Source organism: Quercus lobata, chromosome 3, assembly GCF_001633185.2.
Source record: "Quercus lobata isolate SW786 chromosome 3, ValleyOak3.0 Primary Assembly, whole genome shotgun sequence".
Taxonomy (NCBI): domain Eukaryota; kingdom Viridiplantae; phylum Streptophyta; class Magnoliopsida; order Fagales; family Fagaceae; genus Quercus; species Quercus lobata.
The window spans coordinates 63,034,796-63,106,884 of NC_044906.1; the positions used below are offsets into that span (position 1 = coordinate 63,034,796).

General features: G+C 33.8%; 4 protein-coding genes and 1 pseudogene across 4 annotated transcripts in view; 4 read left to right on the top strand and 1 right to left on the bottom strand.

The window, feature by feature from the left end:
* The window catches only part of LOC115982758, a 5,805-nt gene extending 4,191 nt beyond the window's left edge, over window positions 1-1,614 (top strand). Inside the window, exons 8-10 of the mRNA XM_031105466.1 lie at window positions 705-796; window positions 986-1,092; window positions 1,319-1,614. Coding sequence (XP_030961326.1) covers window positions 705-796; window positions 986-1,092; window positions 1,319-1,360 — 241 coding nt within the window. The 3' untranslated portion in view covers window positions 1,361-1,614. The remainder of the gene's footprint in view (window positions 1-704; window positions 797-985; window positions 1,093-1,318) is intronic.
* Window positions 1,615-2,912: 1,298 nt separating this feature from the next.
* LOC115982759 lies at window positions 2,913-8,158 on the top strand. The gene is made up of 8 exons (XM_031105467.1): window positions 2,913-3,249; window positions 3,807-3,898; window positions 4,496-4,603; window positions 5,136-5,217; window positions 5,694-5,756; window positions 6,269-6,318; window positions 6,439-6,531; window positions 7,781-8,158. Exons 1-8 carry the CDS (start codon window positions 3,028-3,030, stop codon window positions 7,899-7,901), a joined length of 831 nt encoding a protein of 276 aa, XP_030961327.1. The 5' UTR covers window positions 2,913-3,027; the 3' UTR covers window positions 7,902-8,158.
* Window positions 8,159-17,275: 9,117 nt separating this feature from the next.
* On the top strand, window positions 17,276-19,238 carry LOC115979286 (protein FEZ-like). Its single transcript, XM_031101286.1, has 3 exons — window positions 17,276-17,544; window positions 17,818-18,122; window positions 18,435-19,238. Exons 1-3 carry the CDS (start codon window positions 17,361-17,363, stop codon window positions 19,158-19,160), a joined length of 1,215 nt encoding a protein of 404 aa, XP_030957146.1. The 5' UTR covers window positions 17,276-17,360; the 3' UTR covers window positions 19,161-19,238.
* A 7,661-nt stretch (window positions 19,239-26,899) lies between these two features.
* On the top strand, window positions 26,900-29,207 carry LOC115981237 (annotated as a pseudogene).
* Window positions 29,208-57,430: 28,223 nt separating this feature from the next.
* On the bottom strand, window positions 57,431-59,298 carry LOC115982762 (PR5-like receptor kinase). The gene is made up of 2 exons (XM_031105475.1): window positions 59,274-59,298; window positions 57,431-58,637 (listed from the first exon to the last, which is right to left on the bottom strand). The coding sequence occupies exon 2, from the start codon at window positions 58,449-58,451 to the stop codon at window positions 57,522-57,524; it is 930 nt and encodes a 309-aa protein (XP_030961335.1). The 5' UTR covers window positions 58,452-58,637; window positions 59,274-59,298; the 3' UTR covers window positions 57,431-57,521.
* Between the last annotated feature and the right edge of the window lie 12,791 nt (window positions 59,299-72,089).

Below are 72,089 nucleotides of genomic sequence, written 5' to 3' on the forward strand. Positions count from 1 at the left end.
TGATGGAGCAAGTGTTCTAAGATTTGTTTGTCAAGTAAAAATGTTCTGAGATTATAGGGCCAAGTATTTCTTCCAGAACATTTTACTTTAAATGAAGACCATGCTCGTAATATGAGAATGGTGGAACATGGATGGATGGATAGCTGGCAATACAAGACAAATAAAACTAGATATGATTGCTTTTGAAAGAAACTGTACCCATTAAGAATTAGATAAAAAAAAAGGTTGAGATGGTTGTGTTCTGTTTAATGAAGACTAATGGTTGAAGTAGTTTGATGTGATGTTGTCCCAGTTGCAGACAAACTGAGGCTGAGAAAGGACATATTGCAGACAACTGCAGGCATGGCCCTTATAGAGTAAAATGAAATAAAATGTTTATGACATGAATTCCAAATCATTTCAAATAAGTGTTACTGGAATTTGATTTGGGTTGTATATCTGTTTTCATGTGTTTTCTGCACATTCTTCCATCTCCTTGTTCCATATAAAATTCTTTTCCATCTTTTCTAATATCTCATCCCCAAAGCCTTGCTGCCATATTCCCGTTGTGAGGGTGAGTTGAACACGAACTTTTTTTTTTGATAGGTAAGTTGAACACGAACTTGATTGAATTTGATTTTTGTTGGGAACATAACTTACACTTATTACCTGTCAAATTTTAAATTCTCTTCCTTTTTTTTTCTGCTTCTTCTACTCTTTTGCAGGGTACCTACGCCAGTAGCTGTCTTTATCAGTGCTGCTGTATTCGCACTTGCGCATCTCACTCCTGGAGAGTTTCCACAGTTGTTTGTTCTAGGTAGCATGCTTCCCTTTAAATAGATGCAAAAGATCTATAAAAGTGTTTTACATGACTGTTTTAAGTTTCCCTGATGACATTATTTAAGTAAAAAACTTCATTTAGAATGTCAAGTTTATTGCTCTCTAGTGGATATCAAACTTATCCATCGACCATGAAGAAACCAACTGTACATTTTGATCCCTGTAGGCACTGCTTTGGGATTTTCATATGCCCAAACCCGTAATCTTTTAACACCGATCACAATACATGCCTTTTGGAACTCCGGAGTAATATTGCTTCTCACCTTTCTTCAGGTATAAGTTTCTTTCTTTCTTTCTTTTTTTTTTTGCTAAACAGGTATATGTTTTATTATGTGGGTGCATAAGTCTGCTTGATTTGCCCTTGATCACGACCTTTTCTACTGTTATTATTTTGTACTGGATCTCAAGGACAACCATGCATAGATGTATGTCATTACTGAGTAACTTTACATGTATAATTTATGTATCGAGTGATAAAACTAACTGTGGTTGTTTGCAGCTTCAAGGTTATGATATCAAGGAATTGCTACAAGCAACCTGATAGGGAATTTATTGATTCTGGAGCTTGTACAGGCTACCGTCTAGGTTTATTAACCATGTAATCATACAGGCTGCCTTCCAGGCTCTCTCTCTCACAACCAAAAATAAATAAATAAAGGAAAGAAAAAAAAATCCTTTTCTTTTCTTTGTTCTTTGTTGTATAAAGTGATTAAAACTAGGAGAACAATTGATGGAAGCCAATCATTTAGGAAAAATTTTGGAAGTTGATATACTACTTCTTTCATGATTACTTCATAATGGGTGTATATGTTTACTTAATTTTTAAGCTGATGATCTCTTTCTCAATGAATTAAGAAGTTCATTAATCAAAATTGAAAAAATTTCGTGGAAATTGCTCCAGCAGTTCAAATCACAAGCAGCTAAATGCTGCAAACCAGAAACACTGACCCAAATTTCTGTACTTGAAAGCTTTAAAACAGAGCTAACTACATAAATCCGATATATCCTATGGCCAAATTTCTGATATAGAGGCCCTCTGGGCCGGTTGTCATGCCTAAGAAAATTGAATGGTCTTGACTTGACCTACAACACATGCTTAGGAACTGACACACAACTTTTGGTTTATGTATTTACCGCAGCATCCTTCCAAGGGGGGCTATTTGATTTTGGATGCCAAAATATGTCTGTTTTGTATTAATTGGATGAGTTACTAACAACCAGTCATGCTTGTTCCTAGACCAGCCGAGATTGGAAAAGCAGACTGGGCTTTGTTGGCAAATGTTAATTTTATCGGTTTTTCTAGAATCATAACTTTTGTGCTACAACTTTTATTAGAACTTTAAAGTGGTTAATTGTGAGTGGTAGACTTTCATTTTCACAAGTAAGCAACGCATGGGCATAATACTAATTCACTTTTAAAAATTTGTAATATTTAATATGAATCATAAAATGAATCCATTTGGAATGAAGAGGATTATTATCCATTTTCAATCACATGATGTAATTAAGAATAACGACAAGAAGCCCTCCTAGTCTCCAATTTGACATTATTTGAACACATGAGAATATTCATGCCGATAATGAATTTAATTCTTGTTGATTTACATGCTCATAAGTTATGTAATGATTATTGAATTCACAACCTTATCTTAGACTCTATTCTTATTAGGGTCATGTTAACGGGTGCCTTTAAGACTGTTAACAAACTATATTATGAAAGTTTTGACATCATTTTAATGAAAAATCTAAAAAGATATCAACAAAATTAATTGCTTTATCATTTTTTCATAAAAAAAAAATATTCTAAACCAATACCCTTAGGGCATTATTTAACATTTCCCTTCTTATTATCAGAGGAACTCATTGACAAAATGAATTTAACTTACTTTTTTTTTTTTTTGCACTAAAAGTCATGCTTATTTATTAAGCTAATATACCATTTTGGTCTCAATAAAAACTAAATTGATTGCATGTTGAAAATAACATTGATTAAATTGATTATTACCAACAAGTAAAGATCAAATTGAAATTGACCCAAAACGTAGGGACTTGTAGTAAAATCATATTACAGCTAGCCCCAAAATGTAGGGACTTGTCCAGTTGTCTTACCGTGCAGGCCATTCCACTCTTGTGCTCTCCCTCTAGTAGTCTAAACCATAAAACGCTCACAGCATCTGAAATTCTCAAAGAGAAAAAGAAACGGCGTCAATGGCACTTTCTTCCTCGCTAGCTGCTCAATCTTCTTCCCACTATCGTCACCATGTTTTCCAACCCAAACGTTGTTTCTTGTCCATAGACTCAGCGAAACAAACCCACCACATTGCTCTTTCCCTCCATTCTAGCACACCCATTTCCAAGAAAGCTCTAAGGCTTAGCTCAGTTTGCTTTTCCAAGGATAATAATAAATCAAAAGCTGATATCCAACCCAAGGTGACGTTTCTCACATGGGTCTTCAACACCGATTGGCTTTTGGTGTAGGCGGGTTTTGAACCCAATTATTGAATTATGTTGAATCGGTTTTTGGTATAGGCAATATTTTAACCAACATCTCTTATTCGACACGACAATCTCTTAAGATAAATGAAGCCCACAAGACTAAGTAATAAAATAGACAAACAAATTTAGATGTTATCATTGTATGTTATCATTGTGTTTATAATAAGGAAATATTTTGACCCTACTAAATATTCTCTTTATAACTTCCCAATTATTGAATTATGTTGAATCGGTTTTTGGTATAGGCAATATTTTAACCAACATCTCTTATTCGACACGACAATCTCTTAAGATAAATGAAGCCCACAAGACTAAGTAATAAAATAGACAAACAAATTTAGATGTTATCATTGTATGTTATCATTGTGTTTATAATAAGGAAATATTTTGACCCTACTAAATATTCTCTTTATAACTCTTAATTTCTATCATTTGTATAAAAAATGCATAGTAATTTTTTTATAAAAATAACTTGGTAATTTTATTTTCAGGAAACTGGATTGGACTGGCCAATTTTGAAGCGATGGGATGTGCCCTGGGGTTGGCAAACGGTTTGCTTGACTCTACTTTTATCAGGCTTAAGGTTGTTTGTTTGTTATATTTTAGTCTGTGAAATTTAAAAGTTCATTACTTCTAGTACTAAAAATTGTAAACTTATTATCCAAGTTAGTCCTTTCCTAGTATTGTCATTATAATTTTATTTGTTTGTGTGGCAAAATTCGATATAGACATGTGGTACTATATTATAATTGCAGGGTTAAGGAAAGTTTAGCACTCTAACTTGGAAGTGTAGACTTGGGTCTAGTGCACGGAGCACTGGACTCGTTGAGATATTAACACGTGTCAAATATTTGCCATGTTTCGACGTCTCAATGAGTCCAGTGCTCCTGCATTTACATTTTTTCGAGGGCTAACAATGAAAATTTCCGGTTTTAGGACCAAATGTATATTTTTACCATGTTTTTCTAAAGAAAATAAGTCAATGAAAATAAGCACATCCAAAGAAACTCTTAGCAATCCAATGTCAAATAATTGTATATATACTATGCATGGAATTTATGAAGCAGACGGTCTAATGGGTATTGGTTAAGTATGTTTTATAAGCTAAAAATATGCATACATGCCAATTGTTTCTAGGTTGATGGTTTGGAATGAAATTAATCAGTTTTTTCCTAGACAGTTATATTTTGGCAGGGCATACACTGTCAGTGGCTCTTCATAAGCTAGGAATTTGCCTTGAGGAACTGAGTTTGGACAAGCAGGCGGAGATAACGTTCTTGTCTCAGGGGTATTAATGGCTGTCCTTTTAGTTTATTTTCAATTGTTTGCTTATCTTTTGCTAATTGTAAAACTATGCCAGCCAATTTTTGGACCTAATCTTTATATTCAATTCATCATTGCATTTAACTTTGACATTCATGTTTGGAATCTAACGAGTTTCCTGAAACACCTAAATTGTATTGGTATTTGTATGTATTTGCTGGAGATTGTAAGACATTGTACAAGCAGTGGGTTGCTTAAGGCAGCTGCCATAATCTGTGTATGAAATTAACATTTAGGATTTTTGGTTTTTGTTCTTTTTCGGGAAGCTTATTTACCCTCTAGAAATCAGGTCGATGCTATGGATTTAATGGCTGTGCTCTTAACTGTTGGTCTTTTTTTTGTTGGTTTCATAGATATCCTATCTGGGATGTCACATGGGATTCATAAAACTTGCAATACTTTTACATGTAAATTGTTTGTATGTCAACTTATTACCAAATTGTCTATCAGTGTAGTAATAGTCACCTTAGTTTTTAAGCAAACCTTTTGTTTTGTAGCCTTTCCACTGCAGTTGCACTTGGAGTTGTGTATGGCATTGCAACGAGTTTCGACCACTTCCTGAAGACATTTTTTGCTATGGTATCAGTCTTTTTGGTCTCATGCACAAATGGTGTTTTTTTTTTTTTCTTAATTATTATTTTATGTTGATTGGAAATGGTGCGATGGCAAGTGCCTTCTACCAAAGCAACATGTTGTGGGTTTGAGTCTGAGAATCAACCTCTCCCAAAACATAAGGGTATGGATGCCTACCAATCACCCTCTCCAGACCCTTCAGAATTGGGAGATTTGTGCATTGGGAACGACCTATGTTTATTGACAATATGTCCCCTTAAATATTTACTCATTCGAATAGGCTGCAAAATCATGAACTAAATCAAAATTGGCATGATAGACTATAGTGGTTCTTATACCAGCCTCAATCTATCTCAATGAGGCAATGAATGTAGATGGTAAAATTCATCCTTGGCAGCTGCATTTGATTTGTTATTAGTTAGGCTGTAGGTTTTGCATTTATATACTTGATCTATTGAGATGATAATGATCAATTGTTTCAGATTGGAGGGAACCCTTTAGTCGACAGAAAGGATGGCTATTGTGGGCAGGGATTGGCTTTCTTGGTACTGTAACAGCTGTTTACTTAACAGGAGCTTATATGTCCTTTCTAAGTGGTGGGAGCCTACAAGTAGGGATTAGCAATTAGTATGGAATTTTGTTATGATTTCTTTTTTTTATTTTTGGGTGCAGAGGACATAAACTCCTTGATTGTTTTAGTTTGTTTATTGAATTACTTGTTCTAAAGTAGTATGACCAGATATTGAGGAGTAATATCTCCTCCATTCTTGTATTATTAGTTATTTATAACTACTAAATATGGGCTTTTCTATGAGTCATTCAATTGCAATAAAACTTCAAGGAATATTGCTTGCAATACCTTTTTCATTTCTTTGAATGGTATTATTCATTTTTTGGTTGATTAGATTTTTATTCATTCCGGCTACTGTGTTTATTTTAATATAGGATTTTTTTTAATGGGAAAAAAATTAGGAAGTTGCTTGGGTAATTTTTGTTAAACATAGATGGTTATTTAAGCTTATAAGGATCGCTTTATAATTATTTACCTTGGTTTCAGACTGGTGTTCTAGGTCGCTTGCTTCCACTAGTTGGATCTTCAAGTATCAGGTATCTCATGCCTGTCCTTAGTTGTGCATGTTCTGGCTGCATCCATGTCAAATTGTTAAAAGACTTGCCATAATTTGGTGTTAGGGATTGACCACTTTTATTCATTGTATGACTTTGCAGCACTGCTCACTTGGTGGGCATCACTAGTGTCTTTGCTCCACTTCTTGAGGAGACCTTGTTTCGAGGGTTTTTAATGGTGTCCCTAACTAAGTGGTAAAGTTCCTTCCTTTTTATTTTTGATTTTTCCCCCTACATCTAAATATTAAGTTTTCATTTTAATGTTGCAGAAAAACTTAGTGTTAGAAAGCTTATGGTTAATTTATTCCTAGCACTATTGATAATTTCTTTGCACAAGAATCACACATTATATTTAGTAACAAGCTCTTAGGTACAATAATTTAGAATTTTTTCGTGCTTTCTAATGCCGATAATTTCTTACGACATATGGTTTGTAGTTTTAAATTGATTTAGCGAAGCCTTGGTCTAGGCTTCATTGTTTACCATAATCTAATGGTTATTTATTTATTTATTTTTTCTGAATAATCTAGTGGCAATTAATATAATAGAAGTTGTGGATATATGAGACTTCATGCTTCTAAGGCTTAGCCTAAAGGGGAGCTCCTTTCTCCATAAGAACAGGGTGGAAGGATTGTGACCCACTGGGTGCATGTGTAAAATACATTTTAAAGGGCAAAAAAAAAAAAAAAAGTAAAGGAAGAAAGAAAGGATAGGCACTTCTTAGAGATTATAAGTTGAATTTTGATCATGGAGTGAAGGAGAAAGTGTTCTGAGATTTATTTATTTATTTTTTATTTTGTAAAGAAAGTGTTTTGAGATTACAGGGCCAAGTATGCTATTTCTTACAAAACATTTGACTATAAAGGAAGAACATGCTAATAATATGAGAATTATGGAACATGGATGAGATGGATAACTGGCTATACAAGACAGATAAAACTAGATGTGATTGCATTTGAAAGAAACTGTAGTATTTGAGAACTAGATAAAATAAAAGGTTTGAGATAGTTGTGTTCTTGCTAATGAAGACTAATGGGTGATGTAGTTTAATGTGATGTTGTCCCAGTTGCCAACAACTGAGACTGAGAAAGGACATGCTGCAAACAACTGCAGGCATGGCCCCTTCAAATGTAAAATGAAATAAAATGTTCATGATAAATCCGAAATCATTGCAAATAAGCATTACTGGGGTTTAATTTGGGCCATCTGTTCTCATGTGTTTTCTACACATTCTCCCAGATTTTTCCATACAAAAGAATTCTCCATCAACATCTATTATTGTTCCATTAATATCTCATCCACAAAGCCTTGCGTCCATAAGCCCCCATGAGGGTCGGCTGATCAACACTTGAACTTGATTGTTAAGGAAAATTAAGTACATTTATCACCTATCAACTTTTAAATGCTCCTGTTTGTTTTCATGCTTCTTCCACTCTTTTTGCAGGGTTCCTACACCAGTAGCTGTCATTATCAGTGCAGCTGTATTTGCGCTTGCACATCGCAGGTCTGCAAAATTTCTGATTCAGTTTGTTTTTGGTAGCATGCTTCCCTTTAAATATATGTAAAAGATGTAGAAATGTGTTCCACATGACTATATTTTAAGTTCCCTTGATCACATTGTTTAAGCATATAACTTTGTTTAGAATATCAAATTTATTTCTCTCAGTAGATATCAAACTTGTCAATCAACTATTTAGAAACCAACAGTACATTGTGCACCCTGCAGGGACTGCTTTGGGATTATTATATGCCAAAACCCGTAATCTTCTAACGCCGATCACAATTCATGCCATTTGGAACTTGGGAGTACTATTGCTTTTCACCTATTTGTTTTCTTATGTGGGTGCATAAGTCTGCTTGATTTGTCCTTGATCACTACCTTTTCTACTGTTATTATACTGGATCTCAAGGACAACCAGGCATATTTCATTACTGAGTAACTTTACATGTTTAATTTATGTATCAAGTGTTAATACTAACTGTGGTTGTTTGCAGCTTAGAGGTTATGATATCACAGGATTCCCGCGACTACACAAATCTACATAGGGATTTTCATTGATTCTGGAGCTTGTACAGGCTGCCTTTTAGTTTCTAAAGCTATCAAAACTAGGAGAACAATTGATGGAAGCCAATCATTTAAGAAAAATGTTGGAAGTTGATTTTTAATTGACTTCTTTCATGATCTATCATTCATAATGGGTACATATGTTTACTTATTTTTCAATCTGATGATCTCTAGAAATTTTATTCAACAAAATTGGAGAAAAAAGGAAACTTCTCAAGCAGCTAAATGCTGCAAACCAAAAACACTGATGAAGTTCTTTCCCGAAGCACTTGAAAGCTTTAAAGCAGGGCTAGCTACGTAAGTATTTATGTTTGTTTTGTTTTTAAATTGGACGTGTTACTTGCCAGCCAGTCATGCCTATTTCCTTACTCAGCCATGATTAGAAAGCAGACCTGAGCTCTGTTTGTGAATGTTAATGTTATTGGTTCAGTGCTGTGCTATTATAGAAATAGATGGTACAATGAGCAAATTTATATATGGAATTCTTGAAGACAATTCGTTTTGTTGATGAATTGCAAAACTTAATAATGGTGATTAGATATTTAGATGGACTTTTTTTCCTCAATGATTTGATGGACTTGTTTCTGAAACTTGAAGTAGAGAAAAACTTAATATTGCTTGCTTCACATGTTTTGTGAGTCATCCCTCGGACAGTACAAAGGTTTTGCGTGGATGCCACTTTAATTGGATGTAATCAAAGTTGTCAAAATCGGGATCTTACGTAGGATTGAAAGAGGTAGGTATGATCGTGGATCGTAAGATTGGATCGTGAATCGTAAGATCTTACTTATTTTTAGATTTGAAGCAAAAAACACATTGATAGTGATTTTGTATATTGAATAATCACGTAAATTATGAATCTTCCATAAAAAAAATAAAGATTTTGATCATATAATGTAATTTGCATGTCCTACATCGCTACATATATACTAATGAAACAAATATATTTAAGTTTTAACGCAATGTATTTAAAAAGTTCAGTGAATATTTAATTAGAAACCAACCAAGTACTAAAAATGGTAGCACACTTTTTTCCTTCAGCAGTAGCTCTTGAACCCTTATCATCACCTAACATTGATAACCAAATGATACAATAGTGATCACACATTCACACTATACACATGTAGCTTTTATTTTATTTTTTTTAAAAAAATCTATAAAGGAAGGCATTAGAATTATTACTTCATTACCTTCATAAAAATCTGTACCATCATCTTTTGGTTGACACCCTTTGCTAACCACTCATCATCTAAAGACAAGTTCTTCAAACCAATTTCTTCTTTTGCACTTGATGGTTTAGGTATTTTCTCTTTTATTTTCAAGTTTTACATAACAAATACCAACTCATTCCTTTTTTTTTTTTTTTTTTGGTTTAAACAATTTTCTCCTTTTTGAATGTACTTAAAGTTGTACCAATTTTAATAGAGAATTCTCAATTGGGGGATAATGTACCAAAGTCATTTGGTCTTACTTTTCCAAATGTACTCCAATTACTTTCACAACCTGAAGAGCTATATGTTAAGCTCAATATTCTTATAGCAAAAATTTTCAATTCACGAAGATCATCTCCATATGGGTATGTTTGGTTGGGTGGATTTTAGGGAGGATGGAAAAAAAGAGTGGGAAGGGTATGTGGTTGAGAGGGGCAAGGGGAGAGAAAAGTAGTGGGGTCTAGCTGTTTTCTCTCTTGGCCCACCAAAATTCAATCTCTCCAAAATGGAGAGAAAATGGGAGAGAAAAGGAGGAAGATGTGTGTTGGACAAAATTGCCCTTCTCCATCTACTAGCCAACTTTTTGTCTTTCCATTTTTTTTTGCCTGGATAAAATTTCTTCTGGTTTGCACTGTACGTTCACGTTGGTTTGGTTTTGGTTTTGTTTTTTTTTTGTTTTTTTTTTTTTTGTGGATAAAATTTTGCATAGTACATGTTGGTTCTTTTTGTTTGTTTTTATCTGTTTTTTATTTTTTATTTTTAATATCCTTTTAGCATTTGCTTATTTTATAAATTAATAAAAAAATTAAAGTGTCAATACAATTTTTTTTTTAATAATAAATGTGTTACTTTTTGTTTATATATTTAGTAAGGACATAATGGTAAATTTATATCAACTTTATTTTTTATCCTCTCGTTTTTTGTCTCAACCAAATAAAAAAGTTTTCCATCCCTCCACTTTTCCACCCCTTCAACCAAACACAAATGAGGGAAAACTAAATTTTTTCTATCCTCCCACTTTTCCATTTTCCCAACCAAACGGATCCTATGAGCCCCACCACTTAGTTGAAACATTTATGAAGTACAATGTCTTAGTCTTGAGATTATTAATTACAACTTATAAAGATGAACTCAAAAAAAAAAAAAAAAAAAAACTGATTTATACGTTTTGGTAGGATCGGTAGGATCCCATATGATTCTACGATCCTATATGATTCTACACGATCCTACATGCGATCTTACAATTTTTACGATTTTTGTGCGATTCTAAACATTTTGGTGATGTGGGATTGTAAAATCATGCGATTCTACGATCCATATCGTGATTTTGACAACCATGGATGTAATAATCTTTATTTAATCATGTTAAGTTCATTCTTTTTATTTTTTACTAGTCGCAATCCCACGCAACGTGTGGAAATTTTTTTGAAGATTTGTTTTTTGTTAAGTGAAAAATAAAAATAGTAGACGAGACTTATAAAGTGTTAGTCCCAAAATCTACTTAAAATGATGTGATTATTTTCTAATAAAGTATAGTTGATACAATATATTGGATTTTCTAAATTAAGCTATCTATATTTGTTATTTGAAAGTGTTTTAAATTTAGTATTATTTTTAAGGAAATATAATACATTTTACATTCAATTATTATATAAGGCAAGAAGACATTTTTGTAAATAATGTAATGTGTGGTTGAAATTTGTTTTTAATGCTCCTTACAAACATTTTATCCTTTATATTTATAAGTTTTGAATTTCCTAAAGAAGAAGCTGATTTAAGTAAATCCATCACTTATATTAGAAAAAAATACAAGACTTTAGTAAGATGTAAGAAAAATGTAATTTTATCAGGAACCTGCCAACATTACGCTAAGAAAGTGACATGACTGTCAATAAAGTAACTCCACTTTCTAGTTTCTACACAAATCTCTTCTCCTAAACCATCAATGAAGTGGGCTAAAGATGACCAAAATAGATTGAAGTGCACCGAAATAGACTAAAGTTGATAGAAATGGACTGAAGTGAACCGAAATAGATTGAAGTGGACCAAATGGATCAAAATAGACTAAATTGGAAGAGTAGACCGAAGTGGACTGAATGGACTGTAGTAGACTGAAATAGATCAAAGTGGACCAAATGGACCTATATGAACTGAATAGACCGAGGTGGACTAAAATTGACTGAAGTAAACCAAAATAGACAGAATAGACCAAAGTGGACTGAAATAGTCCGAATTGGACAGAAATTCACTGAATGGGTCGAAATAGACCGAAATAGACCAAATTGGACCGAAATAGAGTAAATGGACCGAATGAACCAAAGTGGACCAAGCATGACAATAATAAATAATAAGCTTCATCTTTTAGATATTATATAGACTTAGGAAGTGGTGCTTTAGTCTTTGGTCACTAAATAAAAAAGATTAAAGGCTGGGCCATTAATGCCAAAAAGATTTCAAATTTAATATTAAGTTTTAGATTAACCAAAGTGTAATGGAATTTCAAGAATAAGAGGGTTAAAGTAATAAAAAATATAAAAATTTGACCAATTTAAGAAAATCATATAAGAAATATGAAAAGTTTGGGGTCATTCTCATCTATATATATTTGTAAACTTTAACTAAATATAAGTGTTAACAAAATTGATTGCTTGAAAAGGTTTTTTTTTTTGTTTTTTGTTTTTTTGTTTTCCTTGGGGTTTGGGTTTGCATTAGGAGGGAAAAATGATCTCTAATAATGGACTTAAGCTCTTTAGCAAAATTTGCCATCTCTTTTACATTTTTGTTAACGAGTTTTTTCTCCATCTTAAACTTTGAAAATAGCTTTTAAGTTAAAACTGGAAATTTCAATCTTTAACAAAGGCTTTTTAGAATACTCTATTCTAGTTTTTAATAGAAATAGTGAATTGACAAAAATATTTATATTTATTGAGTCAATACCCACCCATTTTTAGAGAGAGAGAACCTAATCTTATAACAACCACCACTGGAGAGAACCTAATCTTAAATACAACACCACCAACAAAAATGAAATGCCAACGGATCAATTGGATTATTAGTTTGATCCATTGGCATTGTGAAGGTAATATCTTACGGAGTTGTTGTATGTAATGGCTTCCTCTTATTGGTTGAGATTCACAGGTATGTTGGACCCATATATTAATTAGGAGGTAGTTACTCCATACCATTGTTTCGTAAGATTATTTTTACGACATTGTTAGTTCAGATTTAGATTAACTTATAGTGTATTGTTTTTATGATACATTTTAAGTGGAGGAAGGAGGATTTGAATCTTAGATGTTTCCACTAAAAACACCAAAAAATGATGTTTGTTTGTATTTTTTAATCGGTCATAGCGTAATGTTGTTAAGCTTAAATGTGATTTATTTATGGCCTTAGAATAATATTTTTCCTCTTAACCCAATAATATTCGTTCCGTTATAAAGAAGAAAGTCTGAAGTGCAGTGCATGATACTGGACGTTAGACGTTGATTAAAAAAACAAAAAAGCTAAAATCCAAATTAACCCATAGAATTTGTGGGTTTTTTTTTTTTTTTTTTTAATTTTTTTTTATAATAATTTTACATCCTAAAATTTTATAATTTGGATTTTATTATCTAAAGTTATATTTCATTTGCATTAGTAACATTTCTATTTATATTTTTTGTTAAGTACTACATAAGTTTGTTATGCGTGTTTAATTAATTTAATAAAATAATGTTACGTCATTTTTATTATGTCACATCATTTTTTCTGTTTTGTTTTGAGTTTATTGTGTGTATATGTTTTTTGTTTTAAAAAATTTATTTTAATTATTTAAAGTTTTTTTAGAGTACAAAAATGACGTGATATCATATTATTAGAAAAGCTAAACAAGCTTGACAAGTTTATGCGGCACTTAACGAATATGAAATTACTCACTATTCACTCAGTTTTGGGGCCATAATCAGTACTCACTATAAAATATAGACAAAAAGGTTGTTGATGCAAATTGAATATAATTTTAAGGAGTAAGATCAAAATTTTAAAATTTCAGTGTAAAGTCTAAATACTCTTAGAATTAGAATGTATAGTTTAAATTTTAGCCAGGAAAAAAAAGGGTGCAAAATGAAAGTTCACAAATAGCATAGAGTCTATTAATTCCATGACCCACCACAACCACCCTAGCATCTTTGAAGACAAGTTGGGATTAATTAATAATGTGAGGCCATGACATGACATGACTTAAAAAGATAATGAGGCACCCACGTCACTGAATTTGATTCAAATTGGGTACCAGCTCGGTTTTATCTACCATATTGAGTGCACTTGCCACCTAGGTGTTTATTTACTGGTTCATGTTCACGTGGACAGAGGTATAGATGCTTGAGCTTGAAGAGTTTGACTCATTTTTAAAAGCTTTGGTTACACGTTTGGGAAGCAAACCCTAGGTCAAGAAACAGACAGAAATGGTTCCAACCGAGGGCTAGATTTTGGGAGTTTCACTGATTTTTGAGTCCCAAGTTTGGCATTTGACTCAGTGAGAGCTTGAGTCATTAACTACACAGTACTTCACTCCCTAATTGCTATCCAACCAGTAGACATTGTTAGCAAAGTCTAGTATGAAAAATTGGACCTTGTTAAGTTTAATGAGGGTGGGTTTTGAAAGGCAATTCAAAATTAATTTTGTAATAATTTGGTTTACTAAAAGCAAGAAATTGAGGAATTCCATAGTTTAGCTTTTCCAAAGTCCACAAAATTAGAGCTATTTGACTTTGGCCTTTTAAAATGTCCAAAAACCCATGTGTTCCTTTCAACACTTTGGGACGTTTAGATAGAGAAAATAATACCAACAATGCTACTATGCTAGGGACACAAAGAATTTATAACTTGTTTAGGTGGAACTTATTAAGAAATATAACTTTTATGTGAAATATAAAAAGTTGTCAAAAAAGTTAGTTATTATTATTATTTTTTAACTTTTTTTTAATAAAATTTTCTAAATTAATACCCTTAAAATATTCATTAACTTTTCTTAAATTATTATTAACGATCACTTTTAAATATGAACATCACTAACAATTTTTTATTATACATCAATCACAACATGTAACTCTTCAAAAAAAAAAAATCACAACATGTGATTTAAATGTTTATAATAAGTGTTTGAGACGGCAATGTTCATACAATATCACCATAATTTGACTTAAATTCATTCTTTTTGGATACAAATATTAACATAACCACTTTTACAAATTTTAACACTTGCCAGATATGTTCTTTACTAGTAATGTAAGATAATTCCCCAAACCCATTAAACTATATTCATTTTCTTGAAAGTGCATATTGATTATATGGATTATGAATGATGGTAGTGATTAAGACTGCAAAAGTCGAGATAGAGACGATTCTAAAGGTTTTTTTTTTTTTTTTTTTTTTTTTTTTTTTTTTCACACTTCTAATTTGTGTTACATATATACATATCTTATCTACATAAAAATTATATTTTAATACTTCTTTCTGTTATTTCTTATATTGTGTTTTTCTTATGGTGGATTTTTTTATTCAACATAAGCCTAAAAAAGACGACTTCAATAACCTTGTACCAGAAATGATTATATATGTGACATATGGACATGACTAAAACAAAATCAAAGTCTTAGACTTTAGAGTTTAGACCACAAAGATATTGTATGAACATTGCCGTCTTCAAACCTCAAGAACGTCGGTGCCAGCCATTGTGTTCATCTAGAAGTGGAGTTAGTGGATTTCTATGAAAGTTTGTGTCTTTATTTTCTTTCATGCATGTTAGCTGGAATCGTACTTAATAAATATTGCTTTTTTTAAAAGTATACGATAACCCTTTCTTGTACTGTTACGTTGCTCGTGGCAATTGCTTATTTTCTTTAAATTTAAGTTCCCTTCCATCTCAAACATGCATGTATTGATCAATAATATATGAGATGGAAAAATATATAAAAGTACAAGAAAGATAGTGACACATAATATAGGCTACAACGTATGAATACATAGATGATTATGAATTAATCCACAGCAAATTAAAACAAGCTGAAATTAATAAGGTTTAAATTCAATCATGAGATTTATAATATTCAAACAAGTTATGATTTTTTTTTTTGTTGAGTTTCGATTGTTTAAGATTTTGGGATTTTATTGTTTGTGGTAGAATAGATAGTTAAATGATTAAATAAAAAAAATACCCTAACAATTTAATTTCCAGACAGGAGCCTTGTAACTAATTTAGTTAGTAAATTTGTGGTCTTTTTAAAGAAGATATTCAGGCCAGGATTCAAATACCTCACTCACAACAATCAAATTATCAAAAAAAAAAAAATCTTGGGGATAAATAGTAGTTTATTATGGTATTAAAACTTGTGTGGTTTTAGTTTGAGCCTGATCTATGTTGATAACTTAAGTTTATAGAATAAGAGATGTCTTATAAGTTTGTAACCCATGTTTTCTGAAATCATAGTACCGAAAAACAAAAACATTGAACTTACTCCTGTCTGTCCAAGAAATTTTCTTTACCGAAAAAAAAAAAAAAAAACCCCTAAAAGTTGCCGAACTCAACTCACATTGTCAAGAGCAAAATTGTCAAAAGCAAAAGAAATCCTTTTCCCAATAGCCAAGAGGGCTAAAGATTACCCATAAAGTCAATTATTTTACTTTGGATATGTTTCAACTACTCTGAAAGATAGGTTAGCTAAGATCCTTCCAAATTGGTCAAACAAGAACTTTTCTTTCTCTATGTTCTAATAAGGGTATGTGGTCCCTTTTAACCTTTAGACTTTGGAGTACTTCCTCATCACACGTTCGTTTGGTGTTATCTACACATTTGATACAGAAATATACAATTGTTTCAATCTGACAAAGTCAGTGGAATAGAAGCTCTGGGGAATGGAATAGAAACGGGATTTTCGGATTCTGAGAAACTTGATACAATACTATAATCCTAAGTGGTGTCATAGGAATTTTATAGTTTGAATATATAAATTTATGAGCTTTGTGTTGGAAGTTGGTTCAAGTCTACGTTTCCAAATAATGGTTCAAACACAAACCATACAATATAAAGTTACTTTCTTGGAAGCTTGCTTTGTCTTCATTTGGAGTGTATTTAGCAGAACTTTCATGAAATTAATATGATAATTGGGAAGCTAAACATTGATCCATAATCCCCATAAACTGCAGATTTGGTGTTTCTTGAGATTCCTCAACTTGGATTAAACAAATCCCTAATGGGTTTTTCATTAAGGTACAAGTAATAAATAATACTAGTCTCTCTTACATATCAAAATCCATTTTCTTGACTTGGGGTTTTCTTGGTATTTGTTTCTTTTTTAAGAGCTTTGTCATTAGTTTTCTTTGTGAGCCTTCAACGCGATCCTCGCAAAACACACACTCCTTTAAAGTCACCAGAAAAGGCGGCTGATCCTTCGGAGGCAGGCCCCTTCACAGGTAGCATATAATGGCTTCAAATTAAGTGAGGTTTGTCCAAGTTGGTGTCTTTGTGTTCTTCTCCCTTTTTAAGTTCATATATTTTAGGGTTTGCTTTGCAGCAAGAAAGTACTTTTCTCTCTTTCTCATTGAGAAGTTGTTCTGGTTTAAGATCTGCAAAGACAACAAGCTAGTTGTCTATTTCAAAGGGGAAAGTTTTACTTTAAAAAAAGAAAATAGATCTTATTCCATATATACTGCTTGTTTAGTTTGTAGAAAGGAAAACTAGGGTTAAGAAATAAGATAACAGGGAAGGTATGGATGAGAGAATTATTGATGGTGATAAACTAGATGAAGTGATGCTACCAGGGTTTCGATTTCATCCAACTGATGAGGAGCTTGTAGGGTTTTATCTGAAGAGAAAAATTCAGCAGCGGCCTCTCTCTATCGAGCTCATCAAGCAGCTTGATATCTATAAATATGATCCATGGGATCTTCCAAGTAAGAAAAACTAGTCTTTACTTTTTAGCTTAATTAGGTCACTTTGCAGGAATTTATTTAACTAGATTTCAAAAGTGATTTCATTTGGATGAGCTTATTTTCACAAGTTTCTTTTTATTATTGTGTAAAAGTATAACTGTACCATGAAAGGTTTGATTTTTTTTTAAACTGTATATTCCTGTTTATGATGAAAATAAGCAAATCCAAACAGTTAAAAGTATGACTTTTTAGTAATGGGGCTAACAGTTTTTGCTGCAAACTTTGTTCATGTAGAGTTTGCCACAACTGGAGAAAAAGAGTGGTATTTCTACTGCCCTAGGGATAGGAAATACAGAAACAGTGCAAGGCCTAATCGGGTAACTGGAGCTGGGTTTTGGAAAGCCACAGGAACTGACAGGCCTATTTACTCCTCTGAAGGTTCCAAGTGCATTGGCTTGAAGAAATCCCTTGTTTTCTACAAAGGTAGAGCTGCCAAAGGTGTCAAAACTGACTGGATGATGCATGAGTTTAGGTTACCTTCACTTACTGACCCAACAGCACCACCAAAGAGATTTGTGGACAAAAGCATTCCTGCCAATGTAAAGTGTCTCATAAAACTATACTATTCATTTAGATCTTTGCCTATGTTTTAATGATAATATTATAGACATAATTTTGTTTTTTTTTAGTTTGCTAAAGTGACAAGTTATTACTGATTTTTATATAAATCAACTATAAACATAATTTGAGTCCTAGATATCTATGTTAAAAATATCAAAAAGTATCAGTTGACTTAAAAGTTATTGGCTTCATTATCATTAAAGGTTGTGAAAAAAGTTATGTCCATAAACTTATTGACATTTCATTGGTATTCTTGTACTAAGATATTCTCTCTTTTTTATAACTTGCAGGACTCATGGGCAATATGCAGGATATTCAAGAAAACTAATTCCACAACCCAAAGAGCTCTCTCTCACTCTTGGGTTTCTCCATCACCAACTGAAACTAACACACTTGATATGCTAGTCAAAGGTCAGCACTGCACTCAGTTTTCTCAGGAGAACATGTCATTGACATCAAAAACCAACTGTTCAGCAGCCACTCATTTCTCTATTAACAATGACATACAACAATTATCTTCCACTACGTTTTCTCCCTTAGATTTTGTGTGCTACAAATCCTTAAATCAATTAGCAGATAAACCTTCTCAAATCACTGGAGACCTTCCCTCTAGCTTCTTGTTTTCACCTCTAGAAACTTCAACACCAACAAAATGCACAGTTGATATTTCTTCCATGCTGTTAAACATGCCCTCTTCAATGCTTGGAGATTTTGGTACTAAGGTCAGTGAGAGTATAGACTATAGTGGGCCACAAGAACATTGCAATGGCTTCTCATTCAGTTTACTTCAAGACATGCAAGGGAACATTGGTAGTGGAGGTGAGCAAGCCAATGCCTTGATGAAGAATCCTAATATGACACATGCTGATGATCATTGGGAGACCGTCCGATCCATTGGATTTCCATTCAGTTTGCCTTCGAATAATGATGCTTGGAAGACAAACTTAGCGTGGGATTCTTCACCATGTCCAAGTGAAATGTCCACAAGTTTTTCTACAACCAAGAGCTATACTTAATCAAAAAGTAGAGATTAATAGTCAAAGGCATTGTTTTCTAGCTTTTAGACTAATTCAGCTAGTTGAAGTTCATTTTGTAGAATCTTTTTGTAGGCTTTTGTAATGTTTAACGAATGAATAGAATGTAATACGACGTTGATTAATTATGGAATTGAAAATTTGACAGCCATATGTAAAGTCCAAATTAAAGAACAAAAACATCCAGACAAACACAGACGCCAAACAATGGCCGGCGAACCGTGTAACAAGAAAACTAGGAAACCCTTTTTCTCGTATATCCGTACATATAACATTATAAACTTATTTGTGGGTTCCAGTTAGCTCAACTGGTAAAGTCTCTGATAGTTGAATAAGAGATCTGGGGCTCAATCCCCGCCTACACCAAAAAACTGATTGGTGTCTTGGTCTGATGATAAAGAATTATCATCAGGAGCGGACGCCATAGGTTGAAACTCTCTCTTAAAAAAAAAACATTATAAACCTATTTTAATTTCTTTTTCCCTTTTTGTTGATGGAATAGAAACATATATACTTTTCATTTATTTATAGATCGAATTGAATTTGAATCTAAAATGGTTATTTATTGTCAAGTGTGGCTTTTTATTTTATGTCTAAACAAGATTTGATCTAAAATTTCTTATTTAACAGTAGAAACTTAAGGTTTGACTGAAAACCTAATTAAATTAACGTGTTTGACCAATATTGCTAAGAAATGACCATTCAATATTTAATCCTATTAGTATAACTAAAACACCCATGTAAATACGTTAAAAAGACATATATACATACATACATATATATATATATATATTTAATTTGAGATAGAAATTCTACTTTTATCAAATCTTTTTATTTTGGGTGATAATTACAACATACATGCATGTCTTTTTATCTAATATATATATATATATATATATATATATATATATTTTGGGAGATAATTACAATATACATACATTTTTTTTTTGAGATAGAAATCCTACTCTTATCAATATATATATTTTTGGAAATAATTACAATAAGCTGCTAACTCCTAAGCACTTTATGCGTGAAGATGTGCCAATTCAAGTACAAGGCTTTTGGCTACTCTTATCAAATCTAAGTGTATATATGTGTAAAATTGTTTCTTAGATATTTGAACCTAGACCCTTATCTCTTCTATCTCACAAGAACCTGTACTTATAGAGTAACCATCACACCAAATGTGCATAGTGGTACAAAAAGCAAACATACATCAAAGCGGGTTGATAAGGAAGATCTGTTGCTGGGTTTGTGTTTTTGTTCTTGCTAGAAATCAGTTTGTGTTTGTGTTTTTGTGTTTGGTTGACAAGAAAGGGCAAGAAAACGCTACAAAATCTGGGCATGTGTTCTTATGTGGATCTATAGTTTAATTTTCTATTCTTGTTTTTTGGGTTTGTGATTTTTGGATTTTAATTTTGTGTTCTTAGATCTGGATTTGTATTCATGTTGTTCTTGTTTAAGACACACTTAGACTCAATTAAAGTGATTTTTTGTTTTTATTTCTGTTTTTAATTTTTTAATTTAGTTAAAATTAATAAATTAATTTTTTTAATTTAGATGCTGATGTGGCATTTTTAATGTCAAAATAAATTTATTATTATTATTATTTTAATAGTTTCGTCTGCCACGTAGGACTTTGCCATTAGGGCACTAATGGAAATGACTAAAATGAAAGGCGTTTTGCTAAATAGGGACTAAAATCGGTGAAAATAAAAAATAGGGACCAAAGTGAGAATCACGTGAAAATGTAGGAACGAAAATATAGTTTTCGCCTCAAAAGAATTCTATGCTTGGAGGAGCATTCTAAGAGGCAGACCTATTATTAATCGGCGTATTATTAAATTGTTGGCTCCCTTTGATATCTCATCCACATGTCACTTCCCAGTCTTACACCATCAAAGGGAAGCTAAGATCAGTTGTTTGATTGATTTAGTTTCTAGGCGCTGGTTGTTTGGAAAAATTGATGCCACCTTCCTACATTTTGCAGCTACAACGGTCAAACAAATGCCACTAAGCTTTGATTACTTGATGAAGGGGGTACAAGTTTTTGCAAGAGGAGAGAGAAAGCAATATTCGTGAATAAAAATTAAGAAGTTCTTTCTAAAAAAAACGGTGAATAATAACTCTAATCATCGAGTCCAAACTCTTGGATGTCAATGATATGACTATCCCTTGTACGTAAATTGAGAGCATTTAACCCAAGGTATGATTGGTATTGTGGCCATGCCATTGCCCAATGAGTTCACTATGATATACTCTCTCTCTTTTTTAAAATTTTTTTTTTTAAAATTTTAATTTTGTGTGGGGGTAAATCAGATAGATTTATTAGAGAATAAATTCTTTACACAGTTTCAAAGGCTCACAAGTGAAAGATCTAGAAACAGAGACAACTCAAAACCCCTATACCAAAAATAGGAGAGAACACAAAATGGAATAACTCAAACATGAGACCTAACAACAATAAACGAGTTGATTCTACCTTGAACTTTGACCAACAATGGTTGGTAGTTCTTAAATATTGATTTGGCAAATATAAGAGGAAGTCCCAAATATTAGATGTAAGACGGAATCTACTATTTATTTTTTGGTATTTTTATGCAATTTTCGTTATTTTGGGTTTAGGTTTTTTATTTGCTTGTTTTCCAGTGCTTTTAATGTTTTTCAGTGCTTTTAATGCTTTTTAGGTCAAATTTGGTTCCTATTATAGTTAGGTACTAATTAGAATCTTTTTTAGAATATATTTTCTTATTTGTCAAGTTTTATAGAGCCTTTAAATAAGCCTCTAAGTCTGTAAATGTTTATAAGAGATTATTATTAATAAAAATTTAGAATTTTGTCTATTATTTTCTTTGGTAGATTCCAAACCTATCACATTGTGGATTCTAGGAACCCATCGTGGACTCGAGGTTTATTACTAGAAACTAACAGTTTCTTCCATCAAAGAGCGTATCATGTGTACTTTCCTCAAGTTTTTGCAATCAGTTGGTATCAGAGTTTTGACTTACCTTGGGCTGAAGGCTATCCGGCAAGATCGTAACCACCACAACGACAACAACGAATAACTTAGCAAGTATTATGTGACGTACAACAAACACTCACAAATATCTTTGCTAGGATGGCATTGTTGAAGCATGAAAACAATGGGATAACTACAACAGAGACGTAACTCACAGGCAACCTATTGGTAAGCAAATTTCGTATAGGTCTTATAAAAGAATTGCATGTTGTTTTAATGGTTATTTTTATAAAGAAGATATTCTTGATTGGTTACTTGATCAAGATGATTTATTTGACTTTGAGAATATTAATGATGAGAGAAAAGTTATACTTGCTCTGTATAAACTTAGAGAGTACGCCTTACGTTGGTGGGAACAAGTACAATTTGATAGAATTCGACAAGGTAAAGACAAAATTTGTTCATGGCCAAGGATGAAAATAATACTTGCTAACAAATATTATCCTTTGGATTGTGATGAATTTTTGCCATATAGAATTCAAGATTATTATTGGCCAAGAAATTCATACTTAAATTATTTTGAAGAGCCATATATTCCACCATTAAAGGAGGAATTGCATGTTAAAGAATATGTAAAACTCAAAGAAAAAAATATAGAGATTTATGAGGAATTTCATGAAGACCTTATGATAGAAGAAGATTCTAAAATCAAGATTAATGTGGAGGAGATTAATGAAGATCCTATTGTAGACATCAAAATTTTTATGATGTATTTGCAACTGTCTAATTGATCATGATCAAGTATTTTTGATCAAATTAATTTCCAATTGATGATGTGAACAATTAGCAAATGAAATCAAGCCACATGACAACATCAAATGAAGAAGGCCATGTGGCAACTTTAGAAGAAAAGTCTTGTATGGAAAGTTCTTATTAAATGGAAGACTAAATTAAATTTATAATTGATAATTAAATCTCAATAAATGCTGAGAGAAAATTCCAAATTAAAGACCATTGAGTCGTGTATAAATAGGGGCTTCTCGTATGAAAAAAGGAACAAAGACACTTCAAGAGAAAACTTTACTGACAATCTGCCAAAATAAAGATTCATCTCTAAGTCCAAGAGAATTCCATTGTTCATCAAGACTTATTCCTACTTCAAATCAAAGTAGAGATTCTCCTTCAATCCAGTTTGAGATTAAGCCAACGACCCTTGCATCAAATCAAATATGTTCAATTGCTCATTCAACTTGGAGACATTAAGGCACGATTCAAGATCAAGCTTCACAACCTTTTGAATCGTAAAGTTTCTTGGAGATCTAATTAGAGAAGTTTATTGTATTCTTTCATTGTAAAGAGTCACACAAAGGGCTATATTCACATATATTTTATTAATTTCAATTTCGGACTTAGTTCACGGGAAAGCAAGACCTTTATCCACGTGAAAGAAGATTTTAGCTTCCTCAATCTCAATGCTGTACATTACAGTTTTAGCATTGGGCTGGAGAGTATTGTTCCATGGTTTTAGCTAGGCATACGGCCCACTTATCATTTGATTTTTTTAGACACTAGACACATTGTCAGCTTGATTGCACAAAAGACATTGTTTTGGACCACAAGCCCACGTTAGTCTTCTTAGTAGAGTCGGTGTTGAAGCTGTCTTCCCTTGCACGCATTTCTTTTTCTTACAATGTTGTAGCCGCAGCCTTTAGGATGCTAGGGTTTCTCGGCAACACCTCTTCAACTTTGTGTGCTTCTCTTTGTATTTTCTGTGCAAGACACAGAAGTTTCGACGGTGTAGGTCCATTCATCGATTGTCATTTCTTGGTACTATCTTCATTGTCTCGCTCCGCTTCATCTCTAACTACCTTCATGAGTCGGCGCTAAGGCCCAAAGCAAGTTGTGGTGTTCAGCTCTTCTTCTTATGTATTTAAGCACTAGTCGTTCTATTGGAGGCGCTACTGTAGTGATAAATCACACGATCACGAAATAGTGTAACAAATTATCAATTTATATTGATTTATATATATGTGAGTACAATCCTCTATATGACTCTTTACAATAAAATAATACAATAAACATCTCTGATTCGATTTCCAAGAAACTTTACGATCCGTAGGGCTGTGAAGCTTGATCTTGAATCATGCCTTAATGTCTCCAAGTTGAATGAGTGGTTGAATGTACTTGATTTGATGCGAGGGTCGTTGGCTTAATCTCGAACTGGATTAAAGGAGAATCCCTAATTTGATTTGAAGAAGTAGGAATAAGTCTTGATGAACAATGAAATTCTCTTGGACTTCGAGATGATTCTCTATTTTGGCAGAGTGTTAGTAGAGTTTTCTCTTTAAGTGTCTCTGTGTCCCTTTTTCATATGAGAAGCTTTTATTTATAGGCGACTCAATGGTCTTTGATCTGGAATTTTCTCTTAGCATTTATTGAGAGTTAATGATCAATTACGAATTTAATTTAGTCCTCCATTTAATAAGAACCTTCGATATGAGTCTTTTCTTTTGAAGTTGCCACATGGCCTTCTTCATTTGATTGTGCCACGTGGCTTGATTTCATTTGTTGACTATCCACATCATCAATTATAAATTAATTTGATAAAAAATACTCGATCATGATCAATTGGACGTCTATGGATGCATCATAAAATTTTGATGTCTACACCTAGTATACATAAAGATCTTCAAGTTGAGATGGTAGAGACCATTAAAGAAGAAATTATAGAGGAAGTTGTCAACGATCTTGATGAAGTCAAGTTAGATGATTACAATGTTTAAGCTCTTATTATTTTGATGGGAAACATTGAAACAAAGTTTATTGATTTTATTGGGGTCGAAAGATTTAATTTAACCATTGACTCTTATTTGGTAAAAATTGTTAATAACATGAAGATCGAGGGACAAGAAGTTCAAATTGCCCAATTGATGACTTTCAAGTTAGGCAGGAAGGCAAAAAAGATGAAGTATTCAAAGTATTTCTTCTTTTGGCACGAAAGATTTAAGATTTCAACCATCAACTCGAGGATGAGTTTGTTTCAAGTGAAGGTGTAAGATGTAGGACAAAATCTACTATTTAATTTAGATATTTTATGTAATTTTTATTATTTAAGCTTTAGGTTATTTATTTCCTTGTTTTTAGGTGCTTTTAATGTTTCTTAGGTCAAATTTAGTTCATTTTATGGTTAGGTATCAATTAGGATTTTTTTTAGAATATATTTTATTTTCTGTCAAGTTTTACAGAGCCTTTAAATAAGCCTTTAAGTTTGTTAACATTTTTCAAAGATTATTATTAATAAAAATTCAAATTTTTTTCTATTGCTTTCTCTAGTGGATTTCAAACCTATTACATTGTGGATTTAAGGAATCCATCGTAAATTCGAGGTTTAGTATCAGAAATTAAAAGCTTAGTTTCTCTTCTATCAAAAATAGTATCTTGTGTACTTTTTTTAAACTTTTGCAACATCAATATCTAAAAGGCAAAGACCCTTCTTTAAATTACAATGCTTCTAGGATTTGCTTCTAATTACTAGAGGCACAGCACAAAAGAGAAGAAACTTCACTTTTGTTGGAATTTATAGACAAACCAGACACGTACTTGAACTCTTCAAGGCTTCCTATCACTAATTTAATTAAAAGCTTAGGTAAGTTATCTTCAAATCCTTGCAATAAGGGTGAAACTTGAATTGGCTAGGCTCCTGAACCTCCTATTTTCGTTGTTCTTCTTCTAGTGAACACCTCCAGGACAATGAGAAAAAGAGACGGGGAAGTGGCTTCCCTTGTTTATGGCCTTTGCCTCCCTTGAAATACCCAACCATGCGTTTTACACTCAAAGTTTGTGGTTGCTTCTAAATCCACATACCTTAATGTATGTTTAATTGGAAGAGAAAACCTACTCAACCATTATGGTAGGTGATATCTAATAAGGAAAGTTAACTACTGGAAAGTTTAACTGGAATAAAACATCCTACGTGACCATCATGATAGGTGATACTTTTAATAAGGAAAGTTAACTAGTTGAAAGATGAGACGTGGAACAGTGTAAGGGTTCAAGGAAGCCCATGTATATTATCAAAAGTACTGGGGGCCTTTATTTTAGTCAAGCCCACTCCAAGACACTGCAGTTTGAGTTAATCATGCATAATGTCCAAATTGCTAGCCCGGTTAAAGTGCAGGCCCTGTAGAGTTCTTTTTGGATTTTATTGAGCAAGTGTAACCCCTTGATTCTCGTCCTATACAAATTAGTAATTATAGGGAGATATCATGGGCGAGTTCTTAAATAAGTACTTGGCTTAAGTCCAGCCCATCAAGTGTATTGTATTTGTTGGGATGATAACATTAGGCTTAAAATGAACATGTATCATCTTAACTGGTTTAGTGTAATTAGATACTAGAGTCAAGTTTTTTCCATTAAATAATAGACCAAAAACTAAGATCTCATGGGCTATGTAGACCTAAAAACCATTTTTGATCAATCCTCTAAGGATGCAGGCCCATAAATGTTTGTTACTAAACATGTAAATCTTTATGCATGTAAAATAGTTGGGTAATTTTTTATTTTTATAATTTTTTATATGTAATGTGTTACATGCACTTATGTTTTTAAAAATGAAAATGTGACTCAAAATCACGTTTTCTGTTTATAAAAACAGTGTACTGTGTAAAATAAACAATGCGTAAAATAGTGCTATTGCTTTTTCTTAATTTCTTGTCACCCAATAAGGCCAAGCTTGCTATGCCACTTTTCCAATCCTATATATATGTTTGCCACAACTGGTAAAAGAGAGTGGTTTTTCTACTGCCCTAGGGACAGGAAATACAGAAATAATGCACATCCTAACCGGGTAACTGGAGCTGGGTTTTGGAAAGCTACAAGAACTGACAGGCCTATTTTCTCCTCTGAAGGTTCCAAGTGAATTGGCCTGAAGAAATCTTTTCTACGAAGGTAGAGCTGCCAAAGGTGTCAAAACTGACTGAATGATGCATGAGTTTAGGTTACCTTCACTTTCTGACCCAGTAGCACCACCAAAGAGATTTGTGGACAAAAGCATTCCTGCCAATTAAAGTGCCTCAAAAAACTGTACTATTCATTTAGATCTTTGCCTATATTTTAATGATAATATTATAGACGACATTTTATTTTTTTTACCAATCGAAAAGGTGACAAGAAGTTTTTAATTTTCATATAAACCCATCATTAATATAATTTGAATACTTGACATATACTTTAAAAATACCAAGAAGTGTCAGTTGATCTAAAAGTTATTGACTCTAGTATCATTACTTTATTATTTATTGTTTCTAACTTATTGATTTAAAAGTTGTGAAAAAGTTGTGTCCATAAATTGATTGCCGTTTCACTGGTATTCTTGTACTAAGATTAAAAAAAAAAAAAAAAAAAAAAACTTGCAAGACTCGTGGGCAATATCAAGGGCGGCTCTACCCTTTGTTCAGGGGGTTCATTTGAACCCCCTGACTTCACAAAAAAAAAAAATATATATATATATATATATATATAAAATATTTTTTTTGTTAGTTTAATACTTTAATTTATTCTTAAAAATATTATTGCACACCATAACTTAAATCTTATACATCCTTACTATAAGTATTTCAAACTTTAAGAATACAAGTAAGTGTTTGTAAACTGTAGGTTTCACTCTTTATTATAAAGTTAAATTATATGTGTGTGAGTATGTTTAATATTAATTGTGTGCATTACTTTTTGTTATAATGTTATTTGTGTGAATTATGATGCTTGTGGATATTTGTGTATATAGTTTAAATATAATATAACTTTATATAATATAATAATTAGGAAATTGAGAGGGTTTATTACATGTGTGTGTATTGTTATCATGTTATAATAATTTTTTGTTATAAAGTCAGAAAAATTCAAGAAAAAAATTGTAAAGTTAATGATTATTCAAGCATTTAATTGGTTAAGTAGACACGTAGTGTATTATTTTATATTTGAATGAATGTGGGTGTGTGCATCAATAATTAATACAAAGCCAATGAGTTAAGTTTATTCATTTAGTTTAAAATATTTTTTATAAAAACAATGACAAATTAATAGATAATAACAACTGCATAAAAATAAAAATGTTAGACAAACTTAACAAAATTAAATGGTCATAACTACTCACATTGGCAATAAATACTCATAATGAACTATCATATAACAATTCAAAATTTGAAAACTTGTAGAAGGAAATTGTAAAACTTCATTTTTTTTTTTTTTTGGTTGATAACTTGATATATTCAAGTTCTCTAATTAATAAGAAAATTTAATTTAAGTTTTTTAATAACCCTCCTAAACAAAATTCCTAGAGCCGCCACTCAATATATGCAGGATATTCAAGAAAACTAATTCCACAACCCAAAATAGCTCTCTGTCACTCTTGGGTTTCTCCATCACCAACTGAAACTAACACACTTGATATGCTAGTCAAAGGTCCACACTGCACTCAGTTTTCTCAGGAGAACATGTCATTGACGTCAAAACCCAACTGTCTTTCTCTATTAACAATGACATACAACAATTATCTTCCACTACGTTTTCTCCCTTAGATTTTGTGTGCTACGAATCTTTAAATCAATTAGCAGATAAACCTTCTCAACTGACTGGAGACCTTCCCTCTAGCATCTTGTTTTCTCCTCTAGAAATTTCAACATCAACAAACATGCACAGTTGATATTTCTTCCATGCTGTTAAACATGCACTCTTCAATGCTTGGAGATTTTGGTACTAAGGTCAGCGAGAGTATAGACTATAGTGGGCCACAAGAACTTTGCAATGGCTTCTCATTCAGTTTACTTCAAGACATGCAAGGGAACATTGGTAGTGGAGGTGAGCAAGCCAATGCCTTGATGAAGAATCCTAATGTGACACATGCTGATGATCATTGGGAGACCGTCCGATCCATTGGATTTCCATTCAGTTTGCCTTCGAATAATGATGCTTGGAAGACAAACTTAGTGTGGGATTCTTCACCATGTCCAAGTGAAATGTCCACAAATTTTTCTACAACCAAGAGCTTGTTAGAATTATGGTTAAGTGATTAAAACTCACAATTTCCTAAAAGTTTAAACTTTTGGGACAATCGGTAATTTAACATGGTATCAAAGCAGGAAATCCTAAGTTCAATCCCTGTTTTCACTTTACTTCCCATTTAAAATGTTAAATTCTCACTTGTTGGGCCCCCACTTTTTAAGAGAAAGTTTAGGCCCACAAGTGAGGGGGAGTGTTAGAATTATGGTTAAGTGATTAAAACTCATCATTTCCTAAAAGTTTAAGCTTTTGAGACAATCGGTAATTTAACAGAGTTATACTCAATCAAAAAGTAGAGATTAACAGTTAAAGGCATTGTTTTCTAGCTTTTAGACTAATTCAGCTAGTTGAAGTTCATTTTGTAGAATCTTTTTGTAGGCTTTTGTAATGTTTAACGAATGAATAGAATGTAATACCACGTTGATTAATTATGGAATTGAAAATTTGACAGCCATATGTAAAGTCCAAATTAGAGAACAAAAACATATAGACAAACACACACGCCAAACAATGGCCGGCGAACCGTGTAACAAGACAACCAGGAAACCCTTTTTCTCGTATATCCGTATATCCGTATATATAACATTATAAACCTATTTTAATTTCTTTTTCCTTCTTTGTTGGGGGACTAGAAACATCTATACTTTATTTATTTATTTATAGATCCAATTGAATTCGAATTTAAAATGGTTACTTATTGTCAAGTGTGGTTTTTTTTTTTTTTTTCTTCTTCTTCTTCATGTCTAGACAAGATTCGATTCAAAATTTCTTATTTAACGATAGAAACTTAGGGTTTGACGGAAAACCCACTTGAATTAACGTGTTTGACCAATATTGCTAAGCAATTACCATTCAGTATTTAAGCCTACTAGTATAACTAAAACACCTATGAAAATACATTATAAAAACATACATACATTTTTTTATCTGATATAAAATCCTACTCTTATCAAATCGATTTTTTTGGGAGATAATTACAACATACATACATTTTTTTATTATCTGAGATAAAAATCTTACTTTTGTCAATTTTTTTTAAGAGGTAATTACAATAAACTGCTAACCCCAAAACATTTTGTGTATGAGGATGTGCTAATTTATCTACAAGGCTCTTGGCTACTCTTATAGAATTTAAGAGTATATATGTGTGAAGCTATCTTCTAGAGATTTGATCTCTGACCCTTAACCCTTCCACCCCACAAGAATTTGTACTTGTGGAGTGACTATCACACCAAATGTGCCTAATAGAGAAAAAAAAAAACATACATACATGATATTGTATAGTTGTTTAATAATTATCCAGGTGATATAATGTTTTGCACACACCTCATTTTGCAACCTGCATTTAATCTCAACTAGAAGCAAAATAGTCATTCCACACATCGTGAGTGAGACTGTGATTTGGACCATTTGATTTCAAATTACATAATGTAAAATAAATCCTAAAGCAACAATGATTGAAACAATAGATCACGGGCCTCAATCATACAATCAAATTGAAAGATATCAAAGAATCTAATTTCAAAGGTAGAGGTGCACCACATTATAGAGGCTAATCACACATGATTATGAACTATTAATTCTAATTGGTCATATTTAGGATCAATTTGAAGGTGACGATGTGTTATAATTCCATTAACATTAAAGGTAAGGTTGGACAAATATTAATAATTTTGATGGTAAAAAATTAATAATTCCTCGGTTTTGGTTGTAATTGATTGGTAATTATAAGTAATTTGAGGGAATCAAGTTTTATTAATGTCTTAATAGGGGTTAATTTGGAAAAAAGAAGAAGAAAATCAATGTATTTAAGTTTAATTGGAGCAAAAAAGAAGAAGGGAATTTTGTCATTATTGTGTCCGAATGCCGATTGACACTTGGACAACCATTCCATTTATTAATTGACAAACATAATGGAATTCAATAGATTTTGAATTTTGGCTCTCTTATTTCCCTCCAATCGCACAAATCTTGAATTAAAAGACCTTATCTCTCCAAAACCATCCCCCTTCACCATAAAAAATGGGGGTGAAATGCAATTTCAAATTCGTTTCAACTTAATACATTTAGAAGAATCTATGTCAGGGGAGAAGGTCCAGTTGTTTTGAGAGAAATATATGTAGGATTTCATCCACAATTACATTGATGTTATTAGTGCTCCATTTAAATATTTTTCTAGGGTTAAAGATTACATAAGTATTCCATAAATCTCAATAGCCTTCAGTGATAGTTTCTTAAGTGTTTTTGTTTGATTACAATTTTATTTCTCTATGTTGTATAGGCTTGAACTATGTTGTTTTGTAGAACAATAAAACTACTATATATGGTGTTGTTGTAATTGCAAGTTTCATTGTTTGTAATTTGTATTTAACTTGGTAAATTTCTTTCTCCCAAAAAAAAAAAAAATTATGTCTATATTGTGCACTCACATAATCTAAGTTTTAAATAAATATATAAACAATACATTATTCAGCTTGTATTCAATCATTTCAATGTATTAAGATGTATTCTATCTATTAAGGGCATCACTTCTTCTTTTCTATATCAGAGCCATCATTTTTACCCATTAACTCCTGTTTTACCTTATGAGCAAACATTTTATATATATATGTATATATATATAAACATAAACATAACAACAAAAATAAAAAGGACACAAACTCAACATTTTTTGTTCTCATTATCTTTTTACTTTTACAAATGTTATGTTTTTTATTTTTGTATTGCATATTATAGAAAAAAAGGACAAGTTTATTTTTTACTTGAAGAAGGGTGTCTAATTTAAATTTAAAATATTACAATAAATGTTTTGTATACCACTAATGGGAATAGTAAAGTTTGTGGTAAGCACTAATTTAAATTATTAGCAATTAAAATAGACGTGTAGCTCTAAAACCAACTAGACCTCATCCCCTAACCTAGATTGTTCTAATTGTTTGACCCACATCTATTTTATTCTTATACAGTACATACATATTTGAACCAAATGGAAGTCTCTGGAATTGCACTCATAAAGTGCAATGAACAATATTTTCGTCCTTTTTCCACACTCTTTGATATAATGTACATTACAGTACGTTATGCTAGAGACTCCCATTTTGCTACTACAGAAGGTAAAATATATAACAATTTCATGGTTCAAATATATTTATTATGTGAGAGAAATTTATGTAAAAATTTCATCTGCATTTGCATTGATGTTATTAGTGCTCCATTAAAATATGTTTCCAGGGTTAAAGATTACGTAAGTACTCCAAAATTCTTGATAGCCTTCAATGATGGTTTCTTGAGTTTTTTTGTTTGATTTGATGTTTTATTTTTCTATGTTATATAGGCTTAAGCTATGTTGTTTTGTGGAAGAATAAGACTACTCTAAATGGTGGTGTTGTAATTGCAGGTTTTGTTGTTTGCAGTTTGTATTTTATTTGTTAATTAATTTATGTCTAGACCATGCACTCATCTAATAAAAATTGTAGATAAAAAAATAAAACTCAAAATAAACTTAATAGGTCATCAACCCTTTAATTTGTAGATGTGATTTGCTTTACAGTACATCACTAAGCTTGTATTCTATGTATGAATTTGTATTCTATCTATTAAAGATATCAATCCAATTTAGCTATACATAAACATAAATTATAATATAAAAAAAACATAAACATAACAACGACAAAAATAAGGATAGAAACTCATTTTTCTCCTCATCATCATATTTACTTATACAAATGTTATGTTTTTTTTTTTTTTTTCCTCATCATCATATTTACTCATGTAACTCTCATGTTCTCGGTGTTTCTATTCTATATTTCTCCTTCCACATTCATTTTAGCATATACGACATGATATAACACATCACGTTGCTAGGGCCGGCCCTAGGCTTAGGCCACTTAGGCCATCGCCTAGGGCCCCATATTAGAGAAAGGCCCAAATTTTGGGGTAAAAATTGAAATATATTTTAAATATATATATATATATATATTTTGAGATATTGTAAAAAATTAGTTTTACATTTTTCCGTTACCTTTAAAAAGTCCCAAAGAATTTAGTAACACTAGGGATAATACAAATTTAAATACATAGGACTAACAAATATGGGTCACTAATCACAAGAACTAATTCAGATGAGAAAATGCTAGAAATACTATAAATTTTAGTTCAAAACCTTTACAAATTGATGTGACAATTAATATGATTTGTGAACATCAACAACCTAAATGCATTTTTAAATTAATTTATATAATTGGTGATACATCTCTATAAACCGCATGTTGTAAAATTTGTAATATCTCTATCTTCGTTCATTCAAATACTTGTTTATTATTTTCTTAAAGTGTCACTAATCACATTCATTGATACATTGTTTGTAAGTTTTTTGTAGTCAAATTTGTTATAGCTTTAGCATTTCTTCAAAAAAAAAAAAAAAAAAGCATAGTACAAGATAAAAATAATGGATTTTGTTATAAAAAAAATTATGACATTAAAAACTAGTTAAATATTATTTAAGTAAAAACAAAAAAGCCCCATTTAAATTTATTGTCTTCGCCTCAAAGTTTGTTGGGCTGATCATGCGCGTTGCTAATATATTTAACACCTTTTAACAAGTAACAACAATACCAAGTGAATTTAACTGCTTATGCAGCTATGCTAAAGCTCATCTTTGCTCAAATGGTTTCTCTTTCTGTGAATGGTGATGTAGTCTCTTCTCTAGGTTGTGAAATTTTTGTTTCCTCCTTTTGTGAAGGAAATTCTTCCCCTCCCGTAACACTGTAAAGTTGTGATTTATAACTATGTTTTATGTTGGCTTTATTCCATGACAAAAAGTGTTGTAATTGCTCTAATTTTGTTCCTTGTATTTTGTGGGATTTTATTGTATTGGGTTTAGTATTAAGTTGGTGAAGACTCAAGCTTAAATGAAGAATCAGTGGATTTCGAGAGAAGCTCGCGAGAAGCTAAGCCGCGAAAGAGTATGTGAGGAGAACATGACTGGAAGCTGAAGAGTCATGCTAGACTGTCGTTTTCGCGAGTGTCTCGCGGGTAAGGCCTTCCCGTGAGACAGTTGCGAAACATTCTGCCTGGAGGATTTTTATGTGTGACTTCCTTACCCTTTACCCATACTATATATACCCTCATAACCCACAAATATAAAAGAGGCTATTAAGAGAGAAAAACCCTAGATAGGTTTTCTACAACACACACACCCATCTTTTTGAGAGAGAGCTACTCATCCTTAGTGAGAAATCATTGTAGCCTCTTCTCCATCCCTCTCCCATTGTCATACCTTGAGAGGAGATTTGTACCCAAATACAACTCATACCTATTCAGAGTGTAGAGAGTGTTTTGGAGTTTGTGAAGCTTTGGGGAATTGCCAAAAGAAGCCGGTGAGGCTTGGCGGATGCAATCGAGTTGATTGCGGGATTCAGAGAGTTAGATAAGACACGGTTCTGAGAAGCCTTGTTGGAGTAGGAGCTTAGAGGGCTTAGATACAGAGGGGAGATTAGGCTTGGAGGGTCTCTTGCTTACCCATGTATCCCAACCGATTGTCTAATGGATCGATTACCGCTTGGAGGGCGGCGAAGAGGTTTTTCGCCGAGTTCTTCGGTTTCCTCTTCGATAACACGTCTCGGTGTTATCTGTGTTTGCATCTCTCTTCCCTACTCTTGTTCATTTCATTTTACTGCTGTGTTGCTTTAAATATGGATTAGAGTAGCTCTCGTGCTTATATGCTTGTGTTTACACTATTCCGCACTTAGTATTAGGTTAGTGTAAAATTGTGAGAGTGCCTTTTTTTGTGACACTCAGGCCCAAGGATCCCGGGCCTGAATAAGAGGTTTGATGAACTGGGCCTTGACTCACCGCAGCTAACAAGCTGTTTAAGAATCAAGTGATGCACAGGGGATGCTTCCTACAATACAAATAAAATGACAAGCAAGGATATTCGTATGGAGAGGCATGCCAAAAACAACAAGATAAATTCAACAGGATCAATAAAGAGGTACAAAATAATGTTAAGGGGATCCTGGAATTAATGAGACATATTTCATTAATGTGTTCTTTGTTAAGTTACAGAAAGCTCACTAGGACGTGATACAAGGTTCAATCAAGCTCAAAAATTACAGTCTTGAATGGCTATTTCAGCCTTCAAAACTTGCAAAGTTTGATTCTCTTTGAATTCCAGTATGTGCAATAATGGCTTTTACAGGATATCGGGAAGCAATATTCATTTTTCCCTTAGTGTTTTCTTTCTCTTCACCACAACCTTACTGATAATTCTTTTCTCTAGAAAATCTCTTCTTTTTCTCTCTTTTTCGCTGCTGCTTTCTTCGCAACCCACCCCTTCCTTTTATAATGGAGTTCTGGTCTTCCCGGGGAACTGTTGGTTCCCCTGTTTTGCCTTCTTGTGAACAGAGCCTGTTCCGTGTCTATCACTCGGTAAGTCCCATTTCCCGTTTTTCTCATTCTTTCCTTCTTTCAGCTTTGATTCTTTTGAAAGTCTCTGGTTGGCCACCTTCTTTGGGATGTGCTGAGGTATGCCCTTCTCGGCATCACCGTTTGGCAATTCCACTTTTCCCCTTTCTTTCTCATTTAGGCGGAATCCTATTCTGCTAACTTGAAAGCCGCTTGTTACCATTCTCTTTTTTGTGTTTCTCTGTTCTGGTTCCCCGAGGCTCTGTCTGCTTGTGCCATGAGAGGTCGCTGGGTTTTCTTGGCGCTTGTGTTCTTTTGCTTCGTTTCTTATTTTCTTTTTTTCTGTCCTTTTCTTTCGAGCTGTCCTAGTCTTTCTTTTGACTGTGTGCTTGGAAGGATCCGCGCCTCTTGATGGTTGCTGAGGATCCTGACTACTTATCTTCTTGCCGTGGATTTCTTTTTCTTCTTGATGCTTCTTTGTCTGGGCTTCAAGCCTCCTGGGCTTCTTTATTCCTTCGTGGTCCGCTTGCACCTGCTTCCTTGGACTCAGCTTGTTCTTTTCCTTTTGGGCCTGGCTCACTCTTTTTGGGCCTCCCTTACTATGATCCTTTTTAGACCTCAACAAAAATCAACCAAGCCGTAATTTGAATTGGGGGTCTAAACAAGCTATTGTGTTTTTAATACATTTTTGAGCTTTTTAAACACAATTACTAGTAGAGCTTGTAGGGTCTTTCTTTTGGGTTATTGGGAAACAGTTTGAGAGTGAGGATGGGGAACTTGACAAAAAGTAGATTAAACTCTTACTATCTGAAAAGGAAATTAAGAGTTTTGTTCTAAGGTGTCAGAGAGGGAATTGAGAAGTTATCTTAGCAGCAAAATTTATGACTAGACGGGTGTTGAGTCTAGACGCAATTGCTAGGAGATTCAAGCTAGTATGGAGAACAAGAAAGGAATTTCAAATTTGAGATATGGGAGATGGATGCAAAAAGAGTTCTGATCAATAAGCCTTGAGTATTCGACTTAGTTGTGTTCAAAATATATGATGATGCCACTCCAATATGCAACATGAAATTTGATTAGGCTACTTTTGGGTTCAAATTCATGATTTACTATTACGAATATGAAGTTAGAAGTGGAAGAGGATATTGGTGAGACATTGGGGATAGTAGTCCACTATCCAGATGAATCAATTGAAGCCCTCTATTTCTTTCCTTCTTGTTTAATTCATTTTCTATGTGGGTTTTGGATTTCATCTCATCTTTCTTTTTCCTACAAGGGAGATATTTTCACTCTCATATTTAATTCTAGATTCATGATTCTTTGATGACTTTCGAAGATTGATAATTTTTTTAAGTGAAATTAATGGCAAGAATAAATTGGATTCAGTGGGAGATATTCTCTCTAGCAGTCCATGTGAAAAACATGTCTCAAAATAACTCTGTCACTGCACCATAAGTGAAATATGTGGCAAATGAAAAACATATTGGGAGTGAGGAAAGAAATATTGAGGGTATGTTGCTTGAGAGTTCAGCCACAAAACATGGTTTAAATGTCTTTGAAGATGCCCTGGAGTTACCAACAAAGAAGAGATTGGTTTCGATACACAACAACAATGATAGTGAGTAATTGCTAGAGGATGGTTCCCAACCCTACCAAATCCAATGAGTTTCTTAGTTTGTAAGTGTTGTGGGCTTGGAAATGTATTGATAGTTAGAGAGCTCACAGGGTGGGTGTGGGCAAAAAGTCATTCCGTCCTATTTTAGCTAAAACATGGGTAGAGGAAGTGAGTCTAGAAACGATTATAAGACTGAAATTTGTGATTCTTAAAAGAAATAGAGGTGGGGACTTGGTGTTATATCGGAGATCGGATATTGACTTAACTATTGAAAGCTATTCAATCAACCATGTCGATGCTAACATCAATAATAATTTAGAGAATGCATGAAGATTCACAGGGTTTTAAGGTGAACTGAATACTCACTAGAGACATGAATCATGGAATTTGTTGTGACATCTCAACCAATGCATTCTTTGCCTTGGCTTTGCGTGAGGGATTTTAATGAAATCATTCAACTCGCAAAGAAACAAAGCCAATAATTTTGGTTCCCTAACCAAATGCAGCAAATCAGAGATATCCTGGATGAATGCGGATTTATGGACGTTGGGTATTGTTAAGGACATTCTTTTATGTAATTGGCTAATCCTTTGACAAAACGAACTTTACTTGTATTTGGGTAGATCTAGGATGTGTTTAATACTTCAAGAAACATGTTGTTCAAGTTTAGTATTAAAGCCATGAAGATTGGACCAAGAAACAAGTGAAGAAAAGTTGTTCATTAAAGCTGCACAGATAGCTTGACACCTGTGGACAGATAGCTCGACAGCTTCTTGACACCTCTCGACAGCTAGGCTATCTATCGAGCTCTTCAGTTGATTGTTATCGCAATCTCGACACGTCTCGATAGTTGGTGGATCGATCGAGAAAGCTCCTATCTTCTCGACAGCTCCTCGATAGCTTCTCGATAGTTATATCTGTTGAAGTTTAAAGCTCGACACCTCCTCGACACCTCCCGATCGATCGAGGTTACGGGAATTCAGATTTCCAGATCTGATTTTCGGCCCAAGCTTATGTATTTGTGTAGGGTTTCTTTTCTCACAACCCTAGACCTATATAAGGCTTATTTTAGAGGCTGTCACATAAGAGAATACAAGGAGAACATATGCAAAAGGTGACCGAAGCCTTGTTCTCTCTGAAAGAAGTTACTGCGTCTTTGCGCCTTAGGGTTTTGTAACCAAGTGCTTTTTGATTTTCATTATTGATGAAGTGAAGAACTTTGCAGCCAACAATCTTCTTCTAGTTGGTGATTAAGTCGCGTACTAGGATCCACACAATTTGTTAGTCACGTACTGGGATTCGTGCATCAAAGGGCAGCATTTATATATTAAAGAGTTTAGAGGTTCTGAAGTGGTAGAAGGTTTCTGCTGTGGGTTCATCTACGGGAATTGTAGAGTCTAAGGACAAAGGTTTTGTACTAGATTTGAAACTTCTCTTTACTATAGTGGATTGCTTTTCGGGAAGGTTTCCCCCCAGGTTTCTTACTATGAAACTGGTTAGTTTCATTAGTTTTTCTGGGTTATCATATGTTTTCTTATTTATTTTTTCCGCTACATGATTTTGACATGATATTGATATTTGTTTGATTTAACAAGTTTTATTGATAATAAATCTAATTGACAACTTGGATTTAAAACTTGTTAATTCTATCAACCGGGGTCTAAATTTTCCAACAAGTGGTATCAGAGCGGGTTCACTCTGATTGGATTAATTTCCTGAGTGTGATCCTTGACCCCCGTTGTCATGGATCGTGGACAATCTCTTTTGATTCCTCCTTTATTTGATGGAACTAATTATGCGTACTGGAAAGTTCGTATGAAAGTTTTTTTGCAGGCTTTAGGTGAACAGGTATGGAAAGCTGTTGAAGTTGGCTGGATTAAGCCAAAGGAAGCGTCAGTGGATTGGGATGATGCAACAATCATAGCGGCAAATTTCAATAGTAGGGCCTTGAATGCTTTGTTTTGTGGGGTGACCAATGAGGAATTCAAGAAAATATCATCCACAGAAGTTGCTAAGGAAGCATGGACCATTCTTGAGACCACTTATAAAGGTACCAAGGCAGTAAAGACTGTGAAGCTTCAACAACTCACTAGTAATTTTGGAGAAATAAGGATGGAGGAGGATGAGACCTTTGATGAGTTCTATGCCAAACTCAAGGATATTGTGAATTCTGCCTTCAACCTTGGAGAATGTATTGCAGAATCCAAAATTGTTAGGAAAATCCTTAGGTCCTTACCTAAAAGATTCCATGCTAAGATCACTGCCATTGAAGAAGCAAGGGACATTGATCAAATTCCTTTGACTGAGCTTGTAGGGAACCTTCAAACCTATGAGATGGGATTAGGTTTAATGGGAAAATGTGGAAAGAGGAAAAATTTGGCTCTTAAGGGTATAGAGGAAGAGATTGAGGACTCTAAAAGTGAAGATGAAGATGAAGATGAAGATGATGATGAGGATGAGGATCTAACCTTCATAACTGATGAGATTATCAAGCTTCTTCAGTTTAGGAAAAAGGATAAAGGTAGACCTCCTAGGAAACCTAAATCCTTAAGGAAGGGAAAGAATGAGAAACCCCCCATCCAATGCCATGAGTGCAAAGGTTTTGGTCATATGAGGATAGAGTGCCCAAACTATCTCATGAAGGAAAAGACCAAGGAATCCAAAGATAAATGGTTGGTTGCTACCTGGAGTGATACTGAGGTTGACTCTTCTGATGAGTATGTGGGTGAATGTAGTCACGTTATGCCCTTTGCTGCCACAACTGATAAGGTGACTGTGGAGAGTGCTAGTGACAGTGAGGATTCTTCTGATGATGAAGTACTTAAGAAGATGACCCTTTAGGAAGCCTATGATAAGCTATGCACTGAATTCATAAAATCTGAAAAAACTTCTCATCTATGTAGAAAAGAGCTTAATGAGGTAAAAACTGAAAAGGCTGATCTGTTAGTCAAACTAGATGAGACTACAAAGCTAGTTGAGACTCTTGTTGTGGTGAACAGCTCATTAGAAGAGAAGGTCAAAAATCTTGAAGTTGAGTTTAGTCAAGCTAGAACTCAAATAGAGAGGATGTCTAGTGCAAAACTTGATGAGGTATTGAGTGCTTAAAAGCCTAGTTCTGATAAAACTGGCTTAGGATATGCTGTTTCCTCCAGCCCCTCCTCTTCCACGGCTTTTGGATCAAGGACTGTCTTTGTGCCACAATCTGAGAAAGGTAATAAAGGTATGAAATCCAAAACTAATCTGGCTAATTCTAAATCCTTTGTTAGACCTCATGTTTGTCACCATTGTGGTGTTTCTGGACACATTCGTCCTAATTGCTTTAAGTTGTATCCTCATAAGCAATTGTCCAAACAGTCACAGGTTTCTTCTCAAGGACCTACACCTTTGTTTGGAGAGTTATTAGAAGTTTTGAGCTTTTTAACTCAATTTCAGGAGAATTCTAATTCTTCTATGTCCTTTAGTAGACATACTAGGACACGTGCCTTTTCATCTTCATGGCCAAAGACTCATGCTGTGTGGGTGAGAAAGGAGCCTAAGACTTAATTGTCTTTTTTGTTTGTCCTCTGCTTTAATTCTTTCTATCTAAACTAGGACTCTCTTTACTTGATTTCTTATCTGCTTTTGGAATCATGCCTTCATGCATATGCATCTTTCTTTCATGCTTTCATGTTGTTTGTCTGTTTTTGTTTGGTTGTTTAGTTTTTATTTAGTTTTGTTTTCAAAATAAAAATAAAAAGAAAAAATCATAAAAATACAAAAACAGTGTGTGTTTGTGTATATTGGTACTTGTGTACCTTGGATGGCCATTGAAACAAAGTTTTCTAAACTTTGTATCTTTTGTAGCTTAGATGAGCATCTCTATGCACAACTAAGCAAATGAGTTTTGTGGCTCGTGTTTGTGATGAGTAAGATTAAGTTGTCTCTTGTACTTAACACTCATATCACTCTTTTTGACGGGAAGGACTAAAAAATACTAAGAGAAAGACATTAATAACCATCTCACCATTGTTGCCCGCCAATCATAATATGACACCTGTATGCTTCGGCATAGCAAAAGTGCAGTGTCAATGACATTTGTGTGCTTAGGCATAGCAAAATTGGAATGTCAAATATCATTGGGTATTTCTTTTCTTTCTCTAATATGCCCATGCTTGATATGATTAAAAAGAAAATATGCAAAGAAAAATCAAAAGCAAAAAGATCAAAAATTTTTTAAAAATGATTGCAAGTGTGTATTCTAGGAGATGTGGGAGTTATAAGATGTATCTCGAAAGTGATAGTCCCCATCAAGAAGTTATGATTGTATGTGAGTTAAAGTGATTTTCTCATATCTCAAATCGTCATAACATGTATACACTTATGCAATCTTGCGATGTTTTTCTTCACACACAAAATGCAAAATTCTTTGCTACTCTTGATACATGTGCAAGTACAATGTGATTTGGCCATCACAAGGTTTTACATGTGTTAATGTATGCTCACTAAACTGTCTTGACTTATTTTTGAAATATAAAATTGGTTAGACTTGTTTAGTGTGTTTGTGTGTTTTAGGATCTATGTGTATAACATTTTTCTTGTTAAGAGATTTGTTTTTCACATGTTTTGCATCCATAGCATCTTGTTTCATTACATTCATGCATTTTTATAGATTTTTTTTGTGCCCCCTTGATCATCTTTGTTTTTCTTGGGTGAAGCTTTCTAGCTTTTTGTACCCTTTGTCAATCATGACAAAAAGGGGGAGAAATTGTGGAGACTTTGTGGTTTCTTTTTTTAAGATTCTACATGTTTGGGAGAGAAATACATGCCTTTGTAAGGGGAAGATGTGTTTCATCTTGTTAGGGGGAGTGCTTACTTCCTTCTTCTTGTACACCAGTTTTGTGACCATATTTATATACATTGTGCTTATCTTTGATATATATATGATGATGTATGTTTCTTTCACCTACCTCTACATGTATTGTTTCTTTTTTATCTCCATACACATGTTTCTTATTTCTTGTATGCAATCTATTATTTCTGTTTCACACAAAGATGCCTTGATGAGTTTTGTTTCAAGTGTTTCAGAAATACAAGTTGTCAAAGTCTACTTGCCATAAACTCTCTTCTTGCAAAGTTTTTCAAGAGTTTGTGTTAGGATAGATTTTATTGTATTCAACAAGTGAATATGAGTTGAGTGATTTATGACTTCTCTCATATGCTCATTTGTTTGTTATGGTTTTGTCACGAGTTGCCAAAGGGGGAGATTGTTAAGGATATTCTTTTATGTAATTGGCTAATCCTTTGACAAAACGCATTTTACTTGTATTTGGGTAGATCTAGGATGTGTTTAATACTCCAAAAAACATGTTGTTCAAGTCTAGTATTAAAGTCATGAAGATTGGACCAAGAAACAAGTGAAGAAAAATTGTTCATTAAAGCTAGACAGATAGCTCAACACCTGTGGACAGATTGCTCGACAGCTTCTCGACACCTATCAACAGCTAGGCTATCTATCGAGCTCTTCAGTTGATTGTTATCGCAATCTCGACACCTCTCGATAGTTGGTGGATCGATTGAGAAAGCTTCTATCTTCTTGACAGCTCCTCGATAGCTGTATCTGTCAAAGTTTAAAGATCGACACCTCCTCGACACCTCCCGATCGATCGAGGTTACGGGAATTCAGATTTCCAGATCTGATTTTCGGCCCAAGCTTATGTATTTGTGTAGAGTTTCTTTTCTCACAACCCTAGACCTATATAAGGCTTATTTTAGAGGCCATCACATAAGAGAATACAAGGAGAACATATGCAAAAGGTGACCGAAACCATATTCACTCTGAAAGAAGCTACTGCGTCTTTGAGCCTTAGGATTTTGTAACCAAGTGCTTATTGATTTTCATTGTTGATGAAGTGAAGAACTTTGTAGCCAACAATCTTCTTCTAGTTGATGATTAAGTCGCGGACTGGGATTCGCGCAATTGGTTAGTTACATACTGGGATTCGTGCATCAAAGGGTAGTGTTCATATATTGAAGAGTTTAGAGGTTCTGAAGCGGTAGAAGGTTTTTGCTGTGAGTTCATCTACGGGGATTGTAGAGTCTTGGGACAAATGTTTTGTACTAGATCTGAAACTTCTCTTTACTATAGTGGATTGTTTTTCAGGAAGGTTTCCCCCCAGATTTTTTACTGTGAAACTGGTTGGTTTCATTGGTTTTCCTGGATTATCATATCTTGTCTTATTTATTTTTTTCGCTACATGATTTTGACATGATATTGATGTTTGTTTGATTTAACAAGTTTTATTGATAATAAATCTAATTAACAACTTGGATTTAAAACTTGTTAATTCTATCAACCGGGGTCTAAATTTCCCAACAAGTATGTTGGCTTACCTTTCACTTGGTGTAATAATCGTCCCATAGGTGTGGGAAAAAATTGATTGGGTTATGGCAACAAATGAGTGGTTTTCTCTATTTCTTGGGACTATGGTTTTCCACTTGGATAATAGCACTTCAAATCATATATCGATTTGGATAGTGTTGATAGCCTATTTTGCAACCCGTATTTAACCTCACATGAAGGGTAAAGGGGTAATTTCACATTGGAAATATGCATATTGATTCTGGTCATTAGATCCTTAATCTCATTTCACCAAAATGATCTCGATGTTGTAACGATCAAATTGACTGGTCATGAGCCCTAATCGGACCATTAGATTGAAAGTTATCATCAAATCAAGTTTTAATGGCTGAGATGCACTATTACAAATTGAGTCTGACTATATGTGATTATGAACAATTGATTTCAATTGGTTATAAATATAATCAATTTGAGATCAATGATGTGTCATAATTTGATTGGTTAGGACTACATTTTATGGTAGAGTTGCATACACCTAATTAACTAGATAGTTAAACATTAATTATTTAATGAGTAATTTGTGCAATTATCTTTTAATTAGAGTAAATTTAGAGCCAATTAAGTCTGAAATGGGAGTGATTGGAGTCATTTAATGTTAATTGGGAGCTAATTTGGGGACCTATTAATGTTAATGGTGCTGAAATCATTTTCTAACAAATGACCTCTGCCTACCATTTCATTGATATCTCTCAGAATATTTTGAATCTGTGAATAAGGTTATTTTTCTCAGAAACTAGACATCTGGGGCTTCAATTTGAGCACAAGAATGAGACAATTCCGATCAGAATAGAGGCAGATATGATTTTTCAAAGTTGGCTCTATAGGCTGTGACAGCAGCTACGGGAAAACCGAATTTTGGCTTGCTCCTCACTCCCACCAATCTTTCCATTTAATGCACCAGATTTTCCCAAAGGCTAAAATGAGGTCTAGGTTCATGATTCCTTGTCAACTCTCATTAAATGATCTTCCATTCATATTTCCTCCACCACTACTATATAAACCCCCTCTTCTTCATTCCAAAGCACACAAAAAAAAAAAAAAAATCCCCCTCTCTTCTCTTCTCTTGAGTTCTAGTAAAGTTGAGTAGTCTTGTCATATCTTGGTCTTCCTGAGACTCAAGGTATTGAGTGAGACTCACTCTCCCTCTCCTAGTTCTTCTTTTCCTCCACCCTTAGGACCTCCATCAAGAATCTCCTCCTCCATTACATGGATCTTGCATGAAGGTATAATCCCATTTCCTAACTGTTTGCTTATATTGTCATGATGAGAATTTAAGATTAAAGCATGATAATTCTCTTGAATATGTTTGAATGTTCTTAATTGTTCTTATGTGTTCTTCACATGTTCTTAGTTGTTCATTACATGTTCATGCATATCACTAGATTTAATCTTAAATCCACATCAAAAATATGAAAAACATGTTTGTTTAGTAATTCTTTCAAATCCTTGAATTTAGGTTATCACTATCCACACACATTCATTAGAGTTTATTTTTCAATCCAAATGTCATGCTTAATAAATTGAATTAGGGTTTATCACATGCACACACATTAAATTCAACATGCAAATTGATTGATAACATATTTGGATGATGTGATATGAATGTTGGCCACCATAGTCTAGAAGACCGGTTTCACCGGGCAAGGTGAGTGCCTAACACCTTCCCACCTTGTAACATAGCCTCCGAACCTAGATCAAGGGTTAGTAGATCAAATGCTTATCCATGTAATTTTCAATTTCTAGATTGTAACTAGGAAACAAAGCCATGTAATTTATCTTAGATTGTATCTAGGACCAAAACCATGTAATTTTCCTATGATCAATGTAAATTCAATTTCAAATTAATAAAATGAGGAATTTTTTTTCAATTATGGTTTTCTTATTTTTCCAATAATTAAATAAGTGGCGACTCCATTGTAAAACTCTTAATCTAAAGGGGAAAATATAACTAGTCGAACCTCCATTTTGAGAGGCAACAACACGACTCCACCCATTCATGTGGGTTTGGCCCAACATCCCATAAAAACGGGCCGGGGGCCCGGTCTCTCACAGATAGTTCTAGCCGAATTATAGAGCATTGATCTTAAAGGAAACCCAATTCATGCTACTATCAACTGTTGTTCTCCACTTCAAGCTCAGGTTGGATGGAAGAAGGGCTTGTCTCAATCCCAAGGGTGACCTCTAACAGGATGAATGCACAAATGGCCTCTACAATATGCGCCCCCCCCCCCCCCTCTTTCAATCAAAGTCATTAGCACATGGTTGGTCATGATGTTACACAAGCTATTTCATCTTGCTTAAACTCAAGAACCCTCCCTAGTCCCATGATCCATACATTCATCACTCTTATCCCCAAAGTAAAGAACCTAAGTATAGACCTATTAGCTTGTGCAACTTCCTTTACAAAAATGGGTGGCTCCTATGAGAGAATGCATTACTTCTATATCATATTCCATTTTGGTCAATGGAGAACCGCAAGGTTTTATAAAACCAACAAAAGGAATTCATCAAGTAGAATCCCACTCTTCCAATTTTTCTTACTATGTATGGAAGGGTTGCATGGGCTTATTAGTAAAATTGCTATATAGGGTGACATAAAGGGTGTATCAATTATTCGTTAGGGCCCTAGACTAATTCACATTTTTTATTATTATAAAAAATCAAGACATTCTATCTTCATATGAAATGGCCTCAAATACAACAAATAAATCAAGAGAAGACTACTTTGGTTTAGTGGTTCAACCCTAACAAAAAGGCAAATGTTAGTTAAAAATTTATTGAGAGTTCCGGATGTAAAGCAAAAAGGAGAGGTATTTGGGCCATCCGTCTCTCTTGGGAGGAAATAAAAGGGAGAGTTTTGCATATATAAAAAAGAGAGTTTGGAGAAAGTTGCAAGGGTGGGAGGAGAAGCTCTTGTCACAAGCGTAGGAACATCTTGGCGAATTGGAGTGACAAATCAGTTTGTATATGGTCCAATAGTTGGCTCCCTTTGAAATCTCATCCAAAGAAAAGCTAAGGTCAGTTCTTTGATTGATTCGGTTTCTAGGTGTTGATTGGTTGAAAAAATTGATGCCACCTTTCTATATATTGAAGCTAGAATGATAAAAAAATATGCCACTAGGCCTTAGTTAGCAAAAGGATGTCTTGATTTGGCCATTAACCCAAAGCTTTGATTTCTTGGTGAAGAGGGTACAAAATTTTGCAAGAGGAAAGAGAGAACCAATATTCTTGAATAAAAATTAAGAAGTTCTTAAAAAAAAAATGGTGAATTTGACTCTACTTATGGAATCCAACCCCTTGGATGTCAACAATATGATTCTCCCCCCTTTACATAAATTGATAGCATTTAACCCATGATATGATTGGTACGTGGCCATGCTCAATGAATTCACTATGATATACTTTTTTGTGGGATCAAATTTGAAAGATTTAATATAGAATAAATTCTTAACACAGTTTACAAGTCCAACACATATACCACACAAAAGAAAGATCTAGCAACAGAGACAATTACAAGTCTACAAGCCTCTATACCAAAAACAGGAGAGACCTAACAAGTGGAACAACTCAAACACGAGACCTAACAACAATAGAAGAAAGAAAACAATATCACAGTATCACTTTATTAAGGGTCGGTGAATAGCCCAGCAGGATCAATCCCCCAATTAGGCTTTCTACCACTCATTTAATTGAGGATAAGCTAGTAGCAGTGAATATTAAAAGAATATCTGAAAGATTAGGTTATTTATCTTCTAATTCTTTTAATAAGGGTGAAACTTGTGGGAAGGTATGATTTACTTTCTAAAAATTAAAGACAAAAATCAAGGAATTGAATGCTTAGAGAAAATCAGTGGATTGGAGCAATCAATTGGTTTGAGATAAAATTCAAAATTTCCATCTAATTGATTGATAATTGACCCATTTTAAAATTTTGTAACTCCCATTATAAATATGGGTTCTATTGTGTTGTGTTATGCAAGTTAAGTAAATCAAGATTTAGTCTTTAGGTGTTTAGTGGTGTGGTAGGCAGTAGGCCATTAGGCTAAGCTCCTAAACCTTTTTTGGAGTGAAGAACTCCAGGACAATGACAAAAGGAGATTAGGGAAAGTGGCTCCCCTTGTTTAAGGCCTTTGCCTCCCTTGAAATAGCCAACCATGTTTCCATTAAGGTCAATTTTGTTGGAAAATATGGCTAAATAAACAAGTTTTGATTCAACAATACAAACCCTAAAAATTAGCAATGACAAAAATAAATAGATAGAGTTAGAAAGATCTCACAAACTATAGAATCACGCAAATGGCTGATTCGTGCCACCCGAAGTAGAACTCGGTGTGAATGGCTCTCTTGGCCGAACAACCCCCCAAGATTAGACTATAGTAATTTCTTCAAGTTGATCACACACTCAAGCAAGAAGAACTAGGAACAACCTTACTCTTGCCTTTCCTTTCTTTAAAAAATTGAAGCTGAAATTTTGTGCAACAAAACAGAGCAAAACAGGGGAGATACGGCTGGAGAAGAGGAAGAAAAATATGTTGAATGAATAGTGTGTTGTAGGGTTTTATATATGCCAACATGTAAGACAAGTGGGCTGACTAGAGGACTAGGCCTAACGGTTACTGTGCAAACTGATGCCCAACGGTTACTGTGCAGATTGATGCCTAACGGGCTGCTGTTTAATGCCCAACGGGTAGAACCAAAAAGGGCTGAAAGGAAAAGAAAGGAAAAAGAATGAGGCCCAACAATGATGTAACAAACCCAAACCCAAGCCCAAGCCAACACCTAGCCCATTGTGATCCAACTTACCACCTAAGATGTGCAAAGCCTTATAAACTCATAACAAGATTCATTCCTAACCAATGTGGGACACAAACATACATTAAGTGTTTGAAACATACACATACTCCAACAAATTTAACATCATGTGTTTGTGATGCACTCCCTCACTCAGATGACAATATTAATTGGGCAGGCAGCAGCTATCAAATACATCAGGATAAATTGCTAATTGACAATATCATAAGCTTTCCTCAAATCATTTTTAATGGCACATCTATTTGGTGCATTTTTCTTATGTCATGATAACTCTTTACAAGTTCATGGGCTAGCAGCACATTTTTTGAGATGTTTATTCCGTTTATAAAAGCTGTTTGATTAGAGCTTACCAAGAACCAAATAATCTTTAAGTCCATTAGAAGGATTTTAGTAATACATTTCTGGACTACATTACAGCATGCAATTGGTCTAAAGTCAAGCACTGTTGAGGTATTAAAAGACCTTCCCCCTCCAGAACTTTCATATTCATTTCAGCTTAGTAAATTTAGAAGAATCTAGGTTAGGGGAGATCCGGGAGGAGGTCCAATTAGTTTGGCAGAAAGATTGGTAGGATTTCATCCATAGTTGCATTGATGTTATGAGTATTCCATTAAATTATGTTTCTAGGGATAAAATTACATAAGTCCTCCATAATTCATAACTGCTTCAATGATGGTTTCTTGATTTTTTTTTTGGTTTGATTTGCAGTTTTATTTATCTATTTTATATAGGCTTGAGCCATGTTGTTTTGTAGATCAATAAGACTACTCTATAAGGTGGTGTTGTAGTTGCAGGTTTTGTTGTTTGTACTTTGTCTTTTACTTGTGTTGTGGGCAGTTTTTTGCGCGTAGTCACGTGTCTCCTACTAGAAGTGTGACTTTGCTAAGCCCGGATTTTTTTTGGGGAGTTCAACCCGAAACTCGACATTGGGCCGCATAGACCAATGGCTTCTGGTGTATTTTTAAGTCTACAAAATAGATGAAGTCCAAAGTTTTAGAATCATGATAATGGTTGAAATAAATAAATAATATGATTAGCATGATAGCTTTGATTAAATGGTGAGTTGATACATTATTATTATGTATATTAAGTAATGTCCAATATTAGAAAATAATTAATTAGTATCAAATGTCCAATAATGGGATGAGTCCAATAGTCCATAGTTGAGGTTCATGGTTCATGTTCAACATAATAAGGTATGTCCGGCGATGGTCCATGTCCAAAATAATATATGTCCAATGGTAATTCATTCCCAAAAAAATTTGTGTCCAATGGTGGTTCATGTCCAAATAATATATGTGCAATGGTGGTAGATTGATTTATTAATATGTATGTTCATTAATGAAGTATTAGTGAGATCATGTTTATTAAATAGTGAGATGATATTAAAATAACTTGCATCCAACGGTACAATAATAATGAATTAACATGTACTTAATAATGTAATCTTGAAAATAGAGAAATATTAACTTATCTTCATAGTTTGTAGCTCCAGCTGTAGAACAGCAATGGACTTATGACATTTCAGCAGTGCGATGAACTGAGTCCAGCGATACAATATGATATTATGAGTCCTTTCGTGGTGACTTCATGATTGAAGGGGAAAAATGGGTGCAATTGGAGGGAGAGAGAATATGTCCAGCTGTGTGCATAGGTTGGTTAAGTTTTATCTCCTTTCATCATGCACTTAAATGATTTTCCTCATGTAATGCTCTTTTAGTTTTTTAGTCAAATATGAGTGATGTTGCCTTCCATGAGAATGACTTTTAGTATTGTAAGTTTTTGCCTTTCATAAGAAAGGCTTTTAGCATTATAAATATATGTCTTCCATGAGAAATGGCTTTTAGTAATAAGTTCTTGGATGAGTGTTTGATATGTTTTAAGATGTGTGAAGATGGTAAGAAATATATATTTTGTGAGATACTTTGTTGGACATGGATCTTGTATATGTATGGGAATTATATGTAGATACTTTGTTGGATATGGATCTTGTATATGTATATTTTGTGAGACATAGAGTTTGTAATATGTATAGGAATTGTATGTAGATACTTTGTTGGACATGGATCTTGTATATGTATATTTTGTGAGATATGGAGTTTAAAAATATATGAGAAGTATGTATGGGTATTTTGTGAGGAATGTGTTTGTAAAATATATGGAAGTGTGAGATAGATAATATGGAGGTTAAATATAGTAAATACATGAGATTATAGCTGCTACTGGAGTGGTTTATTGTGTTATGTCATGGGTTATGTTGGTTTCTAAGAAGAGAGATCTTGTATGAGAAATAAAGAATGAGATAGAGATGTATTTTTGGATAGCAAAATGATGAAGTTTCAAAATATTAAAGTGTGGCAGAGACAGATAGTGTATAATGGTGTGGTGTAATAGGTGTGATGTAATGGCGTTATCTAAGAAGAGATATTTTTGTAAGGGAGATGGAGAAGTATGAAAAAGTTTAGAGATATGTGCAACAAAGTGAATGAAGTTTCAGAATATTGAGGATGAGAGAGGGATGGCCCCCCTTAGTGTGTAGCTTGGTCCTCTTTATATAGAGTCAAGTATGTAACTAGATTAGAATTATTTAAAGGGAAATTTAGCAAATAAGGAAAAGTCTTTGACAAAGTAAGTGGTTTCATTAGTAGGATTTTGTTTTTTAACTCATTAGTGGGATTTTGTTTTTTATCCAAAAGAATAAAGTAGAGACTTAATGCCGTTGTCACAGCTGTTATAGCTATCAATCACAGTTGTTACAGCTGGATGATGTAATCCAAATGACATTTTTTGCTTGAAGGAAAAATATTTGGCATTAAATTCATGGTTTGGCTAAAAATGGCAAGATAATCTTTATGGGATTCCTTTGTTTCTTTGGTTATGACAGCAAGCTACTAGGATTGGGCATTATGTGTCAACCTGCTAGAGCTGCTGCAGCTTCTGTTGGAGCTGTTGCAGTTTCTACAAAAGCAGTTTTTGCAGAAAAAATTTCTGCAGAAGCTACAGAAACTTCTACAGAAGCTGTTGGAGCTGTTGCAGCTTCTTCCGGAGCTGCTGTTGGTATTTTTGGTTAAGTTTCATCTTTTGGAAAATTATATGTTTAGTCCATATATAATTTTGGTTAGTAATAGACTAGTTGATTGATATTTGATGAAGTTTTAGAGATATAATTATGGTCTTTTTGTATTTTGACCAAATCTTGGAGAGTGAGGAAAGCATTTAATGCTAGATATGAGATATTAATATATATTTAGCCACGTGCTTGGAATTGATTTAGATGATAATAATATAATTTATATGAAATGCTATAATTACATTTTTAAACTTATATTATATGATGAACATTAATTTTTATGTAAAGAGTATGGGGAGTTTTATCATTTTAAGTGTTATGTGATATGAGAGGCTTACCAAATGTTACCTATTGCACATTGACTCGTCAGAGTTCAGGGAATTGAGGAAGACATGCCAAACAACATGCTTTCCTTTATCAACTTTGAATCACTGGAGCTTTACTGAACATACTTCTTAGCTCTCCAAACCACGACTCCTAAAATCCCCCCGATGAGACTCATAAGCTTGGATCATGAGCTGAAAATGAGATGTTGTGCCATGAGCTCAAACTATGGGCTTTGATGAGGTTATATCGCCATGAGTTTTGGACCATGGGCTTTAGCGTTATTTTGTGAATATGGACTCTTTTGAGCTTTAAAAGAGATTTTCCCAAAATTCATGATAATGTTGATGTGGTGCGGGTCACCAATGAAATGAAGTCATGTGGTGTGAAAAATTTATCCTCAACTACTTGTTAATTTATGCCTAAACCGTGCACTATTTGATCAAAATTGTAAATAAATAAATAAATAAATAAATATTAACATAGTGTCGAGGGTGGTTTGTTGATAATAGTGGATTCTTAGGAGTGGTGACCTTTAATTTACCTGGTGGGGTTTTGCCTCGGTGGTTTTCCCCATTCGTAAACAAATCACCCGTGTCAAATTTAATTTCCGCTACATTTAGTTATTTGGTAATTTGTTTATGCTACCACGCGTATTGCATGTTAATTGACTTAATTAATTCACTTGACCAATTAATTGGTTAATTTACCTAAGGGGTTAATACATTCTTGGGTTGTCAAGTGGTATTAGAGCAGGCACACTCTGATTAGGGTTAATCTTTGTGATCCATTGACCCTTGTTGTCATGGCTGTAACCGGCATGAAAAGATCTTGTGTTTCAAATACATCTTGTTTTTCTAATCTCTATTTGATTGAATGTCTCAGAAAATGCAAGTCTAAAAGTTATTTGAAATCTATCATGATGATTATTGGAAGGCAGATGAGAGAAAACACCATTCCTGATGATTTTTCATCTAAGCATGAGGTGTGCTTCATGATGAAGTCTGCATTTAAGGTTTTGGACACATGTTTTTGGTTCCTTGACAGTAGTTGCTCAAGAAACATGACTGGAGACCGCTCTTTCTTTAAGGTTTTCAAGTCTAAGAAAGGTGGTAATGTCACTTTCGATGATGGGAGCAAATCACAGATTATAGGGAAGGGAACCATCTCTCTACTTAGACTGCCAAACATTGCAAATGTGCTATATGTAGAAAGTTTGAGAGTGAACTTGTTGAGCATAAGTTAGATATGTGATCAAGACTTTATGGTGCTGTTCTCAAAAGGGAAATTCCTTGTGTTGAATGAGTCTAGGAAGAAACTCATAAGCAGTGTACGCACTCTAGATAACTGTTATGGATTGGTACTTGATGCTGATATTGTGTGTAATAACATTCGTTTGCCAAATGAAGATCTATGGCACCAAAGGATAGGAAATGCTAGCTATAAACATCTTTCAATTGTATCTAAGCATGAATCAGTTTTGGGGATACCAAAACTTAGTAGAGTGAACAATGTTGTGTGTGGACCGTGTCAGTAGAGTGAACAATGGAAACAGTCAATGTTGTTATCGATGAAACTTTAGAGTCTGGCTCCGAGAAAATTAGTGAGGAGATCCCCAAGGAAATTCTTCCTCCCGAGCCTAAGGGTTTTCAAGAAATTGTTGATCAAGATCCTGCATCTCCAAGTACTCCAAGTGTTGCAGAAGGTTCAGCAGATATACTTACCTCACCTGATTCTGAATCTCACGAAGAGAAAGGACCTTCCTCAAGGATTAAGTTGAATCATCATCTTGAAGTTATTGTGGGAAATATGAATGAACTTACACTAAAGAAGCGTACAGTTGATAAATGTGTTGCTAATTTTGTGTCTTATTCTTGCTATTTGTCTCAGGTTGAACCCAGAAAGGTTGAGGAAGCTCTCCCGGATGAAAGCTGGGTTGAGGCAATGCATGATGAACTGCTTCAATTTCAAAGGAATGATGTCTAGACCCTAGTACCTAGACTGGAAGGTGAGCACATCATTGGCACAAAGTGGATATTCCGCAATAAGACTGATGAGTAAGGAAATGTGATCCCGAACAAGGTTCGTCTTGTGGCTCAAGGATACTCCTAGATGGAAGGAGTAGACTATGATGAGACATATGAAGTTCAAGCTTTACCAAATGGATGTAAAGACTACATTCTTGAACGGGTTCCTTAAAGAAGATGTCTATGTGGCTTAGCCTAAAGGGTTCATTGATCCATACTTTCCGAATCATGTGTTGTACCAAAAGAAGGCACTCTATGGATAAAAGCAAGCACCCAGAACTTGGTACGATTGGCTTACACAATACTTGGTCTCTCATGGTTTCACAAGAAGAAAAGCTGATCCAACACTCTTCATCAAGAGGGAAGATGGCGAGTTGATAATTGCTCAAGTCTATGGTGATGATATCATCTTCGGGCCTATAAAGGATGAACTTGCTCATAATTTCTCCAAACTTATGCAAGCTGAGTTCAAGATGAGCATGATTGGAGAGTTGAATCACTTCCTTGGGTTGCAGATTCGTCATCAAGAGTCAAGTATATTCATATCTCAATCTAAATATGCTAAAAATCTTGTGAAAAGGTTTGGTTTGGAATCTGCTAGTTTTGTTAAAACCCCCATGAGCTCAAATGTTAAACTCACTGTTGATTTGTTAGGAAAAAATGTTGATTCTTTTCTATATAGAAGCATGATAGGTAGTCTTCTTTACCTTACTGCTAGTAGACCTGATATTAGTTACAGTGTGGGAGTGTGTGCCAGATATCAAGCTAATCCCAAAGAGTCTCATATGATTGCTTTGAAAAGAATCATAAAGTATGTCAACATTTTATGTAATTGGCTAATTCTTTGACAAAATACACTTTACTTGTAATTGGGTAGATCTAGGATGTGTTTAATGCTTCAAGAAACAAAGTTTCAAGTTCAAGTGTTAAAGCCATGCAAGTCTGTCCAAGAATCAAGTGAGAAAGTACAGGATTTTAAAGCTCGACAGCTAGCATCTATCGAGATTTTGAAGCTTTTGAAGCCCGTGGCTCGACAGCTAGCTTGATAGATGGCTATCTATCGAGGTTTATGAAGTTTAGTTTAAGTTTTATTTATTTTTTTAAGCTAATTTTCATCCAGTCCGTGAATGTATGTTTGAGCTTTTTTTTTCTCACAACCCTAATCATATATAAGGATTATTTTGAGGGCCGTAAAAGGTTACAGAAGTTGCACAAGAGCACAATTCCATAAGTGTGAAGAAAGGTGTGAACGGAAACCTAGTTTGCCCTAGTCCTTCTTTCTCTTGAAGAAGCTGTTGTGTTTTATACACCATAGGGTTTTGTGACCAAGCAACTTCATGATCTTCATCATGTGATGAACTGAAGAACTTTGTAGCCAACATTCTTTTCAAGTTGGTGATCAAGTCACATACTGGGATCTGCGCAATTGTTTAATCACGTACTAGGAGTCGTGCATTGAAAAAGAGAGATTGTCACTACAGAACAAGTCTAATTGGGTATTGAGGTAAGGGTTCAATTGTAAGTTGGTATAAGGTACTTAAATTCCTTTACTTATAACTGCTTGTTTTGATAATAGTGGATTCTCGGGAGTGGTGATCTTAAAATCACCCGGTGGGGTTTTTGCCATGTAGGTTTTCCTCATTCGTAAACAAATCACCGTGTCAATTTATTTTCCGCTGCACTTTAACTTAGTTGGTGATTTGTTTGTGCTACCATGCTCATTACATGTAATTGGACCTAATTAATTCACTTGGCTAATTAAATGATTAATTCATCACAAGGGGTCAATACATTCTTGGCCTATTAAGTGGTATCAAAGCAGACACACTATGATTAGGTTTTAATCTTTGCTATGTGATCCATTGACCCTTGTTGTCATGGAAACTCTTGATTGTTTTGATTTGAATGATCTTGTGTTGAATGATGATGATATTCAAGATGCCTATTGTAAGCTTTATAATTTTTGTATGAGATCTCTTAAAAGTTCTACAAAATTAAAAGCTAAATTTAAAAAGGTCAAGCTTGAAAAAGATGATTTGATTGCAAAATTGGATGAAGCCAATAATTTGAATGAAAATTTTAAAAATCAAATTTCATCTCGGGTGGACAATTAAAACTAAATAATGAAATTAAAAACATAAAAATGTAACTTTATATTCATCTTGTGCACTTGTAACTTTATATTTAATTTTGCATTTATATATTCATCTACTTTAATTTAAATGTTTATAACTAAATAATGAAATCTATGAACAACGTAATTAAAAAAAAAAAAAAAAATCATATTTCTACTCTTCAAAAAGTCACCAATTTTATTTTTCAAAAAAAAACCTTTTACATTTCATTGGAAATTCTTTTTTTTTTTTTAATAAAAAACTTTGACATACCACTAACCTAACCACTTCATACATTAAAAAAAAAAAATTAAAGCTCATTATTACTTCAGTTAAGATATTATGAGTGCCTTAATTGTTCGAGATCTAATAGAAAATGCCTTTAATATTTCCTTGAAATTCAGAAGAAAAAAAAAAAAAAAAACAAAAAAACCCTTGACATACTACTAACGTAACTATATCTATAACTATTTAAGACATCCATGATATCTATTTCTTATTGATAACCATAAAAATTACAGCAAGCAAGGGAACATACAAAGTATTAAAGAATAAATGAAGGAAGGAAAAAAGAAGTGAAAGCAAACGTCAATTTGATTTCTGGGAAGTATGCATGATCATTAAATAAGAAGAGTTTCAATTTTTTCAAATGAATGATTTGAAGACCTAATGATTCTAACAACTAACACTAGAAATTGAATAAAGGACATTAAAAACTTTACCATGCAATAAAATCAACCATTACATTCACTTAATTAAATCAATAATGCAAAATTAAATATAATAATACAAAATTTAAACTTAAAGCTAATCAAACTCTAACTAAGGAAATTATATTTCCTATCATAACTAAAATGAGATGTTCTCCAATAATAATAGAAATTACATAAGAAATAAAACAAGATGCAGGGCTTAATTTTTATTGCTTGTTAATTTTTGAATTTATGTGTAATTTTCAAAATTTTGAGAGGGATGATTTTATTTTCTTGATTCTAGGTGTTTTAAGGGTTTGTTAGTAAAAATAAAGTCCTATTATGTTATTGTATAGATTACGACATCTTTATGAATGTTTTCTTTAAGCACTAGCGGCAGGATATGTTCATCTTCTAGTCCCTCCTCTCCTTCCCCAAAAATAAAAAAATAAAAGAAAGAAAGAAAAATTTTCCTTGCTTTGTAGTATACTTTTAATTTATTTGTATCAACCACAGGGAAGTATATAAACTTTTAAGGCTTTGCCTATAACACAATTTGGGTCGTTTGTGCTGTCAATTATTTTGGTTCCTAACTGTTTTCTTTTAACAATTTTCAAACGCTTTCCTTATAGTTTCAACTTATAGAACTATCTTATTTTAGTATAGGTACCATATTGTTAATACATACATGACGATTACTACTGGTAGACTTGCATCATTTCTAATTCATAGTCAAAGCCACAATGCCAGAAATTCATATTGTAGGTGATCATAAAAGGATGTTCATCTACAAGTCCAATATCAGTATAGTTCACAAAGATGTTCATTACCATCTACAATAGATTAAAAGAAATGCAGAACAGAGATGCATTTCATAATGACATTGTTGCAGTAGAAGAATCTACAGTTGTTCTTGGTGGGGAAGACAAGAAAGGCTTGGGAGAAATTTGCAAGGAGTCCAGGCTTCCTTCCAACATATCCACCACTTTACTGATTGATGGTCTGCTTGAGGGATCAGTCTGTATACACCACAAACTCACTATTATCATCTTCTTTGCAATTTCTTCATCCTCTTTGCTAATGAGGCCTTGCAGTCCTAGTTCTTCATCAAGTTCAATGCGCTTGTAAATCCAGTGTGGAAAATATATTTCACTGACACAATCAACACTAACATCAAAATTCTTTCGTCCCCCGACCATTTCTAAAACCATCATTCCATAGTTGTAGATATCTGACTTATGAGAGACTCCACCAAAATTTCTACAAAATACTTCTGGAGCCATATATCCTACAGTTCCTCTTGCTCCCAACATTGATATGACACTCTCTTCTCCAGGGCATATTCTTGCAAGGCCAAAATCAGAAATCTTTGGACAAAAGTTTTCATCCAAAAGAATGTTGTGAGGCTTTATGTCAAAATGCAAGATTCGTGTGTTGCAACCTCTATGTAAGTACTCTAATCCTCGAGCAATGCCAACTGCAATCTTGTATAATGTTTCCCAACCCAATTGACGGTCAGCAATTAAGGGATTTTCTTTATATATGAATTTTTCAAGAGATCCATTTGGCATAAACTCATAAATGAGAGCTCTTTTAGATTCTTCAAAGCAAAAACCCATAAGAGTGACAATATTAACATGGGAGGTCCTACTAATAATTGCAACCTCATTAAGGAATTCCTCTACATTGCCCTTTGATTCTTTCAAAACCTTCACAGCCACAAAACAACCATCTTGTAACTTTCCCTTATATACACCACCATAGCCCCCTTGTCCTAATTTATCCTTAAAGGAGTTAGTCATTTTTTTTTATATCTGAATAACTGTATCTTCTAATTGCTAGTGGTTCATTTTTCCTTAGAAAGGCCTCTACACTCTGATAGGTTAAAGTTCCCTTCTTCCAAAAATAAATAATTTTCTTAGATGAGAGCTTTCCACAGAAGTAGTAGATTATAACCACCAGAACTCCAATTCCAGCAAATGAAGTGACTGTAATCAAAGAATAGAGATCACAAAGTTATGCAGCGCATAAAACAGAGCAGCTCAAATTATCCCTTGAGATCTCTTGAACCTTATAAAATTTACATTTTCTTGTGGTGACAACAGACTAACAATGAAGAAAAAAATTGAAAGAATGGCTTGGCATGGGACTTGGGTTACCTTAGGCAAAATAGAGTAGAGAGGTTTTGATTGACAGGCAGACTGGTTGCCTTGGAGAAAAATCATGAATTGTGAAAATTATCTATTGTAGGTCAATGAAGAAATTTATGCATCATTGTAGTTGAAATTTTGAGGACAAGTTTTAGAAGTCTTCTTATGGATTCTGTATAATACAATCACATCCTTTTGAATGATAAAAAATAGGCAAATGGAGCCATGACCAAAACTAAAATAGAAGTTATTTGAAAACTTATCATTGTATGAGATAAAAAATAACTGCAGTATAGCTTTGATGGTTAGCCATATCCAGTCAAGGAGAAAATCATGATGGCTTGGAACTGTACCTTACATGTGTTGAAAAAACAAATGTCACTTTTAAGATGGAATAATTTAATTTTCCACATACTGTCCAAGCACACGTGAATATCGATTGCAGCAAGAAGTATGATTGAAGAGGCATCTTACCTAATGCTATCACTAATACCCTTTTGTTATTCCTTGCTGCAAGATCCATACAAACATTGAGTTAGTTAAACAGAAAATATCAAAATGACGCAGCTAAATTGGCATGCTTTGAAATCTTAGCAGCCTTACACAGGCTCTATGAAAACCAGTTCATGTCTCTTATATAGTTTTCATTGCAAAGGAGCTACTTTTATGACTCGTAACCTAAATTTATAAATTTTGAATCAGGAGAACCAGTTGCAGCAAATCTATTAGGAACCACTAAAACACACGGGTGCTAGCTCGCATGCGCGCACATGCACAAATTTTGATGAGAATAATCTGTTATCAAATAAAAAGTAAGTAAGGTTATGTTTGGTAACAGTTTTTGTTTTCTATTTTGAAAAACTTGTTTTGGGGAATATAAAGAAAAAAAAATTTTCTTATATTTTTGAAATAAAAATTATGTTTGGTTAGTTAAAATTAAAAAGATAGTTTTTTGAAGAAAAAAAAAAAAAAAAAAAAAAAAAAAAAAAAAAAAAAAAACTAAAATATGTTGTTATTAGGATTTGAACTCTAATGCTAACTCATTAAATGAGATAGATTCATTAAATTTAATGCATGCTTTCATTGACTTTTGAAAATTAAAAACTGAAAATAACATTTTACATGTTTTCAGTTTCCTTCACAAATTGAGTTTTGTAAACAGTTTTTGATTTCTGACTATTTTGGGTTGCCAAACAAGTTTCTAAGTCTCAAAAATAGAAAATTGTTTTTAAAAACAGAAAATAAGAGGAAAAAACAGTTACGAAACATACCCTAATATTTTTTTGGAAAAATTATTAGTACTTAACGCCGTGATACTCCCCTTTTTAAATAAATAGGGAATCCCACCATTTATTCAATTGATGGACTTATAATTCATATTAGATGATGAAATGCCATGTAACGACAACTACATATATATATATATATATATATATATCTAAAAGCTGAAACGTAATATTTATTGTTGTTACCCTCCGGTTGAGCCACCTCAACAGCCACATCATTATACTTTTTTTGTTTTTAATTTTTCCTAAATATTTTTTAAAACATTTTCTCATCTAATAAGGTGACTTAAAAACTCCACTATTTAAAAATTAAAATATTTTTTTGACCATTATTTTTATTATTAATTTTCAAAACTCTCCCTCCCTTTTACCTCTTCATCTCCCCATTGTTTTTTACCTTAATATCATTCATTCTTTATTCTTTTATCTTCCTTTATTTTGTCTCTTCTTATTCTCAACATATTACTACAAATTTGATTTTTTTTTTTTTTCATTCTAGGCATAGTTTGCTCATACAAAAAAGGTTACTTCTCTCTCTCTCTCTCTCTCTCAATTTGTTTTTCATTTTTTTTTATTGCATTCATACTTAGGTTGATGAATTTTTGTGTTAATTATAATTCTGCTTTGGGTTAATACGATTTAATTTTGTGTATATATATAAAAGCTGAAGCGTAGTATTTATTGTTGCTATACTCCGGTTGAGCCACCTCAGTAGCCATGTCATTATACTTTTTTGTTTCTAAGTTTTCCTATATATTTTTTTAAAACATTTTCTCATCTAATAAGGTAACTTAAAAACTCCATTATTTAAAAATTAAAATATCTTTTAACCATTATTTTTATTATTAATTTTTCAAAACTCTTCCTCCCTTTTACCTCTTCATCTCCCCACTATTTTTTACCTAAATATCATTCACTCTCTATTCTTTTATCTTCCTTTATTTTGTCTCTTCTTATTTTTAACAGATTACTTCCCCCCAAAAAAAAAAAAAAAAAAAACTATAAATTTGACATTTTCTTTTTCATTCTATGCATAGTTTTCTCACACAAAAAAGGTTACTTCTCTCTCTCTCTCTCTCTCTCTCTCTCTCTCTCTCTCTCTCTCTCTCTATATATATATATATATATATATATTCTTTTTTGCAACTTTACTTTAAGTTGATGAATCATTGTATTTTTATGTAATAGTATTTTGGGTTAATGCGATTTGGTAGTGTGTTTGATTTTTTAAGTTTTCTGTCACAACTCACAAGCCTTCTCTCTCCCTCTTTTAGCTTTTTATTTTTTTATTTTTTATTTTTTGATTTTTTGACATAGTACTTAATTAGTTATTTTGGAAGTGAGAATTTGAATTTATATCAAAAGACAATGTTGACTATGTATTTGAATGTGTCTATCAACTATTAAAATTAAACCCCCTCAAAAAAAAAAAAATCAAAATTAAACCGCCCAAAATGAACATGTATAGACAATATTTTTATTTTTATTTTTCATTGATTTATTATTTAGTTATAACATCAAAATTAAAGTAAATGAATATGTAAAGTTAAAATTGCCTAAAATGAATTTGTAAAGCCAATATATTTATATATTTAATATTTGCAAAAAATTAAAGTTAAAAAATAAGAATAATGACGTGGCCAATTAAATCTTAATAAATAAAAGTGTATGTAGTAAAAAATAAAAAAAAGATCATGTTCTCTTTATGGTATACAGATTATTTTCTTTCATTTTGATAGGTGAAGTGTTCAATTTTAGACATAAAGTTTACTTTTGTCCAACATACTATTTTAAATATTAAATTTATAATATGGTATAGTCTCTTAGGAATATTTAAGAAATATGACCACCGTGCACCCTTGGTGTGGTGGTCACTTCACTACAGTGACTGACCCAGGTAGAAGGCTAAGGGGGCCTGGGCCCCCCCTAGGCCCAAAAAAAAAAATTTTTTAGCAAGTAAAATTTTTCCACCCCTGAAATTTTTGCTCTTGCCCCCCTCCCAAAAATCATGAACCCCCCTTCCCCTAGCCCATCATTCGGCCAGCTCAGAGCAAAGCCCATAACCCATGTCAATCCAAAAAAAAAAAAAACTCAGCTCTCAGCAGTCCAAAACCAAACGGAGAAAGCAAAAAACAAAGGAAAAAAAAGAAAAAAAGAAAAGAAAGGAAAGTGAGAGACTGAGAGGCGAGAGTTGCGAGCGAGACAGTCAGACAGAGATAGAGAGTACAGTGATCAGTTCAGAGGCCCGGGTCGGTGTCGCCGTGACGGAGAGAGACAGAAAGCGGTGTCGCCATGACGGAGAGAGACAGAGAGCGAGAGAGTGCGAACCCAGCTTCGAGTGAGACCCATGCCGGCGAGAGCGAGACCCACGTTGCCACGCGAGACGAGATCCACTTGCAGTCGGTTGCCGTTGCCTGATCTGCCTAGCCCAGCTTTGAGCCTTCACAGAATCACAGTTCACAGGTATTTACTCTTTAACTCTTATCTTTTCCTACAAATTTCGAAACCTTGTGATCTGAGATTCTGAGAATCAAAGAAACTGTGCTTGTGGTGTTTCTTGTTTGTGTTTTTACTGATGAACTGAACTGATTTGGTGATTTGAATCTGTGCTGCGACTGCTGCCTGTGGTGTTTTTTTTTTTTTTGGCTTTGTGACTCTGTGTTTGTGACTCTTGCATTATATAGATAAAAGAGATGGATAGAGAGAGTAGAGATTGTAGTGATAGTCAGATGGTTTTTTCTTTGTTGAGTGGTAGTTGGACATAATAATAGGGAATAGGGAAAATTGGAGTTGCTGTTGGGCAACAGACAAGTGACAGGGGGAAAAAAAAAGAAGGTAAAGTTAAGAAAAGTTTTTGTTAGTAGTGCTTGACTGTCTGTAGTGGGATTCATTGGGTATTTGGGTTAGTGGGTCAGAATTAGGAAGATGAAGACAAGAGACAACACAAAGATACAAAAGACATAAATAAAGGAAGAGACAACACAGAGACATAAATAAAGGCAGTCCAAACACAAAGACATTAAAGGCAGACCAAAGACAAAAAGAAAAAAAAATAAATCATATAATATAAAAAATTGTCACACAAATTTAAAAAAATAACGGTAATTCTTATATAATTTTTATTTTATTTGTAGATCATGAAAAAATCAACTACAATGCTTGATTTTTTCAAAAGAAAAAGGTTCAACTTCAAATTCTTCTGAAGTTAACGTGGAATTGCCAACAACTAATGTTGCTATTCCAATTCCGGAAAATGTGGATGTTCCAATTCCGGAAAATGCGGATGTTCCAATCTCTCAAGCACAATTTCAAAGAATTGACCTTGATTCTTTGGATTATGATCCCGGAACACGCAAACAAATATGGGAATATCATGTTAATCAACGTGATGAAATTTGACGGGCTTATATTAAAAAAGATCCGCACCAACCTCCTCGAGAGACATTCAAAAAAAGTGGAAAGCGCAATCATAGCTTTCAAGCTTCTTGGTATAGAAATAATTCAAAATGGCTTGAATATTCTCCTACAACAGATGCAGCTTATTGTCTACCCTGCTTTGTCTTTCATAATCCATTCATTGTTGGTGGATTTAGAAATTGGAAAAAGGTTGGGGGCAAAGATTGTTCTTTTCAAGTTCATATAGGAAAAGATCCTAACTCAGCTCATAGAGTTGCTGAGCAAATGTGTAAGGATTTGATGAACCAATCGCAGCATTTGCAAAGGGTAGTTGATCATTTCACTACTGAACCAATTGCAAATAATCGGTTGCAACTGAAGGCCACAATTTTTATTGTCCGATATCTTGTCTTTCAAGCTATAGCTTTTAGAGGTCGAGATGAAAGTTTTAGTTCATTAAATCGTGGGAACTTTCATGAATCATTGGGTATTGTGACTTTTTGGAATAAGAAGGTTGCTGAAATAATAGAAAATGCTCAAAAAAATGCAACCTACACATCACCTAGGATTCAAAAGGAAATTCTACATGTTTTCTCAGCCAAAGTGAAGAAGGCCATTCGGGAAGAAATTGGTGATGCAAAGTTTTGCATAATGGTTGATGAAGTTCGTGATGAGTCCATGAAAGAACAAATGGCTGTGGTGTTTAGATATGTTGATGCAGAAGGCTTTGTGAAAGAACGCTTTTTTGGGCTTATTCATGTTGTTGACACTGCAACTTTGACTCTAAAGAAGGGGATATATTCTTTATTATCTCAATATTGCTTAGATATACAAAATATTCGAGGGCAAGGATATGATGGAGCAAGCAACATGCGAGATATGTGGAATGGATTACAAGCTTTGATTTTGAATGATTGCCCATATGCTTACTATATCCATTGTTTTGCACATCGCTTACAATTGGCATTAGTAAAAGCATCAAAACAAGTTGTTCCCATTTGTCATTTTTTTCTTACATTGCTTTTTCTGATCAAAATTGTTAATGTTTCATGCAAGCGCAATGAGCAATTGAAAGTTGCCAATGCTAATGAAATAGCACGTTTGATTGATCTTAAAGAGCTTGAGACTGGAAGTGGACTTAATCAAATTGGCACTTTACAACGACCTGGAGAATCACGTTGGAGTTCACATTTTAGATCAGTTTCTAGCTTATTAAGGATGTTTAGTTCAACTGTTGAAGTTTTACAAAATATAATTGATGGTGCAATTGATGGAGAAAATCGGGCAGAAGGAGAGTCAGCTTATGAAGGTTTAACTTCATTTGAATTTGTTTTCATCTTGCATCTTGAGAAGGAAACTATGGAGATCACTGATAAACTTTGTCAAGCTTTGCAAAGCCAATCTCAAGACATTTTAAATGCCATGCATTTAGTTTCATCTACTAAAGCACTTATCCAAAAATTTAGAGATCATGGATGGGATGGCTTACTCACCACTGTGATATCATTTTGTGAGAAGCATCGCATTGGTGTCCTGGATATGAATGCTCGTTTTGTTGTGAGGCGAGGTCGAGCTCGTAATCAACAAGATAACGTTACCAATGAGCATCATTATCGAGTAAAAAAATTTTTTTTATGCTACAATAGATTCTCAACTACAGGAACTAAATTATCGGTTTAATGAAGATGTAATGGAGTTACTTAGGCTTAGCTCAGCTTTAGAACCTCGAGAGGCATTAAAATATTTCAGAATTAGTGATCTTTGTTTGTTGGTAAAGAATTTCTATCCACAAGATTTCACAGATTATGACAAACAAGTGTTGGAGAAGGAGCTTTATCATTTTGAGCATAATGTAGTCCAAGATCCAGAGTTCAAAAAATTGAAAAGTTTATCTGAGTTGTCTCAATGGTTAGTGAGAACTGGAAATTCAGAACACTACAAACTTGTTTATAGAATGGTGAGACTTGTGCTTACTCTTCCAGTTTCTACTGCTACTACAGAGCGAGCATTTTCAGCTATGAAACTTGTCAAAACTGAACTTCAAAACAAAATGGAAGATGACTTTTTGAATGACTCTTTGATGTTATATATTGAAAAGGATATAGCTTCGACATTTAGTTTAGATTCAATAGTAGATGATTTTGAAGATTTGAAAGAGCGTCGAGTTCCCTTTTCATAGATGATTGTATAAAGAAACAATAGTGTTTCATATCTTTTGTTTTTGTTAGTAGATTGTATCCTAATATATTAAGAAACAATGATTTTTGGGTATTTGTTTTGGTTGATAGTTTATTAATACTATATGGATGCGTATTTGAAATTTTTTTTTTTGCTTATCTCCGGCCCCCCCCCCCCGGCTTAAAATCTTGCGTTCGTCCCTGCTCCACAAGTATAAATGCTTGTAGAGTGTGGGGGGCAAGGGCCGGGGTTTAAGTCTCCAAGAGGGAGTTTCACACACATATACACTTAGACTATGCTAGAGTAGAAATTTTATTTTGTATAAAAAAATGAAAAAAGAAATATGCAGTTCCAATTTCATGTATCTATATTAGTAAACGAAACTCAATTAATAGTTCGAAACTACTCCTACAATAAGTAAAATTATAAATATAATAATCTCTTTTTCAGAGAATGAAAATTTTGAATAATATATTTGAAACTCAAACAGTTTAGTTGTATAGGAAAAACAAATTAAGAAAATATAACGCACAATAACATAATTTATCAAAATATGGACCGCCTAAAAAATGAATAATATCAATCAAATAAATCCAAATAATAAAATGATGATATATTTTTTGAGATAAATAAATGAAAAATAATTTTAGAAATTGTTTAAGTTTTTGGGAGAACAAATTATTTTCCACAAAATTTAGAGAACAAATTATATATTATACCATAACTAAAATATAATTATCTATTCCCACGCATTGCGTGGGTTTACGACTAGTAAAAATAAAAATGTTATACAAATTTATTTTGCGTGGGTTTGCGACTAGTAAAAATAAAAATGTTATACAAATTTATCAAAATAAAATGGTAACCCACTCACATTGTTAATAAATAATGACAACTGATGATAAAATATCATATAACGATTTCAAAAAATAAAACTCCTAGAAGAAAAATTATAAAACTTCATGTGTGTGTGTGTGTTTTGTTGTTGATAACTTGATATATTTAAGTTCTCTTTTTATTAAATTTTGTTCAATTTAAGTTTATAAATGTACAAAATTCCTAGAGCCATGCCATTGTGTGTGGGTAAAATAGTAGACATGAAAGAGTGTGATGGAAAAATTTTCCTTTCCACTTTACACAATTTGAGATGAGGGAATTTTATTCTTTTTAACTCATTTGACAAAAGGAACGGTAAGGGACAAAGTTTGGCTCATGGCCATTTTTAATCCTAACCAATAGGCTAATGGCCGCCAATTAAGTTTCAAATGTTTCATAATATATGCCTTAGACTAGACTGAGAAGGAGAAAATTTTAGAGAAAAACTGACCAGTACTACAGCTCCAGACATGAGGCCTATCTGGGCAGAAGCACTTGAAATGGTATTCGATGTAATCGAATCCACAATTCCCTCCACTTCCCTCGCAAAAGCTGCAGTTGCTGGCTTTCCATTTTAGCACAAACCCATTTCTCATCGGCTCTCCAATCCCACCTCCAAAAGCTTCAACCGGTTCTAGAACTGAAGACTTGCACTACATTGATACATTGCACAGCTTCGGGTCCTGTCTAGACAGGGCCAGAACGGTGTCGTTTCCACTATAACAAATAGGATAAAACTCTAAAGGCCAACTCTCATGCACCGAAGAGCTACAATTATAAAACAAAAATAGATTGGTTTGGTTTGGTGCTAGATCGAACCGGCCACCCGGAAGGGATATGCTGTTTATAAAAGGTATACAACTGGATTTTGGATTTGAGAAAGCAGAGTTTGAGTCTCTTAGGCGTCTTGGTGTGGTAGAAAATTTCATGGATGGTGTAATTGTTATTGGATGTGCTGGAATGGCTTGAATCGTAATGTCCGCAGATTGACATTACAAGCAAGCATTTATTGTTGTCTGGCATGGATTGCCAAAAAAGACAAGGAACAACGTCTGACATGCAAACCAAAATTTTGCTTTCTTCTTGTAGCCAAAATTGATGACTCCATTGGCAATAAATGCTGGCCATCTTCTTTGAATTGGTAGGTTTTATGTGCTGAAACTATTGACATTTGGGCTGAACATCTAGCTATAAATAGATGGTGAGTTTGAGTGAAGATGCAAGAGAGCTCTTATTTGAGATAGCAAAGAGAAATAACTTCTAATGTGTGTGCACTAGAGATAGCAAGTTAGAGTGTCCTATAACTCGTCTAAATACAATAGGGTGTTCTCTATTTATTTATGAGAGAACCAATGGTGTATTTGGGGTCTGGATTTGGCATGTCCATCATTGGTTATTACTTTCTCCTTGGTTCTTCTTTGATTTCTTGGCGAGGCAAGAAATAAACCTTTGTGGCTCGCTCCAGTACTGAAGCAGAATACTGTGCCCTTGTTGATACCACATCTGAGCTCCTTTGGCTACGATGGCTTCTTAAGGACTTAGGTGTGTCCACATCCTCTGCTACTCCTCTTTATTGTAACAACCATAGTATCATTCATATTGCTCACACTGATGTCTTCCATGAACGGACTAAACACATCAAGATTGATTGTCATTTTATCCGTTATCATCTTGTCCATGGTGCTCTCATGCTCTTCTCAGTCTCCTCCAAAGATTAACTTGTAGATATCTTCACCAAATCACATCCTAAGGAATGCCTTCGTGATTTGGTTGATAACCTCAAATTGGTCTCACACCCACCTTAAGTTTGAGGGGGGCTGTTAACGTGTATAGTGTTATGGGCTTTAGGCCAATCTAGATTACTTGTATAGCACACATACCTGTACTACATTCTTACTTGTACTGCACACATATGCCTCCTATATAAAGGCACTCATTTATATTCTTTGACTATGAAATACAATACTATTTAATTCATTATTTCTAACATATTTAAAAAGAAAGTCAAGTTACAACCCTGAGTCCCAAACAGACCAACAGGGGAAAAAAACCAGCAAGCACGCTGCTAGGAAAAAAGAAGACTACGGGACCAATCAAAAAAATACAGAGGAAGCAAGAAAAAACCATTGGCATGCTAGGGGCTGGTCTGGGCAGACATAAGTTTTTGATACTCATCCAAGAAACCAAGAGCTCCTTGGAGAATGACACTCGGATGGACTTGCACATTATGAAAATAAAACTTATTTCGAGCATTCAAAACAGTCCAAGATGTTATCGCCCATCGCTGGCCATCAGTTGGAGGAAGTCTATCAGTCATAGAACGAAAATGTGCAAAGAAATCTCAAATTGCATTGGAGCATTTCAGAATCCTACCATTGCAAAGAGCCCACACATTTCTAGCAAAGGGGCATTCCCATAAGAGGTGGCTAAGCATTAGTCATAGTAAACTTTCCGTCTATTTTGCACAAAAAAAACTATTTTTTCTACTTTATACACCTATTTTTACAAAACACCCACATCAGTCTATCTATTCAATAAAATATTCATTCTTTTACAATTTTTTATTATTTCCTCACTCACTACCCCTCTCTCTCACAGACCCAACACTACCAAAAACTACTAAAATATTAAATGCACAAGCTATAGTAACTGTGCAGATATGCATGTTTATTGCAGCACTTGTGCATTTATGCACAATTTTACACCCACTGATGTAGGTTTTTTTTTGCTCAAAATGTGTAAAATGGACTACTTTTTGTATTTTGCAAGATTTTGCATGAGCTGATGCAGTTGCTCTAACAGTTTTGGGCACCTGACAGCATAATTCACAGCGTGAGTCCATCCTTATCTTCCGTCGATATAGATTGTCCCTAGTTGGAATTATATTAGAATATGCTCTCCAGATGAAAGTACGAACCTTTGAAGGGATATTAAGAGACCAAATCCTCTAATAGATGTCCATGTTTGCAGTGGAGTGCTCAACTCGAGGCCCTTCTTTTAGCCGAACTGCAACTTGGTATGCTGACTTAATAGAGAAGACTTGGGCCTTATTTTCTTTCCATATCAAAGTGTCTTGCATGTATCTTCTTGGTAATTGAATAGCCAAGATCTCCATCCATGTACGGTGAGCAAACAAGTCAAAAACCTTCACTCTATCCCATTGCAGTGTGTCACTATTAATCAAGTCTTGGACAAGCAGATTTGGCTGATTTTCCCCAAGGAAGATTGATTTATGGGGTAAGCAATCATGAGTAGAGACTTCAACGCTACTCCCATCCCTCACCTTCCACACCTTGATCCTTCCAGAATGATACCCCAAGCTACCAACAGACTTCGCCACACATAGGAAGGGCTATTCCCCAAAACTGGACTCCGCCACACATAGGAAGAGTTATTTCCCAAAACTGCATCCATAAATGAGCAATTTGGAAGGTACCTTGATTTGTAAACCTTGTAGAATAGCGAGTGTGTGTTATGTATCAAACACCAAGATTTTTTAGCGAGCATGGCCAAGTTGAAGGCTTGAATATCTCTAAACCCCATACCACCTCTACCCTTAGGATCACATTATTTCTTCCAATTAATCCAATTAATTTTCTTCTCATCCTTTGTTTGCCCCACCAATATTTTGCCATAGTGGAGTTGATTGTGTCACGGGGAGTCTTAGGAATTTTAAAAATACCCATGGAGTAGGTAGGGATGGCTTAAGCGACTATTTTGATTAAAATCTCTCTTCTTGCGCGATGTAAACTACCTTACAATTTCATTTGAAATTATTTTTATGTATATTAAGACCTACATATAATATATATTTTGTTGGATTCAACAGAGAGACCAGGAGGAGGTTGCATATAAACTTCTTTACTCAAATCCCCATTAAGGAAGGCATTTTTAACATCCATCTGAAAAAGATCCCATTTACTAGTAGTGGCAATAACTAAGAGGGCACGAATATATGAGATATGAGCAATTGGAGCAAAGTTCTCTTCATAATCAATCCCATACTTCTGTGTAAAACCTTTTGCAACAAGACGAGCCTTATAGTGCTCAATGGACCCATCAGAACGAGTCTTGATCTTGTAGATACACTTACAACTAACCACAGACTTTCTAGGAGAGAGAGTAACCAAATCCCAAGTATGATTTTTGGTTAATACATCAAGTTCCTCTTTCATCGTAATCTACCATAAAGGGTTAGTGGAGGCCTTACGATAGGTGTGAGGCTCGTAGAGTGTAGCAAGGGCAATGTAACAATGATAGTTAAGTAAATTTACAGGAATGGATCTTACCCGGGTTGAGTGACGAGGTGGAATGTCTTGTGGAGGATATTCAGGTGGAGCAGGAGTAGGGGACCCAAGCTCAAAGTGTGGTAACTCGTTATCAACATGTTCATCTTCTACTTGTCCAGGAGAAGCATAAAAAAATTCAGAGGTTGGATAGAGAAGTCCAAAGGAGGATTAAGAGTATTTATAAAAAGAACGTGAGACTCATTTGGAAAGATTTCTAAAACAGATGAGGTAGTTAGGGAAGAACGAAAGTGAGAGAGCTCAACAAACAAACAGTGTTCCCAGAAGACAACATTATGGGAAACACAAAGACGATGAGAGATAGGATCATAAAACTGATACCCCTTTTGAGTTTCGCCATAGCCAAGGAAACAACAAAGTCTAAATCGAGGCTGAAGAAGAACGAAACAAGCAGATCCGAAGGAGCGAAGGTGATGATAGTTAGGGGGTGACCCAAAAAGGTGCTCATAAGGAGTTTGATTATGGATGACAGTGCTTGGAATGCGATTAATAGCATAAACAACATGAAGAGCAGCTTCACCCCAAAATGGGGTAGGAATTTTGGCAAAAAGAAGAAGAGCATGAACAGTGTCAAGAATATGACGAAGTTTTCATTCGGCTCAACTATTTTACTGAGAGTTACCTGGACAAGTTAGATGATGTACAGTGCCATAAGAATGCAACAGAGCCTGAAAAGCATATTAAGTATATTCAAGAGCATCATCAGATCGAAATTTTTTGATACGTTTGGAGAATTGTGTTTTAACCATTTTTGCAAAGTTACTGTATATTGGTAAAATTTCAGAATGAGATTTCATAGGAAAGATCCAACTATAACGAGAATAATCATTAATAAAAACAACAAAATATCGAAATCCACCAATACTAGCAATAGGAGAAGGTCCCCAAACATCAGAATGAATTAACTCAAAAATACTATTAGAGATAGATTCACTATTATTGAAAGGCAAAGCTGCCTATTTTCCTAATTGGCATGAAGTACAATCGAAATTGTCTTTGGACATAGAACCTAACAGACCCTTAGAAGTTAACTGTTGTACCCGAGAAGAGGGTGCATGACCAAGACGAGAATGCCAAAGTGCGAGAGAAGGTATAGAAGAAATCGTAGCAACTGTAGTAGCAACTGGTGGAAGATGAAGATTGTCCACAGGAAATATACGCCCAACTCTAGGACTGGTCCCAAGCTCTTGCCCCGTCCTTGGATCCTGCACAGTACGCCCATAATAGTAAAAAATAAGACGATATTC

Coding starts and splice junctions, on each gene's coding strand:
- LOC115982762 (XM_031105475.1), bottom strand. CDS start 58,451: ATGACTAACTCCTTTAAGGATAAATTAGGACAAGGGGGCTATGGTGGT.
- LOC115979286 (XM_031101286.1), top strand. CDS start 17,361: ATGGATGAGAGAATTATTGATGGTGATAAACTAGATGAAGTGATGCTA. Junction 17,545..17,817: donor TGATCCATGGGATCTTCCAA/GTAAGAAAAACT, acceptor TTGTTCATGTAG/AGTTTGCCACAACTGGAGAA. Junction 18,123..18,434: donor ACAAAAGCATTCCTGCCAAT/GTAAAGTGTCTC, acceptor TATAACTTGCAG/GACTCATGGGCAATATGCAG.
- LOC115982759 (XM_031105467.1), top strand. CDS start 3,028: ATGGCACTTTCTTCCTCGCTAGCTGCTCAATCTTCTTCCCACTATCGT. Junction 5,757..6,268: donor GGCAGGGATTGGCTTTCTTG/GTACTGTAACAG, acceptor CCTTGGTTTCAG/ACTGGTGTTCTAGGTCGCTT. Junction 6,532..7,780: donor ATGGTGTCCCTAACTAAGTG/GTAAAGTTCCTT, acceptor CTCTTTTTGCAG/GGTTCCTACACCAGTAGCTG.